The 72,089-nt window shown below is 38.4% G+C and overlaps 1 protein-coding gene and 1 pseudogene across 1 annotated transcript in view; both read right to left on the bottom strand.

The window, feature by feature from the left end:
• Positions 1-20,394: 20,394 nt before the first annotated feature.
• LOC142436491 (ribosome biogenesis protein BRX1 homolog pseudogene) lies at positions 20,395-21,413 on the bottom strand (annotated as a pseudogene).
• Positions 21,414-66,357: 44,944 nt separating this feature from the next.
• LOC142436490 (uncharacterized) overlaps positions 66,358-72,089 on the bottom strand; it is a 22,529-nt gene continuing 16,797 nt past the window's right edge. The window contains exon 3 of the mRNA XM_075540109.1: positions 66,358-68,491. Within this exon, the coding sequence (XP_075396224.1) occupies positions 68,405-68,491 (87 nt within the window). The 3' untranslated portion in view covers positions 66,358-68,404. The remainder of the gene's footprint in view (positions 68,492-72,089) is intronic.

Genomic DNA, 72,089 nt, shown 5'->3' with positions numbered 1-72,089 from the left:
ATTTGCCCATCTCCTTCCATTTTCCACTAAATGTTCTCTAGCTCCTATTTCACTCTTCCCCCATAACTTGACAAAACCAACTCCCCCAACTCGACACAGCAGCTCACACACTATTAATAGCTTCACCTTGATGCCAGGGAGCAGTCAACCAGAGCACACTCTACAAATCAAGAAAACAGTCACTAACCACTGGTAATCACCTAAATACAATGCGTTACTGTATCTGAAATTGAATTCAAACAAAATGTGTTGAGGTGCTGTCATGAGAAGTGGGGTTTTTTCATGAGAACAATGGAAAGAACTAAAAAACGAGAAGTCTTACATCAACCGATACCAAGTAACTATCAGATGATAAGCAATAATGTTATAGAACCAGGCAGCATGGCAAAAGACCTGAGTTCTATGACAGAAGAAAAGGAGAATTGAATCAGTGAACTCAAAGAAAATATTCTGACTACCAGCTTGGAGAGAAACAATAAAAAAGCAGAGCAATGAAATCCAAAGAAAGCCTGAGAATGTGGTGGGGAAAAAGTAATATCCTACATCTCATTGGGTAAGAAGAAACACTCCAATGTGGTGTGTAAAAAGTAACATCCTACATCTCATTGGAATCCAGAGTAAGAAGAAACAATCGAAAATATCTACAAAGAAAATAGTAAGAGAAATCATGCAAGAAAACTTCCCTAACATCACAAAGCAGGAGAAAATAACTATTTAAAATCTAAGAAAACCCAAACAGGACAGAATCCAATGAGAAATGCTTTGTGATATATGGTAGCCAAATGATCCAATTCCAAGGTAAAGAGAAGAATCATGAATGCAGCTTGGGGAAAAAAGTCATCTACAGAGAAAAATGATAAAGATAAGCTTGGATGTCTCAGAAAACATATGCAGGCGAGAAAACAACAAAGTGACTCGTGTCATGTTCTGAAAGAAGAAAGAAGATTGACCAAGAATCTTGTGCCCTACAAAATAATTCCTCAAATATGAGAGAGAAGTAAAGGTATTTACAGATAAAGAACAATTAAAGGAATTCAGAAAGACAAGACCAGCATTACAAAACGAGGATCACTATTGACAGAGAATCAATAACAGCAGACAAACCTGAGATCATCAGACAGGTAACAGCACCCAGAAAACAATACAATGAAAGCAGTATTCAGACCAACACAGGACACCAATAAAATCACAGCAATAAATAAAGACCAACAACAAAGACAAACACAGCAAAATTATAATGTCAAACACACATATATCAATAATGAAACTGAATGTCAATGCATTGAATGCACCAAGCAAGAGACACAGGGTAGCAGACTGGATTAGAAAGCAAGGCTCACCTATAAGGTGCCTACAAGAGACAAACCTAAAACTCAAAGACAAAAATTGGCCCCAAATAAAATACTGAAGAAAAATTTACCAAGACTTTGGCAACCATAAAAAAGCAGGAATGGCTCCATGATGCTCACCTTCCAGACACAATCGCTGAAGACAAAGCAGGTGCATAAGCAAATGTGGTGAAGAAAGCTGATGGTGCCCGGCTGTCAAAAGATATAGCATCTGGGATCTTAAAGACTTGAAGATAAACAAGCGGCCATTTAGCTGAGAAGCAGCAAAGCCCACATGGAAGAAACACACCAGCCTGCGTGATCACAACAGGTCAACAGGATCAGTTATCAGGCACCAAAGACCCAGAACAAAAAATCATATCAAGGTGAATGAGGGGGCATGTGGAGTAGAGACCCAAAGCCCATCTGTAGGGAACTGGATATCCCCTTACAGGAGGGTGTTTCCTCCCCGCCACTCTCATGACCCCAATTCTACTTTACAAATCTGGCTAGGTCAGAGCATCTACATAGGTGGAGATAAGACCTGGAAGCTCTCAGGGCCAATATTGAGAGTAGCCATATCAGGAGGGTAAGGGGAAGGTGGGGGGAGAAAGGAGGAACTGGTCAAAATGCTCTACCTATTACCCACTTCCAGGGGCATGGACAACAGAAAAGCGAGTGAAGGGAGATATCGGCCAATGTAAGACATGGAAAAATAATAATAATTTATAAATTATCAAGGGTTCATGAGGGAGGGAAGGTGGAGAGAGATGGGGAAAATGAGAAGCTGATACCAAGGGCTCAAATAGAAAAAAAAATGTTTTGAAAATGATTCTGGCAACAAGAGTACAAATGTGCTTGACACAATGGATGTGATATGGATTGTGATAAGAATTGTATGAGCTCCCAATAAAATGATTTTTTAAAAAGGAATGGCAATATTAATCTCTGATAAAATAGACTTCAAAGTAAATAGCATAATTTGAGATAAGATTGAACATCATATAATGATTAAAGGAATACAAGAACAAGACATACCATAATAAACATGCAAAGTCAAATCAAACTAACTGCTATCAAATTCATGCTGACTCATAACAACCCTAGTATTGGTTTCTGAAACTGTAACTGTTTACTTGAATAGAAAGCCCAGCCTTCCTCCCTCGGAGTTGCTGGTAGTTTTGAACTGGCAACCATGCGATTGCAGCCCAACTGGTAAACAATACACCACCAGGGCTCCTTATAATAAATATATGCCCCCAATGAAAGATCCTCAAATAAATCAATTAAACCCTCATAGGGTTGAAGAGAGAAATAAATGGCTTGACTAATTGGAGACTTAATTTATACCAATATCAAAGAAAGACAGATCATCAAGGCAGAAATTCAGCAAAGAAACAGAAAAGCTAAACAACACAATCAGCTAGCTTGGGCTCCTACACATACCCAGAGCACTCCACTAACAGCAGCATGGCATCCATTCTTCTCCAGGACACTCAGTATGTACTCTAGAATAGACCACCTGCTAGACCACACAGCCAGCCTTACTAATTAAAAAACAAACCAACATTGAGATCCTACAGTCTGTTTCTCAGATCACAATGCTATAAAACTGGAAATCACAATTGATGTATGTATATGTATGGATTGTGATAAGAGTTCTATGAGTCCCTAATAAAATGTAAAAAAAGAAAAGAGGAGAAAAAATGATTAGGGAAAAGAATGTACAGATGTGCTTTATACAATTGATGTATGTATATGTATGGACTGTGATAGGAGTTGTATGAGCCCCTAATAAATTGTTAAAAAACAAAACAAAACTGGAAATCAACAAAGTAAGGAAGAGGAACATAAAACTAAACACAAGTACAATGAACAACATAATACTTAAAAAGGACTGGTAAGAGATCAAATAATAATTAAATAAAACACTTTACTACCATTGAGTCAATTCTGACTCATAGTGACCCTACAGGACAGAATAAAACTGTCTCTGTAGGTTTCCAGACTATAATTCTTTATGGGAGTAGAAAGCCTCATCTTTCCCCCAGGAGTTTCTGAAATTTTTGAATTGCTTACCTTCAGGTTAGCAACCCAACATATAAGCCTTACATCACCAGGGCTCAAATATCAAATAAGAGATGAAATTGAGAAATGAATGAAAATGGTAGCACAATATAACACAGGGAAGGCATTTATCAGAGAGGAAATTATAGCAATCAAGACACACATGAAAAAAATGAGGGAAAATCCACAATCTACACCTTAACATAACACATGCATCAACTGGAACAAGGGCAGTGACATAAACGCTCAGCCAACAAAATAAACCAGAAATAAATGAACTAAAAAACAGAAAAACAATGGAAAAGCTCAATAAGACTGGAAATTGGTGTTTAGAAAGGATCAATAGAATCGACAAACTGCTGATAAATTTAACAAAGGAAAAGACAGAGAAGATGCAAATATCTAGAATTAGAGATGAAAAAGAAAAATGTGACAACAGATTCAAATGAAATAAAAAGAAGAAGAGCTCACTACTGCAAAAGACAATAAGTTTGATCCTGGAAGTGGACAAATACCTAGAAATACATCATCTACATAAATTAATGCTGATGCGTTTCGAAAACCTGAAGAGACCTATAAGAAAAAAGAAACAGAGAAGGTTATCAAGTAGCTCCTAAACCAGAAAAGGCCGAGACAGCTGGTTTCACAGGGGGAATTCTACCAAGTCCTCATTGACGATCCGTCACTATTCCGACACAGAATACAGAAAGGGCCAACAGACCCCCACACTCATTCTATGCAATGAGCATATGCCCGATACCAAAGCCAGGCAAAGACCCCGCAAAGAAAGTGAACTGCAGACCAATATCCCTCAAGAAAAAGACACAAAAATTCTCATCAAAATTCTGACTCATAGAATCCAATAACATATCAAAAAGACAACTTGCCATCACCAAGTGGAATTCATACCAGGGGTTCAAGGATGGCTGAACATTAGAAAAGTAATTAATGTAAATAACCACATAAGCAAGACAAGAATAAGAACCACATGAGCATATCAACAGAGAAAATGTAAATGACATTATCCAACAGCTATTTCTAATTTTAAAAAAACCCAAGAAAAAAACAGAAAAGGAAATTCCTCTGCAGAATAAAGGCCCTATATAAAAAATTCAACTGCCAATATCATGGTCATTGGGGGATAAACTGAAAACATTTTCTCTGAGAACAGGAACCAGACAATGATTCTGCATATCATTACTCTTACTCAACAATGTGCTGGAAGTCTTAGCCAGAGCCATTAGACAAAAAAGGGAAATCAAGGACATATAATTGGGAAAAGAAAAAGCTAAATTCTCACTATTATCAGATGATATAATTTGATAAATACAAAACCAGAAAAGATTGTTAGAAACAATTGAGGAATTTGGTAAAGTAGAGGGGTATAAAATTATCCAGCAGAAATAAATCAGATTCCTGTATACTAGCAAAGAGAACTCAAAAATGACATCCAGAAAATAATACCATTTACAATAGCCACATGTGTTAAGTTGGGTTATTTAGACAAAGAAGACCAACGACACTCTTATATGTACAAGAAAGAATTTTTATATCAATTAACTTCATATCAAGAAGGCTCCCAGCCCAGTCCAACTCAAGTCTGTAAGTCTGATGCTGGATTAGTATTTTCAATTGCCGTGTAGGCATGTGAAACTTGAACATTGAATAAGGAAGAGGGAAGAAGAATCCATGCTTTAGAATTGTGGTACTTTTGAAGAATGTACCATGAACTGCTAAATGGACAAACAAATCTGTTTTGGAAGAAGTTCAGCCAGAGTGTTTCTTAGTGGCAAGGATGGTGAGACTTGATCTTACATACTTTGGACATGTTGTCAGGAGAGACCAGTCCCTGGAGAACAACATCATGGCTGATAAAGTAGAGGGCAGTGAATAAGAGGAACTCCCTCAAATAGATGGATTGACAAAGTGTCTGCAACAATGAACTCAAGAGTACCCACAGTTGGGAGGATGGCAGAGGACTGAGCAGTGTTTCTCTTTGTCGTGCATGGAATTGCTATGAATCAGAGCTGACTTGATGGCACCTAACAAGATCAATAGGATTACTATATGAGAGGGTACCCCAAAAAGTCTGGAATTTTTTCAAAGCTATATATTTAATTTTTTTAACAAAACAACCTTATTAGCTTCAAAGTACTCTCCATTACAGTTAATATACTTGTCAAATCTGCATTTCCATTCTTGGAAACATTTTAAAAACACATCTGTTTGGATGGCTGACAGCTTCTCCCTCTTTTTTCTCTTCACCTCTTCTAAGTCGTCAAATCATTGTCCTTTCATGTCCCTCTTCATTCGTGGAAACAAAAAGAAATCTCATGGAGCAAGGTCAGGTGAGAGGTGTGTGGGGCAAGAGAAGCAGGCTGTTTTTTGTCAAAAACTGGCACACTGAGATGGCTGCATGAGCAGGTGTATTGTCATGGTGGCAAAACTGGTCCCCCGTCTGCCACAAATCAGGCCTTTTTGGTCACACACTGTTACACAATCTTGTCAGAATCTCTAGATGAAAGACCTGATGAAAAGTCCAACCTGGTGAAATGGACTATTCCCCTCACATTAAAAACAACAACAACAACAACAAATAAGCATCATCTTGATCTCAGATTTCACTTGTTGAGTTTTTGGAGGGTGAAGTGACAATGGGGTCTTCCACTAGTGTGATTGATGTTTGCTTTCAGCGTCATGTCTCATTACCAGTAACGAACTTGGTTACAAAAAGTCTGGGTCGCTTCAGAACTATTATTTCAAAGCATGGCATGTTTCCACTCAGTGTTATTTTTCTTGTTCAGTCAGAACCTGAGGGCGCACATTTTCCAGCAACCTCATTCCCAAATTTTCCGTTAAAATTTGCTGAACCAAGCTCCAAGATAGTCCCTATAACTTCTCCATCTCTTCAATCATCTGACATGGTCTTTGAGCACAAGTGCACAAATTATGTTGACATTTTTGTCCATTTAGGACAGACATCCAGAAGATTTGTCATCAATGGAAACTTCACCTTTTTTTTTGAAATGAGAAAACCACTCGTGCACCTGAGTTGAATAAACTGTGTTCAACATCACAACTTTTGCAGTATTTTCCCCAAGCAGGACACACAATTTCAGTCACACACTGTTCTCTTAAATCAGCCATCACGAAAAACGAGAGTCAAGCAAAACTGCTTTTATGAAAAAAATCACTGTGACCAAAGAGAACTTTCCCAGGTGATGCCACTTGGTGCATGTGGTAGTCACCTAATCTGCTGTCAATTTGAGTCTTAAGGGTTTAGGGGTGGAGTCTAGTCTGTCAATCTGAAGATAGCCAATGTGACCTCTGTGTGGGTATGGCCTTCTCCTGAGAATTCTGGGAAATCCAGTACTTCCTCCTTGGAGGCAAGAGACACCTCTCTCTGCTACTTCCTAGGGGACATTGCAGAAGGCAAGCTACATGGACATAACCATATCTCAGAAGCCGGAGAAGCCACAGAGAGACCCCTGCCAGCACTGAGATGCTTACAATGCCACTAGATCTAAAGACTTTCTACCCACTGGCTTATGATCTTCCTGTATTTGGCTTCATTGCATGTGTTTGGTATCGGACATATAGGCTAATATCAGACTTATGGCCCTGGATTGGACTGGGTTGGGATGCTTTCTCAATGTTCAACTCCTCTTGTATATAAAACTCTTTCTTATACACATATGTGTGTCCATGGATTTGTTTTTCTAGTCTACCCAGATTAACACAATGCACTAACTCAGAGCAGGTTACTCCATGCTCACCTAATGGGAAAAATGCATATTATGAAGGCTCTGCCAAGTGGAGACTTTTTTTTCTTCCATTTTGGGGTACCCCTTGTGTTACCTATATGGATGATTTATGACCTTCTCTCTTAAGATGGTAAAGATACAGTTACTATGAATCAGGGGCCTGTGTAAACTATAGACTTATGAATACATTTTGAACATTCACTTAATTATAACCGTTCTTGTGACTTGGTCATATGATCACTGAAAATATGGTGCTATTGTAAAGTGTGGCGAAACATCAGATGGCACTCGCCTATTGCAAAGGATAATGTGTGGGGCCTTAAAGGCTTGTCTTGATCCAATTTTTGTAACTAATGAAAGCCAAGACGAGAGAAGGGAATGGCATTAGAGCTTACCTTCTGTGCATCCAGTTTGCATAAGGCTGCGAAGGACAGGGAAAGTCCCAATACATTGTCAGGTTACCAACCTGGATTAAGCCTTGAGGGAATTCCCTCTGGCTATTGGCCATGAATGGGAATGGCCTTCCTATCAGACAGATTGCATTGGAATTGGATCAATGTAGATGTATTGCTGTTGTTGGTATCATCAAGTCTGTTCCATTTCATAGCAACGCTATGTAGAGCAGAACGAAACACTGCCTGGCCATGGGCCATCCTCACAATTGTTCATATGTATGAGCCCATTGTCATGGGCACCGTGTCAGTCCATCTGGTCAAGGATCTTTTTCTCTTTTACTGCTCCTCTAATTTACGAGTCTTGATGTCCTTTTTGAGACTGGTCTCTCTTGATAACACGTCCAAATGACATAAGACAAACCCCTTTTTCTGTCCCTCCACTGCTTCCCGCTGATAACATGTCCACAGCATGGGAGATGAAGTTCTGTCATCCTTGCTTATAAGGAGCAATTTGACTTACTTCTTCCAAGACTTATTTATGTGTTCTTTTGACAGTCCATTGTACTTTCAATATTCCTTGCCAGCCCCATAATTCAAATGCATAACTTTTTCTTTGATCATCCATATTCCATGTACAAGCTTCACATGAGCATGAGGCAATTGAAAATTCCAGGGTTTGAATCAGGCACACCTTAGTCCTCAAAGTAGCATCCTTGCTTTTCAGCTCTTTAAAGAGGATCTGTGCTGCATATTTACCCAATGCATTGTATCCTTTGATCTGTTCACCGATGCTTCTAAGAACATGATTGCGAATCCAAGCAAGGGAGAATCCTAGATAACTTCAATCTTTTGTCTATTTATCATGATGGTGTTACCTATTGGCTTTTCTTCACATTGAGTTGTAACTCATACTTAAGCCAGCAATTCTTGATCTTCACCAGCAAGTGCTTCAAGTCCTGCTCATTTGCAGCAAGGAAGGTGCTGTCCTCTGGCTATCGCACATTTTAATAAGCCTTTCTCCAGTCTTCTTCATAGAGCCCAGCTTCTCTGATTATTTCTCAGCAGCCAGATTGAAATACAGGCAAAGTTGGGTTAAAAGTTAACACCCTATGCTTTGTTTCCTGTTGGACCAATTTTAAATTTGTTCTAGGTTTTAATATTTTCTGCTTTCCTTTCAATTGAGATTTTTCTCTGATTTATTTCATTGTTGGGCTTTTTGTGTTTGCTTTTAGTTTGGGTTTTTTTTCTGCGTGTGAAATCTAGGATAAGTAAATCTATAGAGACAGTTTCTTAGGGTTAATGGGGAAGTTTGAGGGAAATGGGGAGCTACTAAAGAGAACAAGAAAGTAGAACTATTCCAAAGTTGATTGTGGTTATGACTGCACAACTCTTTAATATGATTCAACAATTGGAGTTGAAAAATCAATCAATCAATAAAATCACAACGGTTGTTACGCATGGCCAAGGGGAGTCCAGAAGTGTATGTGGTAGGTGAACTTGTCTACCACGTTGAGCATGTGGAACAACAGATCGCATTGGCATACACATCTTGTCTCTTGCTGGCCCTGCCCTCTGTTTTGGTGTTCTCCATGGCAATTTGATCGGCTTCCATGTTTCCAGAGTAGATCTGCTCCCTAAGGTCTTCAAGGCTGAGGCCGTTTGGAAGCAGGGCACCAGACTCTTCCAAGGCACCTCTTGGTAGACTTGAATTCCCCAGCAGTCTGATGCTTTACCGCTTACAGACTCCTCATTCCTTTTCAACTTCTCAGAGATGTAAGAGTGTGGAAATGCTCTGTCTTTACTTATGTGGCCACTCTGTAGAAAAGACAATTGATTTTGACTATAGTGTCTTTAGTCTAACTGACAAACAGTTCATAAAAATGTCACTTTAATAAAATAGAAATTATTTTGATTAGTATAAATTCCAGTTAGAGACTTCAGTTTATCTTATAAATAGACTTTAAGCCTCATTGCCAATTTGTGAACTTTCAGAGACCTACTAGTAATTGTTTGACTTTCTGTCATAGAGAATGCAGCCAAGTGACAAATAGAATCATCATTTTAATATGCTGAGGCTTGCATCATTGAATGTGCTATGAGGCTGGGATAAGGTATTTAAAGTACTTTAAAATGGACAACAAACAAACACAACTTCTAGTTAAGATGGCATGTGCTTCAGAAACTACACATTTCCTCATGATTTCATCAGGGAGTAATTAACTGAAAAGATGAGAATGGTACCGAAGATTAATGATAACATCAATAAGCTGTTTGAACTCAATAGGCTAAAAAAGGAATACATCGAACATAGCAATTAAGCACATTTGGTTTAAATAAAGCACCTTTAGTTGCCAGGAATATTACCCACTGTGTTTGTGTTTTCACTGGGAAATGTTTCTTGGGATTGGGGTAATGAAAACATTTAAAAAACAATGGGAACAATAAACTAGTTAAAAAGAGTTCAGAAAGAAAGCAAGAAAAGATCCTCTGGCCATTAGTATTTAAATTCTCAGTAAAATTCCAAGGCAGATATTAAAGGGAAATGTATACATGCATCAAGAGAGAAATGAAAGCTTGTATGATAAACAGCATGAGCATATAAAGAACAGATCATGCCAGAGATATTCAATTGCATTCCTTTGATCAAATTACCAAGTGGATGAAGGGAATTTAGTAGATGCAATATATCTGGGCTTTACTAAATCATTTGCTTTATGCTTTATGAAAACCTACTTAAAATTTTAATTAAAATTAGCTTAACTATTTACACTGTCCCATAGACTGAAGTAAACTCACAAATAGATAAAGAGAAATGAGACTTTGCAGCCGTATCTGCACTGAGGAAAAGGGCTGTGGAAAGTCCCCCGATGGCACGAGATGTAGAAGGAACAATTGTATGCTAAGGACAATGAGAACTGTTAAAAGCATAGAGGGGTGAGATGCTAATGTCGTGTTAGAAATTTCAAGGTTTTTCAAATATTATAATTCAATATTCATTTTAAGGAGCTTAGGAAAAATGAATTCTTTCGCAACCTGATATATGAAGCAGATATCAATAGTTTATAGATGTGCTAGCAGGAGGATATCTAGTTTATCACTGGCAGATGGTTTTCTTTCTAGAGAACCTTGAGTGATTGAAATCTGCCCTATTAAAATTATTATGTCAATAAAGCAAAGGGCCTTACGTCCTAAAGAGTGTAAAATTTGTAACAATAAACTTGTATTTCCTGTATACATCTTGATAAGTATTATCTGAGATCCTTTCTAGTTTTGGGTCACTATTAATTTTCCAGGGCTGTTCTATCAACACACTAACAGGAAGGTGGCTTATCACAACAGGAGTTATTGACTAAAGTACAAATCAACATGTCAGACAGGCCAGGCTCCCTCCAAACCCTCTGGGGGCAGACAGAGCCTGTCTTGTGTCTCTCAACTGTTAGCCTGAGGCATTCTTGGGCTAGTAGATGTATCATTACATGACTGTTCTTCCCTTGTCTGTTTTTCTGTATCTCTTCTCTTCTTTTATAAGGACTTCGCGCAGATTTTATTAGTACCTACTCCAGTATGACCAAATGTTAACAGACGTTAACAGATGACAACATCTTCAAAGACCCTATTACCAAATAAGTTCACAATTACAGGTACCAGCAGTTGGTACTTCATATCTTTTTCAAAGACAAGTCAATCTGTAACACCAATTAATAATCATCTTTGTTTACTCATAGACTTTAAGTATATAATTAGCATAGTGATTTCATGTTATTATCATCCATATTATCCCTATTATAATAAACAAAGTAGTTATTGTAGTAATTGTTTCATTCTTTTTCTTATATTTCCCCTCCTGACATTCATGTACCTGATACCAATATATTGCATAATATGTAGTCTGAATACTATACTTTCTAATTAATCAATCACATCATAACCAATCCAGAATGTGAAAATTTACACTTTCAAGCAAATACTGTTTATAGACACACATCAAAACTGAATCTCATTCTGGGTAACTAGGTAATTATAATATTATTGTAATTTGCAGTTACTGTCACTAGATAGTGGAACTAGCTAATATACTGATTTTTAATAAAGTCTAGAGCTCCCCACTCGGAAAACCAAGCATTCCCCAGGGTGGCTGATTGCAAAAGCTCTCAGGGCACCTTAGCAGAAAAACCCATCAGCTTTGACAGGGTTGGGAGATACATTTTCCCTCCACTCTACTTGTGGTAAAAATTTCCCCGTGCAACATATGCTTATAAAAGTTGGCTGTGTCTTATAAGCTGCCAAAGCTTATAAATGAGAAAATACGGTGATGTGTTCAACAGATATGTAGTCTTCCCCCAACTGTAGCACAAGCTCTTTTTAAGTCAAACGTTGTTACTATGAATCATAATTCTGTTTTCATCACTCGATAGAAATGTAATTGAAAAATAACACACTGGGATTATTTTAGGACCAGAAATTAGCATAAACTGTGAAAAGAAAATGGGTAACAGAAATGATATTGTCATTTTTTGACTTTGGACATTCATCAACACTTAAAGTCAGAGCTGTGTTATACCCATAGAATTAATTCACATACGAGGCAGAATTTTAACTGATTAAGTTTTGCTATTTTTTGAGAAAAAATAAACAAACATAAGACATGTTTATTTGACAATGAAGAAAGAACATGAAAACAAAAAAGAGAAATATTTTAAAATCCTACAGAACACTTATATTTCACTACATTGATCCCCCACTGCTCTGTCAGGCCCTGGCTCATGTATGGCTGTGGGGCTTGACGAAGTCACCAGGATTTTAAATCCCAGAAAGGTGACTGACGGTAGACAGGCTGTAGTGGAGCTTCCAGCCTAAGAGAAGCTAAGAAGAAGGAAGAGGCATTTCACTACTGAAAAATTAACCACTAAAAATCTTATGAAGAGCAGGGGACATCATTTTACATACTAGAATCAGAAAAAAAAAACCAAAACAAAAGTATTGCTGCTATGGTTCCAGTTCAGACACGAATGAGTTCCTTCCAAACAAACTGGTTTATACCTGGCTCAGCCATCAGCGACTGACTGCCAACAAGGTAGTTCAGTGATACTCTCGTGTCAGTCCATTGGAACACTTCCAACAAGGTCTACTCAAGTAGTCGCTTCCAAGGACAAGTTAAAGGAAAGGCAGAAAGGTCAGTTCAGAAGATTTTGATCACTTGGGGGCATGGGCAGACTTCAAAGGACAAATCTTTTTTTCATTTTATTGTCTTTTTTAAAATTTAATCATTTGATTGGGGACTCATACAATTCTTATCACAATCCAGACATACATCCATTGTGTCAAGAACATATATACATTTGTTGCCATCATCATTCTCCAAACACTTGCCTTCTACTTGAGCCCTTAATGTCTGCTGCTCATTTTCCCCCTTCCTCCCCACTACCCCTTAACTCACGAACCCTTCATAATTCATAAATTATTATTATTTTGTCATCTATTACACTGTCTGATGTTTTGCCCTACCTTCTTCTCTGCTGTCCCTCTCCCAGGGAGGAGGCTATACGTAGATTCTTGTAATCAGCTCCCCCTTTCTACCACATAGCGTCTGGGGTCTTAAAGGCTTGAAGATAAACAAGCGGCCATCTAGCTGAGAAGCATCAAAGCCCACAGGGAAGAAGCACACTAGCCTGTGTGACCATGAGGTGTACAAGGGACCAGTTATTAGACATCAAAGAACTAAAAATCACATCAGTGGGTGCCCACCTTCCTGATACAATCACTGAAGACAAACGTGTGCATAAGAAAATGTGGTGAAGAAAGCTGATGGTGCCAGGCTATCAAAAGATGTAATGCCTGGGGTCTTAAAGGCTCAAAGATAAACAAGTGCCCATCTAGAAGCAACAAAGCCCACATGGAAGAAACACACCAGCCTGTGTGACCACAAGCTGTCGAAGGGATCGGGTATCAAGCATCAAGGAACAAAAACTCATACCATTGAAAATGTGGGTGAGTGCAGAGTGGAGACTCAAAGCCCATTGGCAGCCAACCAGACACCCCCTTACTGAAGGGTTGTGGGGAAGAGATGACCAGTCAGTGTGTAGGGTAGCAAAGATGAACATACAACTTTCCTCTAGTTCTTAAATGCTTCCTCCCCCCCACTATCATGATCCCAATTGTACCTTACAAATGTGGCTAGACCAGAGGATGTACATAGGTACAGATAGGAGTTGGAAACACAGGGAACCCAGGACAGATGACCCCTTCATGACCAGTGGTGAGAGTGGCGATGCCTGGAGGGTGCAAAGGACTAATCTTGATAGATTTTCTATAAGGGCATAGCACAATCATTCGGTGAGGAAAGGTCCAGTAAAATTGTGTCAAGGAATTTTCCCATCACAACAGTGCACCTGCTCATTCTTTGTGGGAAGCAAATTATCCTACAAGAACTTAATAGGAAACCTTATCCCATCTGCCCTACAGCCCTGATATCACCCCTTCAGTCATTGTGATATTGACAAAATTCAAAGAATATTTAGACAGAATATTGTTGTAGGCTCCCGAGGATGCCCAAAGTTTTGATTTAGTCTAAATCAAAGAGCACATTCTTCAGGAAGGATTACAGAGATGGAAACCACCTTCAGAAGTCTATAGACCTAGCTAGAGAACAATAGCTTCATATTTTGAAATTTTTGTTTAGTAAAGATTTCTGTGATGTTTTTGGCAATATTTTTTAACTTAACTTTTGGTGCCGAAGGTGGGCCCCTCAGGTTAGAAGGTATTCCAGATAAGGCTGGAGAAGCCATCTCCTCAGAGCAGAGGTGAACGCCGTAGTGGACGGCGGCTTTTGAGACCTTCATCTGCGGGTGTGACATGACGCAAGATGAGAAGAGACACTGGCAAACATCCATTGCTATTCAGAAGTTGGAATGTATAAAGTACAAATCTAGGAAAATTGGAAGTCATCAAAAATGAAATGGAAGGCATACAAAGCCACATCCTACACTTTTGTGAGGCGAAATGCACTGATCCTAGCCGCTTTGAATCCAGTCATTGGTTTAGTATTGCTGCAATGTCACAGTGTCAGGCATTCATCATTAGAAACGAACATTTCAACATCGATACCGCAGTACATCAGGTTTATTAACAATCTGCAGATAACACAGCCTTGGTGGCTGAAAGAGAAGATGGGAAGCTCTTGTTAATGAAGACGAGTGACTGCCGCCTTCTGTATGGACTGCAACTCAGTGTGAAGACTGAGATCCTCATCACATCATGATAAATGGAGCAAATATTGACATTTCCCAGGACTGTATCTTGCTTGCACCCATAATCAATGCTCATTACAGCACTAGTCAAGAACTCAAACAAGGCATTCTATTGGACACTCTGCTGCACAGGGTTCTTTGAAATGAGGACCATGGATGCTATATCGAGGACTCACGTGTGCTCGGCCTAAATCAGGGTCTTCGCTAAAGAGTGATGTATTTGAATTATGGTGCTGGGGATGAATAGTGCAAGTACCACGGCCTAACGGAAGAACAAACAAACCTGTCTTGGACAGAAGTACAACCAGAATGCTCCTTAGAAGCAAAGATGGCAAGACATTGTCTCACATACTTTGGATATGTTCTCAGGAGAGACCAGTTCCTGAAAAAGCACACTGTGCTTGGTCAAGTAGACAGGCAGCAAAAAAAGAGTAACTTTCCAGAAGACAGCTTGCCACAATGGCTGCGACAGAGGACTCCAACGTAACATTTGTGGAAGTGTTGCAGGACAAGACAGTGTTTCACTCTGGGGCTGCTAACCCCAAGGTCAGCAGAGTGAAACCACCAGCACTCCTGAGGGGAAAGATGGCGCCTGAACTTCCTGGGGGCAGTTCTTGTTCTCTGGAGTTTCTGGGAGTCGGCATGGATTCAGGGGCTGTGAGATTTCCTTCTCTGAGTTGGAGCTGACTTCACAGCACTGGTGGCAACAGTAATTGAAGTACAAGATGAGCAGAGGTAGGATAATGACCAGACGTCTTCAAGGAAGACCAACTAATATGACTATTATTCAAATGTACACTTTGGCCACTAATGCCAAAGATGAGGGACTTAAAGAGTTTGACCGTGTTCTGCATTCTCAATTTGATGAGATGTGCTATCAAGATGTATTGTCAATTACTAGTGGTTAGAAATTTGGATAAAAAGATGATTTTGAGTTTGGAAAAGATGGCTGTGGTGATGGAAACAATGTTGGAGATCATATGATAGAATTTTGTAATACCAGTGATACATTTTGAGTCAAATGGGGTCAAACCTGTCCTCCTGCATCAGCGTCTATAATACTCTATGCACGGACATTGCCAGTGGATAAGACAGCCCAGAGGGATACTGCGTGGTTTAAAACCGGAACAGATGTGGTTGGGGTTTTGTTATTTCCGTATACTTTTTCAAACTCTATGCTCAACATACAATTTTTGAAAATTGAACTATATGGATGAGAACCTGAAATCAAAATCGCCAGTTCCAACTCTTTGCTACATAAATCCGAACAAAACACTGCCTGGTCTTGCACCATGCTCATAATTGTTCTTACACTTGAACCTGCTGTTGCAGCCACTGTGTTGATCCATCTTGAGCAAGGCCTTCTTTTTCACTGGCCCTCTACTTTAGGAGACGGGCTGTTCTCTGGGAACTGGTCTCTCCTGACAACTTGTCTAACGTACTTGAGACAAAGTTTAATCATCCTTGCCTCTAAGGAGAGTTCTGGCTCTACTTCTTCCATGATAAATCTCTTTGTTCTTTTGCCACTTTCAATCTTTGCCAGCATCATAATTCATATCCAATGTTTATTCTTTGGTCTTCCTTATTGAACACCAAACTTTCACTATTATATGAGATGACTGAAAATATGACGAGTCAGGCGCACCTTAGTCCACAAAGTAACACCCTTGCTTTGCAACACTTTAAAGAGGTTTTGTGCAGCAGATTGACCTAATGCACGTGTCCTTTGATTTCTTAATTGCTGTTTCCATGAGCATTGTTTGCAGATTCAAGCAAGATAAAATTCTAGACAACCTTTTCTTTATTTATCATGATGCTACCTATTGGTCCCATCATGAGGAGTTTGGTCTTCTTCACATTGAATTGTAATCCCTACTGAAGGCTGACTTGATCTTCATCAGCAAGTGCTCCTCACTTTCAGCAAGCAAAGTGGTGTCATCTGTACATCACAGATTGTTAATAAGCCACCGCCTTCTTCCTGTAATCCAGCTCCTCTGATGATTTGCTTAGCATACAAATTGAGTAAATATGGCTGGTGGACACAACCCCAATGCACATCTATCCTCACTTTTAGTTATGCGGTATTCTCTTGATCTGTTTGTAAAAGAGCTCCTTGATCCAGGTACAAGTTCCACAGGCGCATGACAAAGTGCTCTGGAATTCCTATTCTTTTTAAGTCTATCCTTAGTTTGTTGAGATCTAAATAGTTGAACGCCTTTCCATAGTCAATAAAACGCAAGTAAACATCTTTTTGGAAATCTCTCATTTCATCCAAGATTCATCTGATATCAGCAATGATATTACTCGTTACATGCTCTCTTCCAAGTTGGACCTGAAGCTCCCTGTTGATATTCTGCTGCAACTGTTGTTGGACGATATTCAGCAAAATTTTACTTGTATGTTATATCAATGATCTGGTTCTATAATATGAGCATGTCGCCTTTCTTTGGAATGGGTACAAATATGGATCTCTTCCAGTCAGTTGACCAAGTAGCTGTTTACTAAATTTCCTGGCATAGACCAGTGAGTGCTTCTATGCTTCGTGAGCTTGTTGAAACATTTTAATTGCTATTCTATTGACTATCCTGGAGCCTTGTTTTTGGTTAAGGCTCTCAGTGTAGCTTGAACTTCTTTCTCTAGTAACTTTGATTCTTGTTTATATGCTACCTCTTGAAATGGTTGCGTGTCAACTAGTTCTTTTTGGTACAGCGACTGTATCACTCAATATTTTGGCCATAGAATCTTTTAGAATTTCATCTTGAGGCTTGATTTTTTTTCTTGAGTTCTTTCCATTTAAGATATGCTGAATGTGTTATTCATTTTGTATATTTCATTATAATATTTTACTTTGTCTTCTCAATCTGCCATTTGAAATGTTCTGTTTAACTCTTTGACTTTCTAAGCCCCGCCCCCATTTGCTTTAGCTACTCTAGGATTAAGAGCAAATTTCAGAGTCTCTTCTGACATTCACTTTGATCTTTTCTTCTTTCCTATGCTTTTAATGATCTTTTGCTTTCTTCATGAATGATGTTGTTTTCTTTTATTTTTTTGAAGTTGACAAAGATGTTTTTACTTGACTCCACAATCAACACCCATGGAAGCAGTAGTCAAGAAGTCAACTACAATATTGCTTTGCGCAAATCTGCTGCAGAAGTCCTCTTTACATGTTAAACGAGATAAGTAAATCACCTTGAGGACTAAAGTGCTCCTGACTCACAAAGTCATTATATTTTCATTGATTTATACCCAGCTGAAAATCAGGCAATGAAGAAAACTCAGAGCAGAATTCCTGGCTTTGAATTATAGTGTTGGTGAAGCATATTGAGCGTAATATGCAGTCCTATAAGAACCCTCGGATCTCTTTTGGAGGAAGTCCAGTCAGAATACTCCTTGGATGTGCGAGTGACAAGGCTTCACCTCCCATACTTTGGTTATATCATCAGGGGTGAGCAGTCTTTGGAAACGAACACCATGCTTGGTAAAGAATAGTGCAATGAAAGAGCACAAACCCTCCAGGAGATAGATAGGCACGATGATGAATGATGTTCTTGATGTTGTCTCAGCAACTCAGGTCTCATCGTTCATGTTGTGTTCAATGTATCAAATCTGTCCTTGCGATATTCTCAGGTGGGATCTACTCAAGTCCTATTTTGGCTCTGGTGGACTTGTTTAATTTCTGCTTCACAGTCAAATTACATATAAACAAATGATGTCCTGTTTTACAGTCATTCCCTGGTCTGGCTTACCTGCTAATATTGAGCTTCCTCCTTGTTTCTTCTTACAGATGGAATCAATTTTGTTTCCTACATATTCCATATGGAGAAGTCTATGTGGACAGTCACTTTTTATATTGAACAATGGTATTTGCTTTGAAAAAAATATATTTGCATTGGTCTTGCAAAAGTCTCTAATGCAATCTCTAGCATCATTTCTATACTGTTCCTTCTTCTCGGCTTCTAACTTTTGTGATCCAATTTCCAATAATAATCAATGCATCTTGATTGCATAATTAACCAAGTTCAGAATGAAGAGTTGGTAGAAATCTTTAATTTCTGCATCAGTAGCATTAGTGATTGGTGTATAAATTTGAATAATAATTATCATAAATATTTGTGTATAAGTGGAGTTTTTCGGCACATTTTAATGCCATTTTTGTGGTAAAATTAGGTGCCTCGGCTGATATTCGGGTCAGCTTATACTGAAGTATATATAGTATATTGACTTATTAACTTGCATTTGGATAGATATTATGCTATCACAAACAGCAGTGAAATGTCCTTTTTGACAATAAATCAGACACCATTCCTCTTGAATCTATCATTCCCAGCATCATAATTCATAAGATTTTTTCATTCAAAATGGCTAATACCAGTCCATTTCAGCTCACTAAAGCCTAGACCATCAATCTTTATGTGTTTCCTTTCATTTTTCACAACTTCTGAATTTCCTAGCGTCGTAGTCTATGCATTCCAAGTTCTGATGATGACCAATGGCATTTGCGGTGCTTCCTTCTCATTTTGGGTCAGAGCCCATCAGCAAGTCCAAGTCCCAAAGGCTTTGCTCCTGTAAGCCTTTTCTCCATCCGTGTCATGATGACCCACCCTGCTTTGAGAAGCCAGGGCCTCATGACCCTGCATTGGCACCACACCGAGGCTGCATCACTGGGATGACTCATAGAAGTGATTGTGAATGCAGCCTGACCCTGGCAGTGTTTCCGTCTTCTGTCCATAATGTTTCCATGCGCTGGAACCAATGTGATGTCCCCTAGCACTAATCTGAGTCTTTGATATTCCAGAGAGTTGTGACTCTTTTCAGCATTTATTCACTTCCTTCTTTTCCTTCTTATGTAAATGACGCGGCTATTTCAGCCTACTGGCCTAGAAGAAGTTGTGGAGGTGGTGCACACCATGGGATGGGTACCATCTTTTCCTTACCCAAAAACACCTCTCCCTATTCCTTTTGAGGACCTTCCAGCTGATGACAGTCTGCTGCTGCTGTACAACACTTCGGAAAGCCCCCAACGGGAGTTAGACGTGGCCCGGGAGATCTCTTCTCCCCTTCACTCTTTTGGTCTCATCAAACCAGACCCATGCTTTTCTGTTCGCTTTGTTTTTATGTCTAGACAATGCAAACAGTACCTCCAGGAACCCAGTTTATTATGATTGGAATGTTGTCACCACTAAGAACGTAAGGCTTTGGGGTTACTTTTGAATATTCTGAATAGAATATTTTTAACTTTTTTATTAAAAATTACTGTGAATTAGGTGAAGGTTTACAGAGATGGTCATAGTTTTACATACAATGAGTCATACACCTTATGATTAAAATAATCCACTCCAATCCCCTCAGTATTTCATCATGTATCCCATATCCCCTGTTCAGACTCAGAGCTGAAGCTTTCGTGGGGATCCCACCTGATCTTTCCAAGAGGTTAACCTGTTTGTTTGTTTTTGAGTTGTGATACCATTTTATTTAGAAACATACCGACACCATTAAATCCATACAAAATGATTCTGGTATTTCATTTTTTTCTTTAAAATTGCATGAGTTACACAGCTCTGGATAATGGAAATATTAACACTCTGAATGTAAATTAAATACAAAACAACTGGACTCCTTTCGCACCCCCACTGCTCATCTTCTGTGGCATTTTTCGTTGCCTTTTGTAGATCTTTTTCTTCCTGGTTTTCAATCCCACCCGGGGCTCTGATTTCACCCACTCAATTTTGATGGACTTTTCCTCGGCTGGGGGTTGAGCACATCTGCAGGGGACCATGGGCAGCTCAGTCGTGGGCTCTTTCTTTCTCCGTTTCTGCACCTCCTCCCTTGCTGTCGTGCTTTGTATTTTGCAGCTGTGATGGATTTCTTGATACGGCTGCGTGTTTGGTGACTGAATAGGGTTTTCCTATGAAGTTGGTGCTCTGAGCCTTCCCTGGAAAATCTGGATAAAGTTTAAGACAAAACGTTCCCTATCTCTACCAGAGCAGCATCTTCCTCTATAATCTGGAAATTCTGCACCCATAACCGATTATCCACAATGCTGAAAGCAAACACATGATTCATAAAGGGCTGACAAGGAGGTCAGCTGGGGCGACAGTGGGGCATCCAGAAGATCTGAATTTAGCAGTCTTTTAACAAAGTATCCTGTGGGATTCATCCAATACAGGGTCAAGACACAAAAGGGGCCGAGAAACCTGCAAACAGCTTCCAGTCAACTTGAGTTCAGCTAGGGTATGATTATTCTGAACAAGGAATTTAGCAGATGGTCCGTGAGGTGAATTTGAAAGCCACATATAAAGATGCTGCTTTTTCTTGGCCTCAAAATAGATGCACTTATTAGTTTTTCATTTAGTAGGCCTCATTAATCACGAATAACTTATCTTTATGATCTATTTTAGTATCTGCTTTTGAACGAGGCATCACCATTCTTAAATCTTGCATTAAGCATCTTGTTCTGAAATTTACTCCTCTGGAAGAATAGATGAGAACTTGATCCTTATTCTTCCACTTGCCCTTGCTGACAGGGCCTGGGATATGGTCTATGTATTCCTCTTGTGCCTCCTTTGCAGTGTCATGCTGCTTAGCCGGTGATGGGACATCTTTTTGGTTCCATTTTCATGTCTTGGCTTGGATGACCAGGTTTCCATGCCATCTAATATGATCTTTTTAATGCTTTTGAATTATGTTCCACATTTTCCACTCGTCATGTTCATGACATCCTACTGTGATGCTGCTCAGAGCAGTTGATAGTGGTCAACAAACATGCACCATCTACGTGTTTTGGTCTTAGAATGTTTACATGATCCATTAGTCCATCAGATGAATTATTTCTGTGTTTTTATTTTTATCACTCTTTTTTTGTTTTGAATTTGGTTCAATGTAAACACATTGTTCACAATTAAGATGCTGGAATCGTTCTGAATTAGGAGGCACCACTTCTATTAAAGAGTTCAAGGGCGGTGGACAATTGGAGTACAACTAGAGAGTCAAAGTGAGGGCAGATGGTTATGATCTTGTTTTAATCCCTAACCTAACCCTAACCCTAACCCTCACCCTCATCCTAGCCCTAACACAACTCTAATTGGCTATGATCTTATAACCAGAGGTTGGAATTGGATTTGTGTGTTGTAACAAAGATTGGTTTTGTGTATGTGTATGTATGTATGTAATAATTTTCAGTTATACCGAGCTAGACTCTAAGACAGAATTTTGAATATTATAATATTCCGTTATAATAAAGAGAACCACCATTATTTTCTAATGAAATAAAAATAATTTCTGAGTTGCTCATCTGCTACCTGAGAGAAATTCTGGGAAGGAGGTATTAAGAACCATAGTCCTATCATCTTCCTTACCAGAACACTAACTTCCAAGGGGAAGGCCTAGCTCAAGTTCAAGGTGGAACACCTATATCAAAGTCTTTTTTTTCTTATTTCTAAGACATACTTTATCAGCATATATCTAGGTTCCCCCCTTATTTTCTTGATTCTATTACCAAAATAATACCTTCAGTCAATCTTCTTTCCCGCTGTCTCATATAAATCTGTTTTCTTCCACAGAGTCTCTTTTAATAACACCTATCATTCTATAATTTATACATTTTGCTTGTGTACTTTGCTTATTATCTGTCTCCCTCATGAAACTGCAAGCTTGATTAAAGCAGGGAGTTTCATCTGTTGTGTTTACTACCGTTTCTCCATGGTTTTGAACAATGATGGCACACGGTAGATGCCTACTAAATATTTGTTGAAAACATCCCTTAATGAACCATGATGTCTGATGTTCAACTTAAAGCTGCTTTCTGTTCTTTTGAAACCTTCAATAACTTTTTTTTGCACACACAGCTTGAGGAATGAAGGCAGAAACGCAGGATAAAACTACAGGGTGAGCGTTATCTAGAAGGAATGTAGGCAACCTCAATCTAGTTCTTAGGAGGTAAGGCAACTGGGGTTTGGAATTTCCTGAGCACCTGGCTTGGGATTCAAATAATTTTATTTGAGTATTAATTTTAATTATTGAGTATTAATTTTAATAAAATTCAAATAATTTTATTTGAGTATTAAAAATATATTTGAGTATTAAAATATATTCCAATTGGGTAGGGCAGTGGAGTGCGTATGTAGCACAATGATATTGCAAGAAAGTCTTGGGTAAAGAGAAAAAAATATTTTTAAAATATTCAATAAAAAGCAAAACTGTTAATAAGTTAAGTGAAATTCACAGGAAAAAAGGAAGCAAAATGAGTTTCGTTTAAGGGAAGAGACATATTATATCACTACTTGTGTCATTCTCAATATTACTGTGTGATAGTTTCTCAAAACTGGGGTGATTGGCATGATTGAAATAACTCACCTGAGTCTGAATCGAGGCTTCATTGATTACTATTTAGCTACCTATTTACTTTTTGACTACTATCTACTTTGTTTTCTATTTTGCCTTCAGAAGTGTACTGCCTGCTGTTTGGAGCCTTCTGACATTCCTGGAACATTTAGAACCTGAATAGCCAACAATGGAGGAGTCAAGGATGCTATTTGCAACAAAATGTGTGTTTGCCAGAGTGGTCTTGCAGGAGTATTTGAGCAGCATGCCTCAGCACGGTTATCCAGGGAGATGTTTCAGAGGATCACTTTCTAGGTTGGAGGGTGGATTAGCTAACCTTGCACTGTTCAATTTGCTGTTTTCCTATACATAATCCCTAATCCTGCCATCGCGCTCACCTTCTTCTTACCCCACTTTTCTATATAACTGTTCATCTCTCTCTCAGAATGTCAGAACATTGAGTTTCTTTTCCTGGGCTCTCTATTTCCCTTTTGACCTCTTAGTTTTACTCTGAATAGAGGATTGGAATTTTATTCTATGGCTCTTCCTTGATGATGTTCTGTGTGCACTTCACTGATATATGAGAAACACAAAACTTCAGCATAAAATTTCCTAGTTTGTGAGTCAACAGTGAAGGATAGGTACATAATGCAGCAACTTTTAGATACATAAAAACACTATTATTATTTCATACTGCTTGGTAACGTTATTCTCTTGTATACATTTTCAAAATTTAACTTTTGAGATGTGTTTTCTTCCCCAGTCAATGCAATACCTTTTCTGTTTTGTCACCTAATTTTTCAATCACTGACTTCCAGCTGATAATAGAAGAGAATGAATAATACTCCAGGTGTGTGCTAGATTCTGTGTTTGTATTGCAATAGTAGAAACTACTTGTACATAACGATAGTAGACCATTTCTCTAAACTGAGGGTTATTTAAGTTATTTGTATTTGTGATGTGACACATCTGCAGTATACCTCTGTAACAAGGAAATACTGAATTTATTGTAAAATTTCTTGATGAGGTATAGTATAATTCAATTTTGGTGTAAGTGCATACAATAGTTTATTCCTGTAAGTGATACAGAGAAAATATCTAAATATTGAGTAAATCCTTGTAATTTTTATGTTCACCGCTTTGTCAAAAAGATGTTATCTTCCCAGCAGCATCATGTTATCAAAGATGCAAACTTTAAATCAACAGTTGTTACACCTCCAGCAAGTCATGAATGTTTTCTGATTTATAGCAATCATTCTTTTTATATCTTTTCTCAGTCAAGCTGGGGCATTACAGTTATTTTCATGTAAAAGATCAAAACACTGTGGCTTACTGGTTCAAATAATCCACACCCAGTACTTTTAAAATTAATTGGCTATTGAAATAAATGTGACTTGAGGGCTCTTTTGATTAATAACATAAATATTGTTAACAAATACAAGGTAGAGACATTTACATAAGAATAAAATAGAAGATAACATAGACATAATGAAAAGAATCCTTTTTATGATTTATATTATAATGATATGCCAATAAAATATGACCATAAAAGCTGAAGAAATTTGTGGTATTTCAGGAGAGAAATATTACAGTTTTGTTTTTTGTTGGTTTTACATTCTCTTTTTTAAAAATCCACTTTGCCTAAATCAAACAAAGAAGGTTACCTTTTGGTGAATTTGCATAAATAATACTTTGAAGTTACAAACTACAGTACGCTAAAACTGACCTTATAGATCATAAAATTGTTTGCCCAAATTAATAATAATTAATCTGTTTCGATTTATAGTAAATTACAAGTGTAAATTACATACTGTATGAAAATATTTTCTATACAGCAGCTAACAGTTCTGGAAAGAACTTTTTGGAGCTAAATACTATTGCGTACTGATGATTCTGACTTACAGAGTCATGTGAGAGTAAAACTGTGCCACCCTCCTGGGCTGTAACCTTTATGGGAACAGAACAGCTGGTCTTTTCTTCTACGGAGCCTCTGGTGGGCTGAACCACCGAGCTTTCAGTTAGCAGCAGAGATCAGACTACTTTACCATGATAGCATCGGGGTTCCTAAGCACTATTATTGGTTCTATGTCATTGATGAGAAAAGTGAAATCCAGTGTCTGGGCCAGGGTCCAAGTCCTAGGTTGTTAAAACCTAGGTTTTTAAATCCAGAATTAAAAAACAGGATTTTGACTCATCTGAAGGAATAATTGAACAAACATAACCCTTAAACATTTTATTATACTGGCTTTGACTACAGTGTCTTAGAAAAAACTGGGAGAGTCTGATTGAAATGAAAAGAAAAGAGCTTTTATTGAGAGAGGCGTCAATTTACAGAGGATTCTTAACTGAGACAAGGGGGAGACAATTCACAGTGTTTATATATGGAGTTTTAATAAAAATTCAACAATTGGTAGATATTTAAGTAATAGTTACAAAATTGGGTGATAGTGTATCTGATTGGAAGATTATACACAGTTTCTAAAGTGTTTTTTTTTTTGTTGTTGCTGTTTTTTTCTTTTTACAAAGTGATCATTGCATTGGGTACATTTGGCCTTCAATCATGAGAACTTCCCCTGCCTGCATGGCTGCAGGGTGGACATACATAATTCTAAAGTTTCTTTTGGGTAAGCATCTTTTCTGAGAAGTGTTTTGGACATTGCTTCCTAAGCGGCAAACAAAACTTTTCAGTAAGTAATGGAGAATTAAGATCTGAAGTTGCTTACTGAGTGATTTTCTCAAGATAGAATAGAAATTACAGGAATGAAACACTTCCTTCCTGGTGCAGAGGTTATATTTGATTTGAAACAGAATTGTTAGCCTTGACCTTACCAGAGTCACCCTCCTACATTAAGAACCCTAAATTAATTAGAGTTGCTCTCCTCCAGCAGGGAAGCACGTTTGCCAAACCCACACCAAGAACCGACCGGCCGAAGAAGCCAATGTAGAAATGGCCATGTTTTTTACCAGGGAGACCTAAAAATGTGGTTTAATTATACTCAAGAAGAAGAAGCAAAAATTACAGGTAGAGGGATAACAGTTCTAGTTATTTTCCAAACTAATTTTAGCTTGCTTGTGGAGTCCTATGCACATTGCAATTGTGCTTAACATTCTCTCCAAGGCCACTTATTGTCAACAATCAAGAATCACACTTTGGACACATTTCTCGGGCTCGAATAAGACAACTTCATAACGTGGTTACGTTCTTGATAGAAGTGCTTTCTCAACACATTGATTGGTTTATTTTATTTATCAAACACACTAGTAACGTAGTAACTGTGTGCTAGCTACTGTTGTAGGAACTTTGACATATTCGATTTTTGAGATAAATTCTATTATTGTCTCATTTTATGATTAAGATGACTGAAGCATAGCTTAAATAACTTGCTCCCATAAAACGTAACCGGTGAATGGTAGAGATTGGACAGAAAACGGGTTGCATTCACAATCTGTACTCTTAACCACACTACATTAGGATTCTCTGTATCACCCCACTATTGCTACATTGTTGCATTTGGCAAACCACCTCCAAACGTCACGATTCAGCACAAGGATGCTCTCTTCTTGTTTACAGATCTTCCGTTTCAGTCAGGTTTACATGACTTCAGACGGGCGCAGCTGATGGCTCTGCTTTCAGTTCTAATCCAGGCTCCTCACCAGACTCTCAGCTAGGGCCCAGTCTATTCCATATGTGTGTGCAGAGAGGTTCACGCCCACGAGGAGCAGAAACAAGGGCAAGCTCTTCTCAGGTAGATCACCAGAGGACCAAGCTAAACTTAATAAGTACATTAACTCGCCTTTAGAGTGAGGCATGTATTAGCTAACACGACTTTACGCTAGTGAATTAGAGACATTCTCACTCTACATTTGTTTAATACAAGAAGAGCTTGTTGCTCCGCAGCACGCCATATGAGCAGACTTCCTCAAGCGTATTTGTGGATTCAGCTAGGCCTCCATGTATCCTGGCTATTCCTTCCTCTAGCAATCAGACATTGTTCCGTCATAAGGGAAGGTACAGAAAGAATGGGATTTGGCCCTGACGGTAGCATCCTTTAATTCTCTGTATTACATTGGCTAGAACTCAGACACATTGTTCCTAACTCTGAGGGAGAAAGGAAAATGAACTAGAGTTTGTGCTCCAAGAGGGTATTGGGTTTAGTTAGCATCTAGCCAATTTTGAACATGCAAAACGAATCACGTGATTATACAACAATGAGCAGATATCTGTCTACACTTGTTCTTCATGCTATAGCAGCATTAAGTGCATTAGAGAGGTACCTTAAATCCCTTACTAAAATGAAGACAGAATATTAGCATAAAATCAAATCTTTAGGATAATAAATTCAACAAACTACTAGGGGTTTTTTGTTGGTAGTTGGGTGGGCAGGGTGGTCTTATAAAAGTAAGAAGTCACCAGCCACCTCTTTGAATCCCTAGTTCACACTATCATGTAAAAATGAACTTGGAGTATGAAAATCCATAGTTTGCACCAGAGTGAAACAGTTAAAAATGTGTAAATGTGAGTTTTTGAAGTCTCAAAGCAGTTTGTGTCTTCTGAGAAAAATATTTTGAGAAGACATTGTTTTTTCCTAGAGCCATAAGAAACAGACATTGATCTTTGGTTTTTATGAAAGTACACTGCCTTTCTGCAGACTCTCAACTACATCACATCTTCCAAAATTAATCTTCCACCATTTTTTTTGTCAATCGTGACCAGTTAACACTCCATATCATTATTTAACCTCATGGTTTTTCTTTTCCTTTTTTGTATTCAGAAAAATAAAATTATTCATACGAGACAGATGGAAGATTAAGGATTAAATCTATGCTTCTCTACTGCCAAATTGAACCCCATTTTGAGTCAGAGCACCAGCTACACAGTGAACACAAGTATTCAATGAAGGAAGTTATTCACGATATGACTGGCCCATTACTAATGCAATTACTATAGCACTTGTTGCAATGACTACGAGTTCAATTACGTTACAGCAAAATGACTCCGAAACACAAAATGGATATTTCTGGTCTCGTTAGTTGCAGGAGGTTGGAGCACCTAAATCACATCATGTAGCTGTCACTTTTCAATAATTATTTATGTCAGAGGTATTATCGACTGATAAATCCAGTTATTCCTTGCTCCCCTGAAAACACTTAGCATATTGCTTTTTTGTCTCTCATTTTTGACAAGTACTTTTTGTGTCAAAAACAGATTATGTCACAGTATAAATCACTGCTTCAACCTCTGCATGCATTATTTTCTTAATGGAGATAAAATCTGTTATATTCTTTTAAAGTTAAAAAAACCATAAAACACAACAATTTTTAAAAAGAAATGTCTGTTACTTCACATCCTAAACATTTAGCTTGATATATATAATTTGCTTTACCTACTGGTTATGCCACAAATATAATTGAACTTTGGATGAGGTCTTTTTGTGTCTGTGAGAATAACAAGGACAACACTAATAAGAATCCCTGCTTTAATCGATTTTGTTATTTTCATGGGAATGCCCGTATTTTGTTCCTACCAAAAGAAATCTTGCAATGTTAAAAAAACCCAATTTACGTGTTTTTCTTTCTTTTTGGGTGTTTATTAGGTTTAGGTAGCCCTGCAAAGTAGTCTTGTATTTTTCTTTCTATTTTAAGTAACGTGTTGGTTCCTAGGAAGAACTAGTCTCCAGAGTTGAAACAGCTGGGGCTTCAATATCCATATTTTTAAGCTGAAATAGCACCGTAAGAGCATTGCGGCTAGAAAAGAAGGAAATAAATCAGCCTGTGAGATGTTATCATTCACTTTACATCGTGCAAAACAAATACAGCTGCCATATTCTAACATCCACCATAGATAGATTGAAAATGTATATCATTATTTAACATGGTGCAATGAGGGAGAGGGCGAGAGCATCTATGGCTTTGAAAGTACAGTATTTTGGTAATATGTCTTATTAAAGCAAAGTAAATTGGCTACTGGATGGTAAAATTGCAAAGAGGTTATCAAAGTGTTGAATTGTAGAGACTCAAAATTATATGAATTTAGGAGTGGAGAAGATTTCGCTGTTTATTAATCTCTGAAATAGGTTGTAACACCATGTAACATTTTAAAAAATATGAAGAGGTATCACTAGGCTTCTATTGATTTTTCTTCTTAATACCTCTGGGGAAAATGACTGTTTCCTTTGGAGAAATGCTCTCTCCTCGTTCCCTTTCATCTGTATGTTCAGGGTCTTTGCTATTGGGGAGTGCCGCTGGCATTTCTGACGTCAGTGGCTACTGTCAGAAGAGTAGCTCACCCCGTGAACTAAGCCTAGTGATTCACCTTTTCTATGAACAATGCACGTGATTCAAGCCTGGACCATTTCCCCCCTGTTATTTACCTGTAATCTCTAAGAACATCTTGTGTCATGAGCTACTTCTCCTATTTTTTTCCTATTAAAATTTTCATAGTTTTATAGTTTCTATTTACTTCTCCGCTACATTTTGAGTTGTTTTTTTGCACTGTGTATGAGGTTTAGGGCAAGATTCTTCTTTTTTGTTGATGTTACTATTTTCTTCTAATTCAATGGCCCATTATCCTAGTACTGTTTTTATACATTTTCATTTCAATCCATTATTTAACTATTAAATATTTTCCAACATCTGTCAAAATCAATTAGTCATTTTTATAGCATTCTGTTTCTGGGTTCTTTATTGATCTTGATATCTTTCTCTGTGTCTGCAACATGTCATCTTAATTACACTGGCTATGTAGGAAGTCTTACAATTAAGTGAAATAATTCCTCCTGCTTTATTCTCATTTGTCACACTTGCTTTGACTCTTCAGGATCCTTCCCCTTTCCAAACATATATTATAATGAGCTTACTCATATCCAGAAAACAGTCTTCTGGAATTTTGATTGGTATTGTTTTAATTCTATAGGTCAATTTTTGGAGAATTGACATGATTATTGGTTGAAACTTTTGATATTAAAACATTAGATGTCTCTTCATTGATTTATTGAATTAGTATTATATAATTCTGAGAATACAGACTCTATACATGGTTTATTATCGTAATTATTATTTCCTATTTTGTTGTTTTAGATATTTTACATGAACTAATTTTGATATTTTTTATTCCAATTCATTATTACTAGTTCATAAAAATACATTCTTTTAATTGATCATGTGGCCTGTAACTTTGCTAAACACCAGTTCTAACAGGTCCTTTGTAGATTCTTTGAGATATTTTTACATTAAAAATATTTCACCTCTGAAAAGGGTTGGTTTTATGCCTCCTGCTGTGTTTTTATGTTTTTTAAAAAAAATTTCTCCTTCCTTTCTTTGCCATATTTTCTGTCTAGGGCTGATTAAAGTAGAAATTCTTATCCTTTCCCCAACTTTTGGGATGAAGCATTTAGGTTTGCATCATTAAATACAATGTTAGCTACAGATTTTTGTATATAACTCTTATCAGGCTAAGGGAATTGTTATATGTTCCTATTTTATTAAGAATTTTTATCTAGAATGCCTGTTGAATTTTAAAAAATGCTGCTCTGCACTAATTGATCGAATCATCTGCTGTTTTCTTTAAGGCTGCTAATCAGATGTATTCTATTGATTGATTTCTGAATGTTGAACTGCATTTGCATTCTCTGATGCACTCCACCTGACTTTCCTATTCGTCAGTTTATATATTGCTGAAATTGGTATATGGATATTTCTGAGAGTGTTTGTATTTATGTTCATGAGGTCTGTTTATCTGTTTCAGTTCTCTTGAACTCTTTGCTCGTTTGCTAGCAGGGGAATGTTGGCATCATAAGATGAACAGAGAAGTGTTCCCATTGCCCCTATAATTTGGAAAGTTGTGTAGAACTGGTGATAGTCTTCATTAAAAGGTTGATATATTTCACTGATATATACCAGTGAAATGGGGTTCTGGAGACATTTTTGGTTTTACTAATTTATTTTAATTCTCTCTAAGCACAAGATTTTTCTCATTTTTGGATTAATATTAAAATGACCACAAATATATTTTCTAGCTCCAGTCTCATAGATTCTGATTCAATAGGTAAAAGTAAAAACCATAACCCTGTATTTTTAGTAATCATTGGTTTCAGTATTCTAGAATCCTTACTATAGATTAATATGTCTGACTATGTGCACATGAACTCACATGTTGCCATTTTCTTCAAATGCTTCAATTTCTCTCTTTACTCTAGGTTTTTGCCCCAAGATTCTACTGACACAGGCCTTTCAGAAGGTGACCAATGATTTTCACATAACTGTAACAGGCAATTCCAAATCCTGTGCTATTTGGCACAGTTTAATCTATAGTGAAATTCTTCCAATGTGGAATTCTTCGTTTGGATTCCAGGACACCAGTTGCTTTTGTTTCTTCCCTATGGTCTCACTGGCTGATCCCTGTCATTGTCCTTGATTTTTGCTCCTAATCACTTAGACCTCATTCCTCGTGTTCTGTTTGTATCTGCAACCTTCTCTGGAGGCTCTCCATATGTCCTATCCATGCTAATGATTCTCACATGTGTATCTTCATCCCAGATGCCTCCTCTGAATTCAGGACTTACATATCTAACTTTTCAACAGTTCCACTTAGAAATCTCATAGGTATTTAAATGTAATATGTCCAAAATAAAATTCCTAAAATTATCTCCCAATCTACTCTTTCTGTAGCCTTTCTCATCATAGTAAATGACAACTCCATACTTCAAATTGCATAGATTAAATTTTTTATATTTTCCTTTTAAAAAAAGAAGCTTGGGAGCTCTTACAGATATTGGAACAATCCATATTTCAATTAAAATAAGCATAATTGTACAAATGCTACCACGATCAGTTTCAATATATTTTCTTTCTTCTTAAACTCTTTGATATCAGCTTCCCTTTATTCCCCCTTCCCCACCCTACCCCCAGAGACCCTGTTTTATTACATATTATTATTTGCTGTATCTTACACCATCCAGTGAATCCATTGACCAGCAATTCTGTTATTCCTTCTCCTCAAGTGGGGTTATACAGTCATCATTACTATCAGATCCCAATTATCCCTCCCACCCCCCTCGCCAGTCTTCCAGACACTCAGGGAATCTTTACTCTCATTACTGTTACAGAAGGGTTATCTACTTAGCTTTCATGCATGGAGCGCTCTTAATTGTACAGATGAACATATGCAGGCCTACAAGTTTAATGAGGCAAATCAAAGACCATAATAGTAAGGGGAAGAAATGTTACAGAATTAGAGGATAGTTATGTGTTTCATCAGTGTTATCCTGCTCCCTAGATTTAACATTCCTACCGTGTGGCCCTTCTATGAAGTACTATCTAATTATCTTAGAGGTGGGTTTTGGGTCTCAACTTTGTCCATGCTCTTCCCTTCAATTTGATAGCTTGCTTTTGAACATCTGATACCCATTCCCATTGACACCTCATGATCACACAGGCTGGTGTGCTTCTTCCATGTGGACTTTGTTACTTCTCAGATAGATAGCCACTTGTTTATCTTCAAGCCTTTAAGGTCCCAGGCACTATATCTTTTGATAGCCGGGCACCATCAGCTTTCTTCACTACATTTGCTTATGCACCTGCTTTGTCTTCAGCGATCGTGTTGGGAAGGTGAGTATCACACATTGTCACATTATTAGAATAAATCATTCTCATACTGAGGTAAGGTTTAAGTAGAGGCCCAAAGTTCATCTGCTTATTTATTGAGTTGACACATGTATACATACATAGACAGATACAGTTATTTTTATATCTTTATATATTTACATTATATATGTATATTTATACCTTTATCTATAATTGTTACTTTCTTCTTCTTTCCCCTGTTCTGTCTGCTGTATTTCTCACCTTGCATCATTCAAATACTATCCTTAACCCAAGTCCATCACCCCATCATTTATACTCTATTTCAAGCCATCATCAAGTATTGTTTATATTATTGTAACAATGTGTATAATAAACACAAATAACCCTCTTGAGAAGTAAGGTTATTTCCTTCCTCTGTTCACAGTCCTTCAGTGGTGAAACTCATCACTCAGGGTGAAAGGGATAAGACGGTCCCTGCTACTTCATTAACCTCATTGCTTCCTACTCCTGCTCGCTCTCATTTCGCTGCCGTCATGTGAACTTACACATGCCAACGAAGCTCCCGAAGAGTCTTTACTCTTCCTAGTCCACTACCTATCATGTGCTTTTTCTGGAGAGATATAAGGTTTGCTTGCTCACTTTTTTTGTATCGCTACTTAAATGTATGTGAGACCATGTGCCCACTCCCATGATATCCAGTCTTCCTTAGCTGGTTTTATTGTGGTCTTTCCATTGTCCTTATCACAAACACATACATGTGCATATATGTACATGTATATAAATATGTATGCATATACATATGTGTATTCTGTCTTCCTCCTCCCTTTCCTGCCCCTCCTAGAATACAAACTCCATCTGAGCTTGGCAGTTTTCTCTATCATTCATTGCTCTGTCTCAAGTATCTGGAGCAGGAATCAGCAACCTTTTGAGATGGAGAAGCCACTCCTGTTCCTCACAGCAATTTACAAATTATTCAAGAGCCATAAGTATATTTTCACAAACAAATGAAACTAGTACTATCTGAATAGTATCCATTAAAGGAAATGATGTTCGTTTCATTTTCATTTTCAATTTTACTTCAGATCCCTGGGTGCCTTCTGAAGGAACTGCATATGGCATATCAGCTGACCCGGATCTAGAACAGTGTCTGCACAGGAAACTCATTTCACATCCAAACTAAGTCATTCCTTCCTCTTTTATTAAAGTTTTATCGGGCTTTACTCTCACATTTTACCTCTTGATATCTTTAGATTCTGATGCTTTTACTGTAGACTTCAAAGGATTTTATATTAAAAGAGGATAAAGAAGTAATAACTACAGAGTAGTTTCTCTCACAGTTTATTTTCTTTCTAGGGATTGCAAATATTAGCACACACAATTACGAACCTTTCAGGAAATTTATTAATGATGAGAACAGGTTGGTTAATCCATAATTGATATTCTCTGTTGCCCCTTTGTTGGTGTCATGAGCTACGTAAATGATGAATGCAGCTTCTCTGCGACCGATACTTCTTTTCTGGAGAGACAATGGAGGTGGTTTAACTCCGTTTACTCACTTTGATCCTGGGAGATTTGGGCCTGGTAAGACAAAATCTTGGACAAGAACAAGTGACTTTTCCACAGGGGCTATACCATTTTTGCATTCCCCTCAGTAATAGAGGAAGGTTCTGATTTCTCCACATGCTTATTAAGCCCTTACGTTCAGTTATGAGGCTCTATTTATCATTTGATGTTACTACATTTATTATCCTTTTTTGGCCCATTGATGCACACATGTTCAAGTCTATGATGTTACTAACTCCGTTCGTAGCAACTTCCTCATGGAATACCACTGTCAATTATGTCCTCTTGCTATACCATGATCTCGAAACTGCAGTAACCATAAACTTGGAGGTCAATGAAGCTACTCTATAGGTTTGATATTAGAATGGGAAATTTTACAGAAATGTATTTTAGATTCTATTGTAAATAATATATTTAACAATACATTTGAAAATTCAGCTCTTAGCCGTCACTTAACATACCTTAACATACTCTTCTTTTGGCTATTAATTTCCCTTCATTAATGATAGAAGTAAGCATTCCTGGTTAAATGCTCAACGACTAAATGAAAGATTGGCTGTTTGAACCCACAAGTTACTCCACAGAGGAAAGATGTGGCCGGCTTCTTCCATAAATATTACACCCTGCCAAATATGGGGCTGCTCTATGACCAACTGACTCGCCTACAGAAGTCATTTTGTTTTCTTAAAATAGATGAAAATAACTATTTTCTATAAATATATACACGAATTGCTAAAAAGGCATCACCATCTCATTAAGAAATCAATTTCGCAATTAAATATTACTTTATGTTTCTAATTATAATGATTTCGATATGTTTTTGATGGATTAGATACTAAAAGTAATTTTGTTGCTGTAAGGTGTTGTTGAATCAGTTCTAACTCCTAACGACTGTGTACAACGGAAGGTAGCACCACTGGCCCTGCACCGATTCAAAAGGAAACTCACTGTACTTGATGGGTCCATAATTATTTGCAAAGTAAAAATAAACGTTACATACATATTTTACTGATGAAAATGTGATAGGGGGTCAATAAAAGACTTCCAAGAACAATATTCAAGATAGTGTTCTGAGAACTAAGAGGTTATATGATTTACATAGGAGCCTTGGTGGCATAGTGGTTGGGCTGCTAACCAGAAGGGCACGGTTGGAAATCACCAGCCACTCTGCCAGAGGCCTCGGGGCCTTCCTATGCCCATCAGAAGTGACAAAACGGAAAATCCCAAGTCATCTCTACCTAGTCCTTCTGCATCAACTCAATGGCAGGTTTGGTTTCTGATGATTTCGATGTTGCACGAGCTAATAGTCCGGGCCTGGCTCTGGAATATGTTAGCGCTTAGTGGTGATCGTGAGTGTGCCGAGAGGGATTCGCTTTATGTTTCATTTTCAAATTATATTATTAGCAGTTTTTCCATATCTACTATAGATCCCCCGGCACATTCATTAGCCCTGTTGCTTTCAGTGGAGCCAATCTTTTACAATGTAGAGCATTTCTTTTCCTTTTCTGAGTATCCTAATTGCCATGTGGGACAAGCCTAAATCGTGAGCGATAACATTCACTCATTTTCCACTTTACTCTTGTTCATAACCTTGCTTCACTTCTGAATCAATATTTCTGCCTTTCCTTTGTATGTAGCTGCTAACAGTGTCAGCGATTCTGCCTTCCTCGGGAGCCATGAAGCACATCATGGAAATATTTTCTAAGGAAAATTGCAGAGAGATAATGCTAAAACTCTTGAGAGTTGTGCTCTTACATGATATTGCATGTTGCTGCCTATGAGTTGAAACATATTTGTTACTTTGTACATTTAAAAATAGAACAAACCGTACCATTAATATAAATGGTTATTATGCCTAGCCAGGCATACATATTTTAGTTTTATATTTTGACCGGGCAGTGCGATCCCTTGTACCCAAGAGGAATTAGATTCCCCTTGTCTTACCTGTGGGAAGCGTTGTGTTCTCTACGTACCATTCTTCAATTGGATTTTTGCACTCTGCACTAGTACATGTACATGTGTCAGATGTTCTGAGTAGATGTTATGTGGCATATGACTGCAAGATCAAATTCTTTGGGGACAGAGGACTAACAATATAATTTTAAAGAGGAAAAAGAATGGTAGAAATTTTCTGACTACCAAAGAGGAGCTTTATATTTATATTTCTGTGGTGTTTAGGCCATTGGCTTATATTAAACATAATGAAATGGGATTTTTAATTGAAAAACAATTTATTTTGTATCCCTTAAATCATTAATCATAAAAGTGAAAAAGTGCTTGGAAAACAAGTAGGGATATAGGAATGAGACAAACAGTCTTTGAACAATTATTTTACCCTTGAGAGATAGCTTAGTTTTGTTTTTTGCCATTCATTCAAAAAATAAACAAGCAAACAAAATATCTATCAGATTCCTTAAAAGGTACCTTTTAATATTTGAGTGGAAACACAGAAAATGACTCTTTCAACATTAAATTATCTATATTAGGCTAATTTATTACTTTATAATTTATTATAAATTGGGCAGATATAAAAGCACACCAGTTTTCCATCAAAGAATTTATTAATGTTTTGGTACATAGCATTAATTTCAATAATGTAACATCATTTACCCCACTTTCATATTTCCCGTTTCAATTCCTTTTTTTCTCACCCTTTTGAACTCTGCCGCTGCCCTTTTCACTACAAGTGGTGGCTTATTTAAGGTGTGCATATCTCTTTAGGGTCAGTGTTCTCCTTATTGACCTCACAACCGCTTGGCTAAAATACTGAGCCACGGAGGTAAGTTCATTTCCAGACGTGGAAGGTGACTAAGGGCCGTAGTCTTGGGTTCCACTACTCTCTGCACCACCAGTAAGGCTTCTCGTTATGATTTTGAGATCTCTTTCAGAACAGTTGTTTCTAGTATTCCAGTACCATGTAGTTCTTCTCCTCTTAGGGCCACAGAGGTTGTCTATGATTTATCATTACAATGGACTCAATTGTTTCCATGCATCCTCCGTTTTCTTCACTCCTCTCATCCATTCATAGAGAGACCAAGTTCCATCTGAGGCAGCTCTTCTGGAGTGTTTGGAGCCCCAGTGACACAGTCAACAGCTTGTTTTATTGATGCTTTGCTGTTTCATTTATTTCTGTTCTAAACTTCTTTTTCTTTCAGTAATTATAGGCCTATTTTGCTGTTCTTATCCTAATTGTTGTAGATATTGGGTTACGATGTTGATTTTATTCATTCGATGTGGTACTCATTGCTTTAAATTGCCTCTGAGCACTCTTTTTGTTGTGATCCCAAAACATTCTGATATGTTGTATTTTCACTATCACCTGATTCAGTAAATCTTAAATTTTCATTTCTTCTATTACCCAGTTTTTAAGCAAGTTGTTATTCAGTTTCCATGTATTTTACTCCCACTACCCTCAATCTTCCAATTGTTTACTTTTAATTTTATAACACTGTGAGCTGAAAAGATGCTATGTTGTTTTCCTATTTTTAAGAATTTCTCAAGGCTTGCATTGTGGCCTAAATTAAGCTCCTTTCTGGAGAATGTTCCATGTATTCTAGAGAAGAATGTATATTGTGGTGTTGTTAGGTAGGATGTTCTATATACATGTATGATGTTAATCTGATAGAACTGAAGGCAAACAATTAAAGTCTGTAGTTAGAATATTAAAAGATTATATGGACAAAATATTAAACATAAAAAAACCCCAAGCCTTCTTTCCATCATGTAAATTCCAACTGACAGTAATCCTATAGATAGAATATAACTGCCTCTTTGGGTTTCTGAGACTTTAAATCTTTAAAGAAGTAGCCCGCCTTGTCTTACAACAATACAGGAGGCACACATTATGATGGAAGAAACACACAGTTAGTGCACCAAAAATAACTGATGGATATTCAATCCTTTCAAGAGATGGCATGTGATCAAGAACCAATGGTATAGAAAGAAGTCTAAGCTTCCGGAAGTCATCAGTGACAAATAAGGCTCCTGGAATGGATAGACTACCAACTGACATGTTTTAATAAACTGTTGAAGCCTTGGAAACCCTCACGCTTCCTTGCCAAGGAATTTGGCTAACCAATTGGAAGCTATTCATATATGTGTCTATTCCAGAGAAAGGCGACCCAAAAGAGTGGAGACGTTATTGAACAATATAATCAATATTGCACACAAGTAAACTTGTGCAGAAACAATTCAACCATGGTTGCATTAGTACATTGCCAGAAATTCAAGCTGGATTGAGAAAAGGACGCAAAATGAAAGATATTATTGCTGAGAGCAATTTCATTGTGGCTGAAAACAGAGAATATCAAAAAGAGGCTGACTTGTGGTTGATTAACTATGTAGATACATTTGTCTGAGTGGCTCATAACAAACAATGGATAGCCTTGAGAAGAATGGGAATTCCAGAACTCTTCATTGTGCCCCCGCATAACCTGTATGTGGACAAGAGGCAGTATTCAAACAGAAAAGGGGAATGCGGTGTAGCTTAAAAACAGGAAAGTAGCATGTCCGGGTTATAGCCTTTCACCCTACATATTCATGCCTGCTGAATAATCTGAGAAGCTGGATATCAATAAGACTAGAATCAGTGTGGGAGAAAGTCTTATTAACAAGCTGTCATTTGAAGATAACACACTCGCTTGTTGAAAGTAAGAAGGACTGGAAAGATTCGCTGAGACACAATACCAAGGAGCTCAGCTTGCGGTGTGGATTGCAACTCAATGTCAAAAACCAAAACCAAATATGTTCACCACTGGATGAAAGTCAGCATCATGATAAATGGGGAAAAAATGAAGTGCTCAGGATTTCATTCTGCTCATATTCACTTTCAATGCTCTGGAAGCAGCAACAGGGAGTCAAACAGTGCGTTGCACTGGAGAAATCTGCTGCACAAGCCTGTTTTTCAGTCTGGAACAGGAAGGCTCTCACTCTGAGCACCAAAGTACATCTGACCCAAGTTATGGTATTTCCAGTCACCTCACATCTATCAAAAAGTTGGGCAAGGGATAATGAAGACTGAATGATGTGTGGAATTATGGTGTTGGCGAAGAATATTGAAAGTACCATTGTCTGCCCAAAGAGCAAACAAATCTATATTGCCTAAGTACAATCAGAATGCTCCTTCGAAGCCAGGATGGTGAGATTTCATACTCTGGAAATGCTCTTAGGAGCAACCAGGCCTTGCAAAAGGACAGCAGGCATAGTGAACTCGAAGGTCAGCCCAAAAGGAGAGTCTCAACACAGTTAGGGATATGGGACAGCTAGGATGTGGTTTCCCAGTGAATTTCTCTAAGGAGAGCCCTTGCTACTCCTAAAGAACGAGCAGGGGCACCATTAAGATGGACATGGGTCTGGTTACTTCTGGCCATTTTTTCACTAATTTAGGTGTACAGTTTTCTTAAAACTTCATATTAAGTTCCAGGAATCACCAAAACTTACTGGGTACTCTGTACCTCAAGAAAATCTGTCAAAATTATCCCTTTGGAATAACAGAAAACAACGGCATGACCCCCTAAGATGACTTGTATTTTACTGGTCAGTAGATGCCTTCAAAAGTCAGTTTTGATTGGACTTTTTTTCCCTTCCCCTCCCCCCTATTCCACCCACTAGCCGATTGGATTTTTTTTAAGGTACTCTAATGAGGCTAAGATAAACACATTACTGAGAGAACTTGCCTGCAGTCACACACTGATCACAGACATATTTAAATATTTAATTTGGAATATATCATGCATGTGAATCAACTGGAACTCTCGTAGCAATAACTTTGTACTTACTTTGTATTTATATGTAATCAGCCACTCATGTCGCTGATCCTACTTTTCTCCCCAAATCTCAACTTTAGTGGGAAAAAATTAAATCACTCTATTCTCACACACCTTGAAGGCTACACATTATTCAATTTTTCATCTGAGATATCCTAGTGCTGCTAGAAGTTTCCCAAGTCTCTTCTATGAAAACACTATGTTCTGATTCCTACAAGTATTCGCAGGATATACTTTTCCTTGCAAAAAATAAACTTTTACTCCTATGGATATGTTTACCTATCTGTAAACCTTAAAACAATTTAATTTACTACTCTTTCAACATTTCAAAAAATGATTAAGTAAATGAAGCATATGACTTTACAAATTACATTTTTTTACATTGCATTCTTCTAGTAAGGAAATTATTGTTAAAATTTTTGGTCATTATTTAAATTTACACAGGTACAGATAAGTTGATTAAAATTGATATGCACATATATATTTAATTTTAGGAGAAGCATATAATATATTAGGTTAAGTTTAAACAAATATTTTTCACAACAATAAAGTCTAAAATGCCATGATGTATTTAACCACACCCTAATGGTTTTTCCGCAAGATGTTTTCAAAGTCTTTCTCTTAATCACATGCAGTGTGACAAAGAGCGTCCTGGTGAAAATATCACTGCGTGTGTTTGATTATTTCTCAAATATAGATTCCTAAAGTGGGGTGACTTGGTCAATGATTTTACATGCTAATGTTTCAAAGATATTGTCTCCCCAAACAAAACTATTTTACATTTAGATAACAGTGGAAAAAAGGTTTCTTACACCTTCTGCAAAAATGCATATTTTCAACTTTTAAAACTTTTTGCCAAGCAAGTAGGTGTGAGAAGCTGCAAGAAGTGTGACTTCATGTGGACATTGGCATTTCTCTGTAGCATATTGCTCTGCAGAGAGAAGTGGCATGTCTATAATTTAAGTTTCAGTAATGCTGAGTTACTTTTTCTCCCCCTTAGGCCATGTTTATCTGCACAATATCAGTTGGATATGGATTTTGATTCCCCTCTGTCTCCAGAGAAACATATTTTCCTGCTTTCTTTTTGGATCATTTCCTCCTTTCTATTTTCATCTTCAGGAGCTCTGGTGGCTTAGTGGGTCAGCGGTTTGAACCCATCAACAGTTCCACGGGAGAAAAATGAATGCGTCTGCATCTGCGAAAATGTGCAGTCTCTTAAACCCAAAGGGGAAGTTCTACTCTGTCCTATAGGCTTTCACTGAGTCGGAATCAACTTGATGGCTGATTCTGGGAGTATAGTATAATTAGCATAACAAATGATTCCTTGTCTCCAAACAGGATTTACATCTACAGGTTTAGAGGTTAAATTTACAACATATATTTCAGGGTAACATAATTTAACCCATAATATTATTAATTCTTTTTTTATGTTGGACACAGAATATTGGAGTTAAGAACCAGTGAATTGAGGTGAGTGAAGAGGAAACTGACTTTTTCAGTGTTACACACGTTTGTATTTGACACACTAAATTCTACTTGTTTGGGAAGTTCAGAAAAGGAAGCAGGAGCAATGGGGAGCAGATGACCGCTGTTCCAAGATTGTAGACTTTGTGCTTGTTGGCCTTTGCTTCCAATTTCTTGCTTTAAGGGTGCCCAGTGAATAATGGGTGGCCTGGGACTACCAGATATTTACTATGTGAATACACTCTGCTTATTTATGACATGTGTTAGCCTGGCAGTCATGGTTTTGCCTTTGGTGAGTGAGTGTTATTGAAAGTGTTGCCCTATCCGCAATCCTCGCTGCTCCTGTGAATAGTGGCCGGTCACTTACGCACTGAACTTGACAGATCAACAATTCATGTATTGCTGTCTGAAAAGCTGACCTGTACGTGAACAATATCCTTTTCTCAACAGTTTTCAAAGTCTATACCTCTGGCTAAACTAATGAGACTATCAATAGGATTGCCTCCTGTCCATGGAGATGATTTATCATATTCTCTATCAAAAATAATGATGGCCCCAAAGTGACCAGAGACCTGTATTATTAATGGATTTTGGACGCACACTTAAGCATAGTCACAGTCTAAGAACACCTAGGTCTCATGATGTAATACTAGCCTTCTTGAGGAGAGCCCTGCGGATAAGGGCGCTACTGCAGAGTATGGGGAAGAAACCCGATGGTGCCTGGCATACGAATGAATACTATCTTGGGTTTTAAATTCTCGTCTCCAAGCAAGCAAGCATCTAAGTGATGGGTCAACTAAGTCCACATGAAAGAAGTGCATTAATCTGTGCGATCCAAGGATTGCAAATAATCAAATCCAAATCTAAAGGAGGGGACCATATCAGATCTTAAATTGTGAACACCTGGGCTTAAAAAGCTATGGAGGAGAATGGACGCCCAAAATCCATTTACAGGGTCCCCACGCCGAGTGAGGCATCCTTGAATTCCCTCTGATGGCACTGCACCAATGGAACATTGCTTCCCCACAGAGAGTAGTATAAGATCAATTATGACAGATGTAGTTAATACCTTATCATTTGATCCCTATATGATCCATTTGAAAGCTGTTTCCATTTTTAATACTTTCTTTTCTATTAAGATTTTTTCCTCTGTCTCATTTTGTCATTGTTTCTGTTTGTGTTTTGTATGATTTTCTCTTTATGAAATCCAGAGTGGGTAACTCTATTGACAGTGACTGCATTAATAATCATCCGCGGGCATGGCAGGAGATGTTGGCTGCTGGGGTAGGATGCTAACAACAATGGGCATGAGAAAAAAGACAATGTTCTGAAATTGACCATGGTGCTGATTGAACAATCCTTCTCAATATGCTCTATTAATGGTATGGCATGTGAATTATATCCAATAAAATTATTTAAAAAAGAAACATGTAGATCAGCACTTCTCAAATTTTTATATTATCAAAAGTTATTGAGGGCCTCAAAGTACTTTTGTCTTTGTGAGTTATAGTTATCCATGTAAACTATGAGATTAAAATGTATTTATAAAATATGTTAATTAATGTAAAAAACGATTCATTTATATTAATATAAATTATTTGTATTTTATTGAAAAATAATAGTTCTCCAATTAAAGATGACATTAAATGAGAAGAATGCCATTTTTTTACCCTTTTGAAAATCTCTAAAATGTGTGACTCAAGAGAAAACAGGTGTATTCTCATCTTTGTATCTGCTGTCTATCGTTGCAATATATGCTTAAATTGAGAATATAAATGAAATTTAATCTTTTACATAGTTATATAAATATAAAAGAAAAGGATACTTTAGAAGTCCTTTTAGATCAGTAGTTCTCAGCCTGAGGGTCATGAGAAGACTCAGCACTATCTGGCCCTTTCAGGAGATACCTGTACCCAATCTGTCTGCTTTTGTGAACAATGTAGCGACTTAAAAAAAATTCCACAGATACTGCATTAAAAAACATACCTTAACCAGCAGTTCTCAGCCTGTGGGTTGTGACCCTTTTGGGAGTATGACTCTTTCGCAGGGGTAGCCAAAGACCATCGGAAAACATATATTTCCAATGGTCTTAGGAACTGAGACACCGCTCCTCTATCCATCTCCAGGCGAGTCCACCCACATGCAGATACGCCCACATACGAGCACCCAGCAAGAAGACTGTTACCCATGCTGTACCATGCTTCAAGACAAAATTTCATTTATTTGTAATTAGAAATATGTCACAAAATATAAATATATGTTGTTTTTGTGATTAATCACTATACTTTAATTATGTTCAATTTGTAACAATGAAAATATACCCGGTATATCATATATTTACATTATGATTCATAACAGTAGCAAAATTGCAGTTATGAGTAACAATGAAAATAGTTTTATGGTTGGTGGTCACTACAACCTGAGGCACTGTATTGAAGGTTGTGGCATGAGGAAGGTTGAAAACAAGTGGTGGTTTCTTGAAGGTTAGTTATAATGTGAAATCTACAGTTTGTCAATGTTTTTGTAATCTATTATATTATGTGCTATTGATCCATCCTGTTCTTTTACTAGATCTTTTACCCACGCATGACCTTGTAACACTATGCATGGCCACTTGTAAATGATTGATTTTCTGAGTCATGTAGGGTTTCCAAATGTTGCTACACTGCTTTGTACCATATAAAAAACTTTTTAGCCTAAGTATAAATTTCTTTAGAAAAATCATTAAGCCTTTTTATAGGCAGCAGTTTCACTGTGGCAGGAACACACTTTGCAAATTTCTAATTTTTCACTTCAAGTTCACATTTGATCATTGGCAACTGTTAGTGTATTGTTTTCCTTAAAGTGACAGCTAATTTGGTTTGTTGAGAAAATTTCTGCCAAATGCTCCTGTAGAAATAATTATTTTTCAGTCTTTAATTCAAACAAAAATTATGTTCATGCTAGAGTGATTAGTTTCATTCAGGACCTAAGCAATCACACAAATCCCTCTCTTGGAGACAAGTCATTTTATACAACAGTGTAAAAGTCCTGGATGTGTTTCTTTCATCTTGGTGCATAGAAGAGTAAAGGGATGTTTCTAAGAGTTAATATTTAATAACATTCATCTTTTTCTAATTAAATAATGGACATTATTTAATTTTGGGGGGTGTTCTCTTACCACGTGTTGGTGTGCGATGGTTGTAAGTTGCCGTGGAGTAGGTTCTGATGCTTACAACCCCATGTCCTACAGAATAAAACAATGCCCAGCACTGGCCCAGTGCCATGGTTTGAGTCCATCCTTGCAGTCATCAACCAGCAGCATTGGTCCATCTCCTTGACAGTCTTCCTCTTTGTTGTTGATCTTCTACTTGACTAAGCTTGAAGTCCTTTCCAGGGACTGGTTGGTCATATGCCCAAAGTACATGAGACATCGTTTCACCATACACACTTCTAAGGAGCCTTCTGGCTGGGTTTCTCCCATGAAAGATTTGTTTGTTCTTCCAACTGCCCATGGTACTTTCAATATTTTTTGCCAATACCATAATTGAAATAAATGCATCACATCTTCTTCGGTTTTCCTTATTCGTTGTCAAACTTTCACATGCATACAAGGTAATTGAACATAGCAGGTCTTAATCATGTGGTAGTGAAAAGTTCAACAACTGGGGTAGCTTGTCCCACTTTCTTAATTCATGCTGCGACTCCAGAAACTTTACTAAGCATTAATAAAAATGTCGTCTTAACGTTTTAAAAAAATGACATCTCTGCTTTAGCCTTTTAACTTTTGACCTTGTGGACCCCTGAAAATGTACAAGGGGCTTCCCGTGGTCCATGGACCAAGTTTTGACACCCCACACTAAAAAAAAATGGTTCTCAATCCTGGCTGCATGTGACAGTGTCTTTCACATTGCAGGCCCTCAGATTACATGCTGGGATTATATTGGGAAACCTACAAGTACATAAACTTTTTAAAAAATTAAATCACCTTATATAACTATGGTACTTTGTGCAGAATATGGGCCAAAGCAATTTCAAGAATCTCTTTCTCAGACTTACAGAGAATTGAAAATATTTTGGAACTTCATTTATATTAGGTATAGAATATTTAGATACCCCAAACCAAGTCCACTGCCAGTGAGTTCCTTATGACTCAAAATGACCCTGTCTGGGGTTTCTGAGACTGGAAATCTTTATGGAGATGGACAGTCTCACCCTTCTCCCTGGAAGCAGCTGGTACATTTGAATCACCGACACTGAAATTAGAAGTCCAACATCTTACCCACAGCACCACACCAATGTAGACAAATGGAAAACAAACTATAAATCAAAAAGTGAAATTTTTATTTAATGCCTTTTCATATTTATATACAATTGAATTGCTCTTAAAAGATACCTTTGCTAAGTCTTCATACAATTTCCCTTTTTTGGCTCCTGAAGCCAACTTATTTCAGAGGGTAAATCATTCTAAATATGTTAGAATGTTAGGGAACAGAAAGTAGAGTGAAGGCATAAGATTTAGGGTTCACTAACGAAGCAGTAGCTGCCCTGACTCTTCTTGAGTATGGGAGGGGGTAGAATTGTTGGTCTCCTTTAGTCACTCCAGGAGAATCAGAACATTTTTATTTAAGGCACTTGCCTTGGTGTATCTGAAATATGGATATTTTGTTAAGAAACTATGTTGCTTATAAGTTTGGAGTCCATATTAGTAGATATCAGCTTTCTTATTTATTCCATTGATGGGAAGTTTTAGGTTTTAAAAGTAAAATATTGAATTTCTAATACATTAAATTAAATACTTGTTTATTTTTAATTTTATTTTATTGTTCAAAACAAAGGCAGGTACTGGCTGTAGACCGACCATCAGTTTCTTTATTTTCTATTTTAAATATCATTTTATTAGGTTCTTACGGTCCTTAAAGCAATCCTTACATCAGTTGTATCAAGCATAATTGTAAATATGTTGCCATCATTATTTTCTAAATATTTACATTCTACTCTGTCTCTGGTATCAGCTCCTCATTTTACTCTCCCTCCCCCAACCTTGTGACCCCTTGATACATGATAAATCATTATTAATTTCATATATTTTTAATAATTTTATTGGGACTCATACAACTCTTATCACAATCCATACATACATCAATTGAGTAAAGCACCCTTATAGGTTCATTGCCCTCCTCATCATTCTCAAATTTCATCTTCTGCTTGGGTTCCTGGAATCAGCTCATTTTCCTTTTTTCCCTCCCCCTCCCTCGCAGCTCCCCCCTCCCTCATGAACCCTTAATTATTTATAAATTATTATTTTATCTTATCTTACACTGCCCGGTGTCTCCCTTCACCTCCTTTTCTGTTGCCCATCCCCCAGAGAGGAGGTTATATGTAGATACCCGAGATCGGTTCCCCCTTTCTACCACCCCCTTCCTTCCCGGTATTGCCACTCTCACCGTTGGTCTTGAGGGGTTCATCTGTCCTAGATTCCCTGTGTTTCCAGATCCCAACTGTGCTACTATGCATCCTCTGGTCTAACCAGGTTTGCAAGGTAGAATTGGGATCATGATAGTTGGGGGCAAGGGGGGGGACGGGAAGAAGCGTTTAAGAACTAGAGGAAGGTTGTGAGTTTCATTATTGCAATACTGAACCCTAAGTGACTAATCTCCTCCCCACTACTCCTCTGCAAGGGATGTCCAGTTGTCTCTCTTATACCCACTACTGTCTTCCTTCCCCTGAAGTTTCTTCCCTGTCTTCTCCCCACCTTCCCCCTACCCTCCTGATATTGCTACTCCCATTTCTGTTCCTGAGGGGTTTATCTGATCTGGATTCCATGTGTCCTGATCTGTATCTGTACCTGTGCACATGCTGTGGCCTAACCCACAGTGAAAGAAAGGACTGGGGTCATGATAGTGGGGAGGTGGGGGGTGAGGAAACCTCAAGGAACCAAGGACTATTATGTGTTTCATCAGTGCTATATTCACCCTGGCTTACTCGTGTCTTCCTTGTGACCCTTCTGTGAAGGGATGTCCCATTTTCTACAGACAGAGTTTGAGTGTCTGCTCTGACTTCCCTGGTCCTCTGAAATATATTTTTGTTTGTTTGTTTGGTTTGGGCCTTCTGGTGCCTGTTATCTGATCCCATCAATATCTCATGATCGCACAGACTGTTGTGCTTCTTCCACATGGGCTTGTTGCTTCTCTGCTAGGTGGCCACTTGTTTAACTTCAAGCATTTAAGACCCCAGACACGATATCTTTTTTCTTCACCACATTTGCTTGTGCACCCATTTGTCTTCAGTGATCGTGTCAGAAGGGTGATCATCACAGAAGGCCAGGTTGTTGGAACAAAGTGTTCTTACATCGTGGGAGGGCTTGAGCAGAGGCCCAACATCTGTCCACTTCCTCAATGTATTGTCATAGAAATGTATGTACCTATGCCAATAACCCTATTTTTATGAATTGATATATTTACATAAGTGCACACCTATGTTTAGGCCTCTATCCATAGCTCTGCTTTCTAGGTCTTTCCAGTTTCCTTTTACCTTCCTACTTTCCCACCATGATGACCCCTCGCTGGAGCATACCATGACAGAGGTCAGTGCTGGGGATACATGGTGGGGAGTGCGTCCAGTCTGAACCCCCGCAATAGGGCGACCCAAGAAGGGAACATAACAGATCCACAATGGGAGCAAAGCCAAGCCACAAAACCACTGAAGAGCCCCCAAAATAGACTTCCGGCTAGGAGGGGCAGTTCCCGGAACCCCCAAAGACCCGTGGGAATATAATCAATATGGTCAGCAGGCAGCCCTGGAATTATTTATGCTTGTTCAGGGTTTTTATTTGTTTTGCTAGTTATTATTATTATATATATATTTTCTATCTCTTTTTTCTCTCTTTTTATTCATATATTGTTTTCTTTTTGTATTGTCTGCATTGTTGTTTGGGTTGCCTACCTATATACGATAGGCATGGGAAGCAAGCCAAAGGACCTAAGGTTCCAGAGGAGGCAGAAGGAAATGGTGAGGAAACAACTCCATAGACAGGGGAACAACTAGGGAATTAAAATCAACAACGAGGGGGACGTAGAAATCCTGGGGTTGCTGGAGCAACAACAATCTAGCTGAGAGGAACTACAAAGAGGCAGAAGAGAGGAGAGCATGCTGATGGGAAATACTTAAGTTTAATACTGAATACTTTAATACTAAGTAGTTAAGAACTAAGTTTAATACTAACTAACTTAAGCACTTAAGTTTAATACTACCTGAGAAAAATTGAATTTAGCTCTGGATTTTATTATTTTTTAAAATTTTATTCCAAAGCTAGTTGGAATGTATCATAGACTTGATGTAAAATATCAAACAAAGGATCCTTTAGACAAACAACAGTGGTTAAGATCTTTATGACATTGAGAGGAATAGATTTCTTGAGGCAAGAAACAAAAGGAATTAGCTATCAACATTTTATGTCCTAATTAAGATCTTGTTAGAATGAAAACTTCTGACAATTTATTATACTCTTAAGAAAAAGTATTAAAGTAAGAAACATATTGGGAGATAATATTCACAATGTATGCACACCTGACAAAGAGTTTTTATCTGTTATATATAAATTCCATAATAATAAGAAAAAGAACCCAATTAGAAAATGGGCCAAAATGTGAAAATTTCAATCAAAGAAGATGTGTGAAGGCCAACAAGCACAAAAATCTGTTCAGCATTAGTAATCACCAGCGACATATACCTTAGAACCACATGGCATTCTACCTACTAGAATGGTAAACATTTTAATGATTTCACAACAACCGAAAAAGCCCCGATCTTATCAACGATGCAGAACTAGTGGAACTCTCACACATTGCTGATGGGAATCTTTTCTTTATGCATTTGAGGGTCTGGCTTTCTTGGTTAAGTGGAACACATGTCTGCCTTTTGATTCTGCCATTCCACGGCCAGCTGTTTGCTCAGGAGTCTTTAGATAGCCCATAGAGACTTGTACATGAATGCTCTTAGCAACTTTATTGGTAATAGTCCCAAACGACAAGCATCCCCGATATCCTTCATCAAGTGAATGGCTAAGGACACCTCTGGTCATAACATGGAACATGCCTCAGAAACAGCAGCAGCAACAAAGCAACTGCTTAGATAAATCTCAAGACTCTCATCCCGAGTGAAACAAGTCAGACCCCAAAACATACATGCTATGTACTTCAGTAAAATTATGAAAGAGGCGAACTTAATCTATATTGATGAAAAGCAAACTAGTGGTTGCCTAGATCTGGGGTTTGGAAAAAGGGGACAAGTCAATTTGGGATGTTCAAAATGTTTCATAACTTGATTGTGATGATGGTTCCACAGGACTGAATCTATTTGTCACCATACACTGGATGTACATGTAAAATGAGTGCTTTTTACCACATATTAATGATGACTTAATTTAAAATAAATATGTTAATATAGGTAATAAGGGTTAGAGAAATTCAGAAATGAGCAAACTCATTAGGGCCTGGCAGTTTCAGTTGTAGAAATGTCAGGCTGGCAAAACTCTCTGAAAGGGGATCTAAATGGTAGGAAGATCACACTGTGAGTCAGATAATCCAGCTTTGAAGATGTTTCTCATATCCAAATTTTGTTGTCACAAATTTTAAAGGGCTAAAAGATGTTTCTCCATTATGCTAAAGGTCAGAAAACAATCAGGAACCAGATAAAAGAGAGCTCATTTTATATGGTCAGCAAACAACACAAAAAAAATTCTAACAAGTTATAAACAGGCTTTTAGATGATACTGAAAGAATTTTTGACACCAAGCTGCTTTGAAAAAGCGTCCGAGGCTTTCACAGTAAAAAGGGCAGGAGAAGGACTTTGAAGGTGTCTTTCTTCTTGGCCAGAGGTAGTTTGACTCTAATAGGTTGACATTAGCTCTCACAATGTATATGCTGCTTTTATTTCCTTGACTTTTGCCAAACATGTTTTGCTAAGATTTTCCGGATATTTTTTTGCATTTAAGTTCATGAGAAACATTGATGTATCATTTTTGTTCTGTCTTTGCTAATTTAGGGTAATATTATCCTCATAAAATGAATTGAGAATCAATACCTTTTCTTCTACGGTTTGAAGATATTGAATAAATTATTTTTACTTTTTCTCTCTGCTAAAATTGCCTAGTGAAGTTATCTGGGCCTTAATGTCTTTCTTTTAGGTACTTTTACAAATACATACTCAATTTCCTTAATGTTTATAAAACTACTTAGGTTGTTATTAAGTCTTGGTTGAGTTTTTGGTAGTTTGTGATTTTCAGGGAATTAGTTCATATTTAGGAGGATAAAACTTCCTGTAAAAATATAAATATATCCCATTTAATTACTGCAAGATATGTGGTGATATCCCTTTTTCATACATACTCTTGGTATTTTATGGCTTTCTCTTCATTCATCATGTTTTGGGGGTGGTATCTGACCTCCCCTAATTTCATGAAGAGGAAAGAGAAGAATTGCCATTGGTAGCAGCCCAGCACTGATGTCTATAAGATAAAGTTCAGGAATGCTTCTACCCTCCACATTTCTTACCAATTCTGACACCAATCGCCTCTCCCAAGACACACTATGCTTCTCTACTATGTTCAGTAGTTCGTTTTGAAAGCCACACAGAACTCACAGGCAACATTCACCATGAAGGGATTTATTAGTAAAGTTAACAGATACAGTTCAGGGTCAGAAATGCTCAGGACAGCACCTTTTCGGCCATGTCCACGGACATAACTCTCTCTTTTCCTTGATCTCTTAGCCACTTCTTTTGGCAGATGACGTTTAGAAATTATTTTAGCTCTGTCGATAAATGTCCAGAGGCACCAGACTCTGCCAACAAGCTTTCTCCTTGAAACCCCTTAACATTCTTGCTCTATCGGCTGGGAAGCTCACTGCACTGTCTGCTGCCAGTCCCCTAGCTCAGCTGCTGCCCTTTCTTGGCTGTCGCTCTGCCATTTGTGGTGTCACAGCCCTGTGGATCTGTGCAGGGATTTCTAGGTCAGCCTCCCCTCCTAGCTCTTCTTTCTTGATGGTGGTTGGACCCACGTGGCATCTCTGGAGTGGTTCATTTTCAGTTTAGCAGGATGGTGTAACTAACCAATCCCTTTGTCAAGGTCCCATCCTCCTTATTTGCAAGGTCCCACACAATGGTTTCATGTTTCTTATTTACACTGTTAACATACTAATTCAGTGTAGCAGCAATGAAACTCAAAACCTTTCTCTAGTTCTTGAATGCTCCCTCCCCTCCCAATTATCATGACCCCAATTCTACCTTGCGGACCTGGTTAGACCAGAGGATGTACAGTGGTGCAGTAGGGATCTGGAAACACAGGGAATCTAGGACTGACGAACCCCTCAACACCAGCGGTGGGAGTGGCGACACCGGGAGGGAAGGGGGTGTAGAAAGGGAGAACCGATCTTGGAGATCTATGTGTAACCTCCTCTCTGGGAGATGGGCAATGGGAAGGTGGGTGAGGGGAGACGCCGGGCAGTGTAAGATAAGATAAAATAATTATTTATAAACTATTAAGAGAGCAGGGAGAAGGGGGGAGTGGGGAGAGGGGGTTAGGAAACTGAGCTGATTCCAGGAACCCAAGTGGAAGGCGAATTTTGAGAATGATGAGTGCAACGAATGTATAAGGGTGCTTTGCTCAATTGATGTATGTATGGATTGTGATAAGAGCTGTATGAGCCCCAATAAAAACATTTAGTAATAAAAAACAAACAAAACAACTAATAAATCCCTTGGGTGGATAACAAACACCTTAAATTTGTGGAGCCATGGTGGTGTAGTGGTTATACTTTAGGCTGCAATCTACCTGGTCCACATAGGCAGCAGTTCAAAACCATGAGCAACTCCACGGGAGAGACTTTCAACTCCAGTGAAGAGTTACCGTCTCAGAAACCCACAGGGAGTTGCTAGTAGTCAACATTGCCTTGATGGCAGTGAGACTACACCTCATCATGAAGGAGCCCTGGTGGTATAGGGAGTCACTCCGTGAATTGCTAATTGCAAGATCAGCAGCTGGAACCCACTAGTGTCTCCATGGGAACAAGATGAGCTTGTCTGATCCCATTACGATTTAAAGTCTCAGAAACCCAAAGACCGAGTGTTATTCCGGGTTGTGGGTTGGAGACCCAGTCTTTTGGTGAAAGTTACACAGATGATAGCTAGAAGAGCTATAATAAGCAATACACTACAGCACACTCTTTTAAACTTTATTGTTCTTGCTAAATGTTAATTAGCTATTTTACTTGTATTTCTAAGAAAGCAGTCTTTGGTATTGTTGATTTTCCCTATTGTTTACTGTTTTCAATTTCATTGATTTATCTTCCTTATCATATCCTTCTTTCTGACTATTTGAATTTATTTTTCTCTTTTTAAAAATTCTTTAGGTGAGAAGCATATCCTAGATTATTGATTTGATATTTTTACTCTTTTATTATATATAGTCATACATTTATCTTTTACCAAAGTTAGAGAGTTTTCAACCATTATTTCTTTGAATACTTTTTCAGTCCTGTATTTGCTCTCCTTTTCTCTTGGGACTCTGATGATGTGAATGTTGGATCTGTTATTGTCCCACAGGACTCTGGTGGTCTGTTCTGTGCCACCACCATCCCTGCCCCCCATTCCCCGCAGAATATTTTCTCTCTGCTTTACAGGTTTACTAAATTCTAATCAGCTCTTATCTACTCCACTGGTTCTAACTCTATAACTGAACCCATCTATCATTTTTCTTTATCATCATGTTATCTACTGGTATAGTGGTGAGGATTTTGGTTTCCTTTGCATTCACTTATAATCCATATTGAAGTCTGTAAACCTTGATCTTCATCAGCAAGTGTTTCACGTCTTCCTCACTTTCAGCAAACAAGATGGTGTCATTTGTATATTAAAGGTTAACAAGCCTTCTTATAATCCTGATGCTGGATTCTTTTTCATATATCCAGTTCTCAGAAGATTTGTTCAACATATAGATGAAACAAATATAGTGAAAGCATACAACCTTGATATAAATTTTTCTAATTTTAAACCATTCAGTATTTCCTTGTTCTGTTCAAACAACTGCTTCTTGTTCCATTTACCGGTACCTCATGGACCCAATGGCGTGCTTTGAAATTCCCATTGTTCTAAATGTTATTTCTTTATGATCCATACAGTCAATAAAACACAGATAAGTCTCTTTCTGGTGTTCACTGCTTTCAGCCAAGCGCCAGCTGATGAAAGCAATGATCAGTCACTCTTCTATGTCCTTCTCTGTATCTGTCTTGAATTCCTGGCGACACCCTGTCTATGCATTGCTGCAACCATTGTTGAATAATCTTCTTAAAATTTACTTGTATTTATTATTAATGACATTGTTCTAAAATTTCAGAATTCTCTTGGGTTGCCTTTCTCAAGGTTTTGCACAAATATTTCATCGTAATATTTTATCTTCTTAAGCTGCTCTTTGAAATGTTTTCAGCTGTTTCACTTTGTTATTTCATTCAAGTGATTTATGTTCAAAAGCAAATTTCAGTCTCTTCTGACGTCCACTTTGGCCGACTCTTTCTTTCTTATCTTTTAATGACCTTTTGTTTTCTTCATCTGTGATGTAGTCAAGAAATAAAATAAGGCATTATATGGGTAATTTGTTTCACAAGATTTTTTTTAATGTGTTGAAGATCATTGATGTTACTATGAGGATTAAGGTGCTCCTGACTCAAGCCATGGTATTTTCAATCACCATGGTATTTTCAATCACCTTAAATGCAAATACTGGACATTGAATAATGAAGAATGAAGAAGAATTCAGGCATTTTAATTATGGTGCCATCAAAGTATACTGAGAGTACCATAATCTACCACCGGAATAAGCAGATGAAGTAGAGCTAGCATGTGCCTTGGAAGAGAGGATAGCGAGACTCTTTCTCTCATTCTTTGGATCAGGAGAGACCATTGCCTGTAAAAGAACATGCTTCTTAATGTAGAGGGGCAGCAAACAAGAGGGAGATCCTTGACCAAATGGATTGTTACAGTGGCTGCAAGGATGTTCTTGACCATAACAATTGTGGGGGCCGGACCAGGCATTGCTTTGCTCTGTTGTACATAGGGTTGGTATGGGTTGAAACTAACTAGATGGCTCCATTTTATTTCAATTTTCAATTCTATAATTTCTTTTTAAAACTTCCATTTCATTCATTTGGAAGAAAGCAAACCTTTATTGTTGTGTCTAATTTATGGTGGCAACCTTATATTCTTTGTCAGATGGTTTCAATATTTGATTCCTCTCAGAATTTGTGCCTGCTGAAATGTCAGTATTTTCTCAGTTGAGCTGTGATTTTTAAAGGTTTTTGCTATAATGAGTAATCTTTGATTGTAGTGTGGACATTTTAGATATTATGTTTAGAGGCTCAAGTTTATTTAGATCTTCTATGTTAACTTGATACTTTCTGATGCTGGTTTGGCAGAGGTCTGGCAGGCCTTCCCCGTCTCTGCTGGGATTGTCATTTGGCAGAATGGGCGTGCTGGCTTAGGGAAGGACAGCTGTTAGCGCACTGGATACTGATGATGGTAGATCATGTTTGTGAGGCAAGGGATGAATTAACCCTCTGGGTGGCAAGTGACTGGCAATTGCGCCCATTACTGTCACCCAGTGTGAATCAAGGGGTGGACAGGATTGCTTAGTCACTTGCTGACAACCCTATTGTTGACAGATCAGCTGCTGCTGCCAGAGTGTGGCTTGTCTCTGCTGGGCTACTGTCTCCCTTTGTTATTTTAGTTCATTAGTCAAAGCAACAGGACATTTCTCCCTCTTTCATCTTTTTCTTGTTTATGCCTGTCGAGAGTTCTGCATTGCAGGGCTTTCCAATGTCCAGCCTGGGCTACAGGAAAAATTAAACACCAGCAGCAACTTATAATGAAGTCTAAGAAGTCATTATAACCTTATTCTTTAAGCCCTAAGATGCCTAGCCAAATAATCTTCTTTCCACCTTCAGAGTTCTCCTATGATTTTGAGTGTTTTGCAGGGTATTTAGTTTTGCTTAGAGGGAGGGAGTAGAAGAAAGCTACTTTTTCTATTTTATCTCAGAAATAGACTCTTCTTTTAAAAGTTTTATTGGTAATTTCTTTATCCACATGTCATACAATTCAATAATCCAATCATACCAAGAAGAGTTGTAGAATTACCACTTCATTCAATTTTAAACATATTCTTCCTCCTTGTACTCATTGGTATTCATGCAATTATTTTTTTAACCTTGGCAAAAATATGCATTACAAAACATTCTCCAATTTGACAATTTCTATGTGTATAATCAAGTGCCATTGGTTATACTCTTCATGCTATATAATCATTATTAATATCTGAGTTAGTTTAGGTAGACTAGGGAAAACAAATCCACAGAAACTCATATATGTATAAGAGAGTTTTATATAAGAGGTAAATGTACATTAAGGAAGCATCCCAACCCAGTGCTGTCCAAGCCCTTAAGTCTGACATTAGCCCATATGTCCAACACTGATCTACAAAGTCCTCCTCAATCTCACAAAACACATGCAATGACGCTGACTGTAGGAGGAAAGCCAAATCAGTCAGCCTGGAAGCATCTCAGTGCTGGCAGGGGTCTCCACGTGGTTGCTCCAGCACCCAGGGCTGCATCAGGGTAGGTCCATGTGGCTTCTCCTCAGGGGTGTCTCGCAGGAAGTGAGCCTTGCCAGCTGAGGCACGGAACTAGCTATGGCTGCACACTGGTCCCACTATCAGAGAGCAAGCGACAACACAGGCGAGGCTCGCTGACCCATTTATCTCTCTCCCCTTCAATTAACCCCAGGTGTTCATTGGCCAGTTTGGCATAACTATCACAATATCCTTTCCCAACATTAACATTAACTCTTCCCCTAACTATTAACATAAACTATTCCCCTAACATTAACATAAACTCAATGACTTCTAAGCAACAATTCTTCCTCCTTTACCCATGTTAACCATTAGTCAAGTTTGGTTTCATTTCCCCCCCTCAGTTTTCTTAATATAGTATTCACATATCATACACTCCTATATTTAAATTGATTTTAAAAAGAGTTGTATACACGTGATCACAATCCGTTCTAATGCTCCTTGCCCACTCCCGAATTTACTGTTTGTTCTCTCTCCCTCCAGTTGTCCCCCAAAATCCCCAATAAATCATTGCATCATGTATTAAGAAATAGATCATTCTTTCAGAATTATTACATCTGTCTACTTGGTAGCACTTTATCCAGGTTGCTTAGTATCTGTCAGGGAAATAAACATCCTGTCAAAAAATACAGAATGCTATCTTCACCAGAATTCTTTCTATTATTTTGATTTCTGTTATTTAGCTTTAATAATTAACCAGTATGTAAATAGAAGTTATTTGATTAGAAGATTTGATGTCTGAGTCTCACCTTATCTGTTTCCATCCATGACCCTTCTATTGCAGAGATAAAAGTTGAGAACCATGTCCTGTACTCATAAATGACACACATAATATTTTGTAGATTAAGTAATTTCACAAGTACATATATGCACCCATATAATTTTAAGGTTAATCGTATCTGAAAAGTCTCTTTGTCATGTAAAGTAATATAGGCATATCTTCCTGGGATTAGGATATGGGCATCTGGGGAGTCATTATTCAATGCACTGTGCCAAGCATACATAAAACGATGGCTTTAATTATGAATTCTTAAGGAAAAAAATATCTCCATTCCCTCCACACAGCACTTAAGCCTAGCCCAGAATAAGCTGCCGCATTGTTTGCTTTTTCTGGTGGAAGCGATTTTATCTTATTCATCTGTTCATTGAAGACATATGTTCAATATAAAGTTTACCACTCCAACTTCATTTGTTGGATACTCAGGTATTGACTATAGTTTTGCAAGGTAATTAAACACCACCTACTTTTGTTTTTAAAGTGGCACTATTCCCAGGTACCTGTCTGCTCAAGAATGTACCTGTATTGGTTTCTACCTTCTCTTTCTTTTTATTGTATGGAGGTATTTTTGTTGTGTGTGTGTTTTTTTTAAAGAGCCCTGCTAGAATTGTAAAGGATCACTTTAAAGTAGTTTTGTTATGTTTCATCCAGAATTTCATGGTATTTTATTGCAGAATATCATTTAGGATACACCTATTTTCTTAAGAGTATATTAGACATACACTGAACCTTATAAGGTCAATGGAGACGATAAGAGAATAATCCCCCAAAACAACTCACTACCATCCAGTCAATATGGCCTCACTGTGAGCCGATCTGGATTTTTGAGGCGTAAATCTTTCCTGGAACAGATCACTTCCTCTTTCTGATGGGAAGTGCATCTGAATTGCCAACCTCGTCCTTAGCAGCCCAACACCAGGTCTATGGGGCTCACAGCCCAACACCAGGTCTCTAGGTCTCCAGGGGCTCCTGGCTCCTAGAGAATACCATAGTCTAGACTGAGAAATAGAGCCCTTGCTGTTCTTAAAGACCCTTCTATAGAAGTGCAGATTTCAAAGGAATGTTTTGGTTTTATATATTTGATGTAGAAAATTGACAAAAATTTACTTAATAGTGTATGTTTTTTAAGATAAGAATATCAGCATTTTAAACTTAAAATACTGAATTATACAACTTTAAAATATTTCCTAATATTTGACCTATCTATCCAATATGTGCATTTTGTGATGTAATACTGTGCCACCCAAGACCATGGCTAACATCATGGCTAAAAAGAAAGATGATACCTTACACGAAACAGTATGTTTCCATCTTTATAATCATATTTATCAATAATTTCTTTTCTGTCACTCTAATAAAAACTTCCAGCTCAATTACATTCTAGTTACTTTAACCAATTTTAAGTGTTTCTCCAAATGTCATTTCATACCTCAAACTAGTTCACCTGTCATATAACATGCTGCAGAAATATATATAATTGGTATATATGTATATATTTTTATTAAATATTATCTGAATGAATTTTTAAATTCTGACTTGTTTCTAGTGACATTGCTCAATTTCCTTACTGTCATGGTTTATTTGTATTTCGTCCATACATAGTTATGCTATATGTGGCCAATGAAGCTTTCATTTCCTCTTTACCAATCCTTAATGTTTTTATCATTTTATTTGGGGCTCATACAATCCTTATCACAATCCATACATCCATCCATTGTGTCAATCACATTTGTACATTTGTTGCCCTCATCATTCTCAAAAATTTGCTTTCTACGTGAGCCCTTAATATCAGCTCATTTTCCCCCTCCCTCCCTGCTCCCTGCTCTTTCATGAACCCTTGATAAGTTATAAATTACTATTATTTTGTCATGTCTTACACTGTCCACCGTCTCCCTTCACCCACTTTTCTGTTATCCATCCCCCAGGGAGGAGGTTATATGTAGATCCTTGTAATTGGTTGCCCATTTCCACTCCACCCTCCCGGTATCGCCACTCTCAGCACTGGTCCTGAAGGGATCATCTGCCCTGGATTCCCTGTGTTTCCAGTTCCTATCTGTACCAGTGTACATCCTCTGGTCTATCCAGATTTGTAAGGTAGAATTTGGATCATGATAGTGGGGGGAAGAAGCATTTAAGAATTAAAGGAAAAGTTGTATGTTTCATCATTGCTACCCTGCACCCCGAGTGGCTCATCTCCTCCCCACAACCCTTCAGTTAGGGGGTGTCCAGTTGCCTATGGATGGGTTTTGGGTCTCCACTCTGCATTCACCCTCATTTACAATGATATGATTTTTTGTTCTTTGATGCCTTATACCTGATCCCTTAGACACCTCATGGTCACACAGGCTGATGTACTTCTTCTATGTGGGCTTTGTTGCTTCTGTGCTAGATGGCCGCTTGTTCACCTTCAAGCCTTTAAGACCCCAGACGCTATATCTTTTGATAGCCAGGCACCATCAGCTTTCTTCACCACATTTGCTTATGCACAAATTTGTCTTCAGTGATTGTGTCGGGTAGGTGTGCATCATGGAATCCCAATTTAATAGGAAAAAAGTGTTCTTGCATTGAGTAATTACTTGAGTGGAGGTCCAATGTCCATCTGCTGTCTTAATACTAAACCTATAAGTATATGCACGTAGATATATTTCCCCATCATCTTATATATATTTACATATGTACATGCCTGTATTTGGGCCTCTATAAATACCCTTTGTCTCCTAGTTCTTTCCTCTATTTCCTTTTGCTTTCCTCCTGTCCCACTATCATGCTCAGCCTTCATTTGGGTTTCAGTAATTTCTCTTGGTTACATTGCCATTGCTGAATCCCTACCAGGCCTCTCACACCCTCCTTACCACTAATTTTGGAGAACTTGGGTCGGTCCATACCACCACTAATTTTGGAGAACTTGGGTCGGTCCATACCACCTACTTATCCCCACCTCCCCCTCGCCCATGTCCCCCTGGAACCATCGGTCCAATTGTTTTCTCCTCCAGACGGTTCATCCAGCCTATCTTATCTAGATAGATCTGTAGAGATAATAATAGACACCAAGAAACATGGCATAGCAAGACAAAGCAACAAAAGAGAACCCAACAATGACAACAAAAAAGAAAACCAATGACCCACAAAAGAATAAATTAATTTAAAAAGAAAAAAATTTAAAAAGAAAGAAAACCTGTAAATAGATAAAGGTCTGAATTTTGACCTCTAGGCATGGCCTCCAGTCAAGTCTGATGGGGTGCCACGCTCTTTATCGAGTTTATCCTTTGTACTTCCACCAATCCTTAATTTTAAAATGAATTTTTATTGTGGTTGTGCACTGGGTAGGACCTTCAGAGCAATGTACTCTATAGGAGTGACAGATGACTTTTATTGTTCACAATTGTGAAAGGCATATTCTTATAGATCACCATTAATTATGATTTCTGCTGTAGGATTCCTCCCCCCCCACACACACACTTTTTCTGGATATGTGTTGGTGTGTTTAACAAGTATCTTTCTACTCCTAGTTTGTTAAGGGTTTAAAATTTTTTTTTATTCGGAGTACTAGAGTTTTGTAGAATGCTTTTTCTATAATTATTTTCTTAAACTGATTGTTTTTCTTTATCCTGATGATAGGATACTTTATGTTGATTGATTTTTAAATGTTAAACCGCCACTGCATTCCTGGAATATACCATTTAGGATCATGATGCTTTAAAAAACCAAAAATACTGGATTAAAGTGTTATGCCGGGTTGACTGGAGAAACAAATCTAGAGACTATCTATCTATCTATCTATCTATCTATCTATCTATCTATCTATCTATCTATCTGAAAGAGTTTTGTATCAAAGAGTAATGTATACCAAGAAAACATTCCAGTCCAGATCATCTTTTAGTCCAATTTCAAACAATAAGTCCAATACCAATCCATATGTCTTTCTTCAGACTCACACAGCCACATGCAATGATGCAGAATGCAGGAAGATCACAGGCCAGTGGGTGAAAAGTCTGTGAACCCAGTGGTGGTGGATGTATCTTGAGGTGCTAGTTGGTCTCAGCCATGTGGCTCCCAACAGGAAAGAGAAGCAGAGAGAGGAAGTTCCCAAATCCTCCTGAGGCCTTGCCCACAAGGAGGCATCATCAGTCTGTGACCTGATGGACAGACTAGACTCCACCCTTTCACTCTGAATACCCTCAAGTTGACACAAGATTGTATAACCACCACAGTGCCTAATATATGATTTAGGATTTTTGCATTTATTTTTATGAAAGAGAATGGTCTATAATCTTCCTTTTAAATTACATTCATGTCATTTTATTATGACAGTTATGCTGACCTCATAAGTGAATTGGAAAGCATTCTCTTTTTATCTGTTTTCTGAGTTTGTGTAAGGTTGGATTTATTTTTTCGTGAGCTATTTGGAAGAATTTATTATGGGAAATTTTTTATTACAAAGATTTTTAAGTAAATATATAAGGTTTTTAGTGTCAGATCTGATAAATTTTATTTTCTTAGGACTTTTCTTTATATCTAAACTTATAAATGTTTTGACTTACGTTTTTTCCATTGTATCATTTGATGTAATTTAATATTAACATTTGTAATTTGTGCCTTGTCTTTTGTCTTGATTAATCTTGTTAGGATTTTATAAGTGTTATCGGCATTTTCCAAGAATCTAATGTCAGTTAGTTAACTGTATTAATATGTACTATGTATGTTTAGATACAACTCATAGTATGACTTATCCCTCATAAAGTGTATTATATTAACCTTTTGAAGTACATACAATGGTTTTCAGTAATGAATCAGTGCTACTTCATGATTCCTACCAAACCATTAGTATTATTTATTGTTTTGGGCTAAGGATGTTTTAGGGTGTCTGGAAGTATTTCTTTGATGCATACAAAGAAGCCTCCAAACATGTCTCTTGCTGTCAATTTGGTTTGACTCGGAGACCCTGTAGAACTAGGCTTCTAAGACCATCAATAATGATGGAAGCGGATTTCTAAGTCTTCCGGGCAGCACCGAGCCCTGTGCCACCACGGCTTTTGATGCACACACGCTAGACTGTATGCGAAGACAGACGCTTGACTGATAATTACGTCAGACCTGTTTCAACTTATATGCACATTTGACGTCAAGACAAATTTGGCAACAGAACTCGTCATAATCCAGAGATTGCCTGTTTCGTATCTTTGCAGTTCTCTTGACTGACGGAGACTTGTTCGCGGCCCCACGCGTGCATAATTCTGCAAATTGGTCCACGTGTACTGAAAGGCATGAACGACATGCATTCTTCGGATGCTGAGTTCTCCATTTTCTGGCTAAGTTTGTGGATTATGCTTTTAAATCTTATGCAGTCTTGATATTTTCCCTGCTTATTTTGGAATTACTGAAAGATATATGTAACATTGTGAACTGTGAGTTTGTCCATTTGACTTTTTATTTCCGTCAAATCTTGCTTTATGTATTTTCAGGCTATGTTACCAATTTCACGCAAATTTAGATTTTGTCTTCATATGTTCTTGAATCTTCTATTATGGAAAATATTTTTTAGTGAAAGTTTTTAGTTAGTAAACCCTTCTTGTTTTCCAGCATACTTTGTCTGCTATTAGTAATGCAATTCCATGTAAATTCTTTGAGTTCATATTTGCTGTTATCTTTTCCTATTCTTTTATGCTTATCTCTTCCTCTATCTTTGCATTCAAGATGAGTAGTGCAATTTTTAAAACTCAGTTCATAATGCTTATCTTAAAGTGTTCAATGTCTTTCCACTTCATGCAGCTGCTGGTACAATGAAGGAAAAGTTACCATCTCATCACTAGTCTTCCATATTTGCTTAAATAACCTTTTCTTCCCTTTCTTTCGTATTTGACATTAATCAAGGATTTTTTTGCATTTGTTTGGTTTGTTTGTCCCACGGATCTTCATTAGTTAGGTCTTGTTACAATTCTTTTGTTGATTACTTAAGCGTCTAGAAATGTCACCATGCGATACGGAAAGAAAACGTTTCTGTGCTCTCTCGACCACTTGTCTACTCCCACCACTTTTATTTTTCATTCACTCGCACTGTCTCCACTGCCCGTGTTCATGTTGTGCTCACCCATGTTCTTCAGACTGGCAAATAAGAGCAACCATCAGACCGCATATCAATTGATTACCAACAAGAGTAACCCCAAAATTTTTGTATTTTTCTCAATCTTGGTCCTCCTTCAGTCTTCTCTACTTCAGTAACTAAGTTCTGCCTCCTTATTGCTCAGGCCAAATATCCTGACATTATTCTTGAGGTCCCTCACAGGCAACAATAGAAATTCTTTAGCAAAATTCAGTTACTTTTCACCACTTGAAATGCTGCCACTCTAGTCCAAATCACAGCTGGCTTTTGCTTGGCTTATTATTATTTTTCAACTTTGTATTGTGAATTGGATGGTTTACAGAGCTGATCAATTTTCTCTTCAACAATTCACAAAGATTTTCATCTCACTGATTGTAATCTCCACACGTGACATCACTTATCCACTTCCTCTGTTTCCTATTTCGAGTCTTTCCTAACCCATCTGAAGCTTGTCTTTGGGTCAATGCTGCCCTTTTATAGCTCAGATGGTTGATGGCTCTCACTGGGCGGTTCTCAACCTGTGGGTGGCGACCCCTTTGAGGATCCAACGACCCTTTCACAGGAGTCACCTGATTAATCACAGTAGCACAATTACAGTGATGAAGTAGCAACGAAAATCATTTTATGGTGGTGTGCGGGGGGGAGGTCACCACGACATGAGGACCTGTATGAAAGAGTCCCGTAGTTAGCTAAGTTGAGAACCACTGCTCTAAGATAAGGATACCCCTCTACTGCTACTGTTCCTGTATAGACCTATTGTTTGGCTGAATAGTGAGCCCTGGGCAGGAGTTGTTTCCAGACCTGAAGCGTGATTAAGGTGAAAGTGTTGGAGGTTCCATTAGTCTCTATCTGACCAGTAAGCCTGGTCTTTCTGTGACCCCAGGTTTTGTTCCACATCTCCACTCTACTCAGGTGCTTCTAATGCGATCCCTTTTAGAGCCGTTGCCAGTGCTAGCTGGGTGCTCTCTACTTGTTCTGGTTTCAGGGTCATGGAGAATGATGTTTGCATGGCCTGTTAGTCCATCAGACTAATTGCGTCCACGTGCTTTTGATTTTCTGCATGCTTTCCTCTGGACAGGGAGAAACATATGTTGAACATTAGATAGCCTGTATTATTTTGGATAGTTTCCACACTGTCACTTTTTGGGTTTTGTAAATTTACATCAATTACAAGAATTTGTCATAAAGCTTTTGCTTTGTCCACTCCCTCAAGTACACACCTTACTTACCACTGGTGTTTATTCACATATAAGGCCTTCCCTGTCAGTTTAAATCCTGGGTCTAGCTCCATTTATAATATACTTATTTATTTTAATTCTAAAATTTTGTCTATTAGAATGAAATCTCCACACGGGAAAATTTTTGTTTTTGTTTTGTTCACGGTGCCCAGAGAAGTACTTTGCACAAAGTTCTTATAAGCATATGGTGAGTGAGTTAGTAAATAAATACCAGGAAGGACAACTTTGGGACAAGTTTCAAGACCCATGATCTAATATAAGAGAGGTTATGCTGAGAAGAGATTGGTTTAAATGGGGCCACATGTCCCAGCCCCTTTATTGTGGCAGAGAGTACCCAAGGAGGGCTGCAGATCCTGGCCTAGAAGAACTAGACCCAGGATTCGCAGCAGCACAGAGTGTGACTTACCAAGGGGCTGTTCTGGATGAAGTCACACAGTATAAGCTTGTAGTAGCTGGGTTTGAACACTGCATCATAGGAAATGTCCAATAAAAGCCGTTAACAGGTCTGGTTACAAGTAGTTATCAGGGGGATGATCGCTTGGGCAGGGATTCTTAGAATGCCCCAAATACTACTTACCTGATTTGTGATTTCCATTCTTCTTCTATGGCCATTTTCCTTCTCGCCATTAACACCGAGACGGAATTAAGGAGAATGTGAGGTGATCATGACCATAATGGAGATGAGGCAGTTGGTGATTGCAGGTGAGAGCCCCAGGTTATCTAACCGTGTATTCCATTAGTCTCTGTGAGGCAGATGAACACGAGAACTAAAATATCTCACCAGATAGACTGTGAGTCTATTGTTTCTCCTGATTTGTGGATATTGTTCCAGGTCTTAGAAAGCTCTGTGGCTGTCATTGCTGCTTCCTTTGTACTCCACCTGTCATTACTAAAGAATGGTGGCGATTTTAATTGCAGTCAAGGTGGTTTGAATTTAGATCTTCTAAAGTTTTCTTTCAACAATTTCTCACATTCTTGACAAGTGGTGTTTCAGAGTGGCAGGCTGTTTTATAGCCCTGACTTGAATTGCAAGGGGAGAAAATTTAGAAAACCGAACAAAAGAGAACGAAAAGGAGGGGGGATGCTTACCACCCTGATTTCCTTTCTTCTCACAGCTTTAAGGGAGGGTTTGGAATAGAGTATAGGTCAAGAAATGTTGATGGTGGGCCTCTCTCTTTGAATGAGTCTCAGAAGCATTTTTACATCTCTGGTCAAGGGAAAAGGAGGCCTGGTGGTGTAGTGGTTATGAGATGGGGGCTAATTGCATTGTCAGCAGTTCAAAACCATCAGTCTCTGTGGGAGGAGGGTGGAGCTTTCTACTCCCATAAAGAGTTGGTCTCAAAAATTCAGTTCTCAGTTCTACTCTGTCCTGTCTGGACACTGAGTCAGCATCAACTCAATGCAGGTGAGTTTTGGTTTTGGTGAAGAGAAGAGAGGAGGAAACGACGGATAAAGAAGAAGAGGCCTGTGAGGTAAATGAATGGGATGAAGAAAGCTAGGAAGACCAAACTAAACTCCCTGTCTCATAATTCAGTGACTAAGTTCATTGTGACTCACAACGATCCTATAGGACAATATAGAACTGCCCATGTGGATTTCTGGGAATGTAACTGTGGGAATAGAATCGCTCATCTTTCTCCTATGAACCGCTGGTGGTTTTAAACTACCGACTTGGTAGTTAGCAGCTAACGCTAACGCCCCAAGTTACCCCTTCCTCCGTCGGTGCTCGCAGGTGATTCATGGGGCTGGGAGAGTGGTCTAGCAATTTGCTGCTTAGCGTGGCCTCTTCCAGAATAATAAACGATGTCTCTAAAAATAAATTCGTGAAGAACAGGAAGGAAAACATACTCTCAAAATAAGTCTTTTTCGGTGTTTAAAATGGTTACACAGGCTTTCTTATGGTGGAAATGTACTTGCAAGACACCAGGAAAGTGAGTGAAAGCAAAAACTTGACTGTGAATTAGTCGGTGGATGGCTGCCACATGACCGCTTCACCTTTTCCCCCACTTTACTCCCGCTTTCCTTACTGCCGCTCTACCAATGTTCTGTTCCTAGCAGCACAGGGGCACCTAAAAATAATACTGATGAGCAAGCAGAGAGGCTTGCCAAACAGACTTTTATTTTCAATAATTCCATCCTGATAGAAGCGTTGTATGAATAGCACAGCATGATGATCTGCCCAGTAACCGCGTTAGTCTGGGTGCTTCAGCGAAACAAAGCCATAGCAACCATGCATAAGACAGAGTTTCATATACAGGTTAAGTGCACATCAAGAGAACATCCCAGCCCAGTGCTGCCCAAGTCCACAAGTCCAACGTTAACCCACTAACCCAGATGTCCAATACCAATCCACAAAGTCCTCCTCCATCTCACAGAACACACACTATGACGCCGACTGCAGGAGGAAAGCGGAGTCAGTGAATGTGTAAGCGTCTCAGCACTGGCAGGGGTCTCTACACGGGTGCTCCAGCACCCAGGGCTGCATTGGGGTAGATCCATGTGGCTTCTTCTTGGGGATGTCTTGCAGGAAGTGAGCCTTGCCAGCTGAAGCAGGGAATTGGCTAAGGCAGCTACATATTGGTCTGACCATTAGAAAGCAAGAGACTCGAGAACTCTAAAGGCAAGGTTCACCGAGCCATTTATCCCTCTGTCCTTCAATTAACCCCACATGTGTTTATAGGCCAGGCTGGCACAATAAACTAACTCAGTAACCTTCTCCCAGAGACCAAATTCAAAATATGCCAATTATTCCAGTAATGTGCTTGCAGCAACAATGGTCACTTCAGGATCGCATTACTCTCAGGTGTCATGTCTTCTCAGCCTCCGTCAGTCTGAAGTAGCTCCTCTGTCTCTCTGACGTTCATGGCCCTGACGTTTGTGAAGGCCAGTGATATTATAGAAACCCCCTCCAGTTTTGTTTGATGTGTATTCTGTTAGGTCAAGGTAATGCAGTTTTACCTGGAATACCAGAATTAGGATGCATTCTTACTGCATCTCATTAGGTGAGTTTTAATGGTTTGGCTTGCACTGACTGTTAACCAGAGTTGGCGGTTCAAAACCACCTAATAGTACCACAGAGGAACAGGCCGGACAACCTGTGTCTGAGAGGCCCTAGAGCCCATCGCATCCATGGGGCCCCCACAAGTGGAATCAATTTGATGACAATGAACAAGTGTTCATTTTTATCATTTGATTCAAATGGTGTTTTTAAATTAGGGTTCTCCACTATGAAGTTTTCTTCTTTTTTGCAATTGGTAACAATTTTGTCTGAAGATACTTTAAGACGGAGTAAAGTTGTGTCTCACTTTAAAGCACTAGATTTCGCATCATTGTTGTTTCTTGCTGAGTTCCCGGTACCTTGATTAGCTGGCATTCTAAGCTAAGAAAGCATTTCCTTTTCTATTTGTATATATCAGTGTGGACAAACAGATTTCTCTTTTATTCATGAATTTATTATCCATTACTCGCTTCATTGTGCTGCATCAATTGTCTTACCTTCCAGGTGGCTCCTGTGTTCTTTGGCCATGTTCACATCGTTCTTTGAGCTCACTGACTCCGTGGCATACCAAGATGTTAAAATCTCACTTCATTCCTGCTTTGACCCACCGTTGGAACCTCCAGTGATCTTGATTTCTTTAGTACGGAGAGATATTTAGAAACCAGGATTTGGCCATTAACTCTTCTCATTGCTTCGGCAATGTTGCTGCTTCCAGGTTATTTTAGTGGATGTACGCACCATCTCTCGGTGTGTGTCTTAGTTACATGTGGCAGAGTAGGCTTCATGTCGAGCTGCTAAGCACAAGGTCAGCAGTTCCACTCCACCAGCAGCTCCAGGGAGACGAAGCTGTATGCTCCAGCAAAGATTGTCAGGCTCAGAAACCCCAAGGGGCAGTTCTACTCTGTCATCTAGGGTTGCTATGAATCAGAATTAACTCGATGCTAGTGATCTGGAGTTTGTATCTATATTTGTTAAAAACTATGAAATTACATCTTTACCTCCACTTACAGCTTGACTCCACAAAGTTAATTTGAAGTCCTCCCTTTGCATATTTGTGTCTTCCTAAGAGACTTGGTTCCTTGTCCTCATACGTCATCATTCATCTGATGCTGTTGGTCCTCTGATCTGCTCAGGCATCCCTCCTTAGAGTCCTGAACTTTGCCAGATTGCCTTCTTGTCAGCTCCGATGCACTCTTTAGGCAAGCCCAGACAAGCACTGGACTGCTTTTCCTGCGGGACAGAGAGGAAGGCATTACGACTACAGGTAGACTCTGTATCTTTAAGCATTTGTAGACAACTCAGAACAGATGCATATGGTTTTTAAAATTTACCCTTACTTTATCGCAAGAAGAAGAGGCCTGGTGGCCTAATATGTTGTGTATTGGGCTGTTACCCTCAAGTCAGCCGTTTTAACCTGCCAGTTATTCTCTAGGAGCAGGTGAGGCACTGGGTTCCTGTGTAGATTTACACCCTTGGAAACCCATAGGAGCAGTTCTACTCCCTCTGGATAGTCACCATGAGTAGGAATAGACTTGATGGCTAAGGGTTTACTATAGGAGCCCTGGTAGTGCAGTGACTAAAGTGCTCGGCTCCTAAGTAGAAATACAGTGATGTTAACGCACATACGGCAGCCTGCTTTTTTATTTTTTAAAGGATTTTCAACCTAGGCAACCCTCTGGTTTCAGTTCTACAGGGTCCTAGAAGTCAGAGAAGACTCCAGGCAAGTGAGTTTAAAGGATAGGTTCCCAAACTTCTTTGGCCTACTGCCCTGTGTTCAGGAAAAAACAAACCAAAAACAGCACCCCCAAAACCAAAGCAAACAACTCCTGCCACAATAGCACACAATCCAGGATAAAGCGCAGGTGTCTGACTTTTCCAATCACTTGCAGCAGTCCAGCATCCCCAGGGGATGTACTACCTACTTCGGGAAACACAGATTTAATGCAACAAAAGGCTTGCTATCTTTCCAATGCCTTCAAGTGGCACATGCAGCAAATGCAAGCGACTGTGATGAAGAATTTGTTAGAGGTCTGTGTAGTTGGCTTTGTGTCAGGTTGTTAACCGCGTCAGCAGTTAAAGGTACCAATCTGTGGAAGAAAGATGAGGTTTTCTACTTCCTTAAAGATTTATAGGTTCAGAATCTCAAGGGTTGGTACGAGTAGCAGTTGACTCGATGGAAGTGAGTCTGGCGATTTGTTTTATTGGAGAGGTTGGCTCAACGGTTTCAAAGCAATAGCAAAATTATGTAACATTAAAATGTAAGTAGAAGTAGTCCATGAATCCTAGGTTAGTAAGCCAGTGAGCATATTTTTAAATTAAGCTTTCTGTATTAGCAAGTTATTTTGACATCATACAACTACAATAGTAAATTAGCAGCAGTGTTATTTAAAAAGGGAGGCAGACTAAATGTTGTGAAAATATCAACATTTTCAAAATACTTTACAAAGTCAGTGCACTTGTGATCCAAATTCCATCACAAATTTTCAAAGAAATGGAAAAACTAATTACCAAATTTATATGAGAGAGAAAGGAACCTAGGACAAACACACACACCCACAGACACTATTCAAATTTTTCACAAAGCTAAGTGGGTCTTTCACTCCCAGCCTTTCAAACCTACTTTATTGCCATGCTAACACGCAGCCTGGGACTGGCACAATGGCAGGAAGACCAATGGATGATAATAGACACCTCAGAAGAAGAACCACGTATATACAGACACCTCCATTTTTAAATAAAAACTACAACCTATTAAATGAGTGAGAGACAGCTTTTCAACGAATCATGCTGGAAAACTGGATCTTCACCTGCAGGAGAATGAAACAAGAGCCAAACTTCATCCCATGACCCCAAACATTACCAAAGATGACCCAGAGGTGGCCAAGAACCATATGAAGAATTGTTAAGCTCATTAGCAATGAGAGAAATACAAATGAAAGCAATGAGTTTCCATCGCACACCATCACTTTTCAAAAAATTCAATAAACTAGAAATTAAGAAGTGCTGCAGAGGATGCAGAGCAAGAGGAACGCTGTAACCCTGCTGGTGGGAGGGGGGCGCCGTGCCGGAAGCCAGCGCGACGCGTGCGGCCATCAGCACACGCAAAGCCAAGTCCCTTATGACCTGACCTAGCAATCTCTCTCCTCTCTCCAACTTCTACGAAGAAATTAAGAGGAAAACACAAACAGACATAAGTACACCCATGCTTCTTGCCGCGATTTCTGCAATAGCAAAAACAAAGAACCAACCCCCGAACCCCAGAGCCATGGCTAAACAAGTTCTGGTACATTCATACGATGGAATCTTATACATCAACAAGGAGCAGTAACACTCTTACGCACAGAAAGACATGGACAAATCTAGAGATCTTAGGCTGTCGATATTACAAATTGACATATTTAATCTCCATTGTTATATGCAAAACTAAAGGAGCAATGTGGCTTGGGCACCAAAAAACGACTTGATGCCCGCGAGGAGGCCAGCAACAGGCATGGGGAAAGGGGGAGGGGATACATAGGAGAGGGCAGGTTAAAAAAAAAAGTTTCCATTAGAGAAAATAAACGCACAAAACCCCTCCAGACTCCCCAGTCTTTAGATGTAATAAACATTGGTCTGAGTGGCTAAACAATGAACATTGAAGCGAACTTGAAGTCTTCAGTGACATACAAGTTCATTTCAAGCATATGGCGGGGTGGGGGAAAGGTAGTCAAATTACTTGAGTGTTTTATTGACCCAATTTTAACGTAATTAAAAATATTGTTTATGTATTACATGTGGCATTTAAACATACATATTGGTATAATGAAACAGGCACACAAAGCTGACTTACCAATTATTGTAGTAAGTCTGAGGTACTGTTTAGGAGTAAATTGCACCGCAGGTGCCTGTTACCTTATAGTCTTTATTTCAGAGTTTAAGTCCCGTGTGAAGTGTAGCTCATTTTGTAATGCCTAACGTGTTCCAACATCTAGTCACATCCTCCATGTGGGAAAACACATTCACTTTGGTTTCAAAATTTGAAACTTCGAGGATCTGATACTAATTTAGATCCTACTGACTTACTGGCTCATTCAGGGACAATGCTGTCATTTCTGTTAGCTTGTCTCCTCCCAAAATAGGTGGAACTGCTTTCAATAAATATTCTGGTGCCAAATCTCTGACGGGGTTGGAGAAGAGGCACCTTAGTGATGAGATCGCCCCCCAAAGGCGGTTCCTTGGGACGGGCGGTAGACGTCCGAGGTGAAGAGCGCCTGCAGCAGGCACGCATCCCGAGAGGATGTGGCAAAGCAAAGGCAGTGAAGGAGCCAGAAGGCCAAGGGAACTGATGATAAGCACTACTGACTTCACTCATGTAACGTATATGTACTAAGGGCTTGGGATGCCCTGGAGTGCTTGCTTTGTGCATACATAAATAAACATGCCTCTTTATTCCATTTTCCTACGAACCCCTGAAGCCCCTTTGACATATTCCTCACCCCTGAACAGCCTGCAGTCTAGTAAGTGAGGTTTCTGTTAACATTTATGATACAAGGTGTCTCAAACATCTCACTGCAGCTGTTTACTTTGGCGAATTTGACAAGCATTTGCCAAACTACTTTCCATAAGGTTTACATCACTCTATAATGAGAGTTGGAAAAGTAATTTCTAAATATTACTTAAAATCCCCACTCCACACAGGATCTTGTGTATTGGGAAGGCAAAGTGGAAGAAGGGTTTTGTTAACAATTTTAGACTTCCTCAGGACATTTTTTCCCTGCACATTTTCTTCTTCTTCCGAGTTGCTTAACAGGTACCAGGGAAGTGGTAATGCTTTTCTGAGAAACAGTGG

Source organism: Tenrec ecaudatus, unplaced genomic scaffold (assembly GCF_050624435.1).
Source record: "Tenrec ecaudatus isolate mTenEca1 unplaced genomic scaffold, mTenEca1.hap1 Scaffold_363, whole genome shotgun sequence".
Lineage (NCBI taxonomy): Eukaryota > Metazoa > Chordata > Mammalia > Afrosoricida > Tenrecidae > Tenrec > Tenrec ecaudatus.
Note: the sequence above shows the minus strand (reverse complement) of the source record. Positions and strands in the feature narration are given on the sequence as shown.